The 72,089-nt window shown below is 33.0% G+C and overlaps 4 protein-coding genes and 1 non-coding gene across 7 annotated transcripts; 2 read left to right on the top strand and 3 right to left on the bottom strand.

Moving 5' to 3' along the window:
• Positions 1 to 16,649: 16,649 nt before the first annotated feature.
• Positions 16,650 to 22,065, bottom strand: LOC115953184 (F-box protein PP2-A15). The gene is made up of 3 exons (XM_031070717.1): positions 21,453 to 22,065; positions 21,243 to 21,361; positions 16,650 to 17,421 (listed from the first exon to the last, which is right to left on the bottom strand). Exons 1-3 carry the CDS (start codon positions 21,762 to 21,764, stop codon positions 16,959 to 16,961), a joined length of 894 nt encoding a protein of 297 aa, XP_030926577.1. The 5' UTR covers positions 21,765 to 22,065; the 3' UTR covers positions 16,650 to 16,958.
• A 26,100-nt stretch (positions 22,066 to 48,165) lies between these two features.
• LOC115952053 lies at positions 48,166 to 48,825 on the top strand. The gene has a single exon (XM_031069146.1). The coding sequence runs from the start codon at positions 48,166 to 48,168 to the stop codon at positions 48,823 to 48,825; it is 660 nt and encodes a 219-aa protein (XP_030925006.1).
• A 2,982-nt stretch (positions 48,826 to 51,807) lies between these two features.
• On the top strand, positions 51,808 to 53,794 carry LOC115953453 (stress response protein NST1). Of its 2 annotated transcripts, XM_031071097.1 has the most exons (2): positions 51,809 to 52,109; positions 52,230 to 53,794. In XM_031071097.1, exon 2 carries the CDS (start codon positions 52,238 to 52,240, stop codon positions 53,678 to 53,680), a length of 1,443 nt encoding a protein of 480 aa, XP_030926957.1. In that variant the 5' UTR covers positions 51,809 to 52,109; positions 52,230 to 52,237; the 3' UTR covers positions 53,681 to 53,794. The 2 variants fall into 2 exon arrangements, with proteins under 2 accessions (XP_030926956.1, XP_030926957.1); XM_031071096.1 differs by having other exon boundaries at positions 51,808 to 53,794.
• Positions 53,795 to 54,035: 241 nt separating this feature from the next.
• On the bottom strand, positions 54,036 to 54,108 carry TRNAR-UCU. The gene has a single exon. It is a non-coding gene; the product is annotated as a tRNA-Arg (tRNA).
• Positions 54,109 to 57,482: 3,374 nt separating this feature from the next.
• On the bottom strand, positions 57,483 to 66,148 carry LOC115953070 (pyruvate kinase 1, cytosolic). 2 transcript variants are annotated; one of them, XM_031070549.1, is made up of 17 exons: positions 65,829 to 66,070; positions 65,630 to 65,726; positions 65,442 to 65,539; positions 64,757 to 64,912; positions 64,061 to 64,138; positions 63,761 to 63,892; positions 63,567 to 63,647; positions 63,368 to 63,439; positions 63,158 to 63,247; positions 62,398 to 62,542; positions 61,980 to 62,068; positions 60,188 to 60,283; positions 59,986 to 60,053; positions 59,639 to 59,738; positions 59,176 to 59,226; positions 58,813 to 58,872; positions 57,483 to 57,902 (listed from the first exon to the last, which is right to left on the bottom strand). In XM_031070549.1, the coding sequence occupies exons 1-17, from the start codon at positions 65,895 to 65,897 to the stop codon at positions 57,750 to 57,752; spliced, it is 1,635 nt and encodes a 544-aa protein (XP_030926409.1). In that variant the 5' UTR covers positions 65,898 to 66,070; the 3' UTR covers positions 57,483 to 57,749. The 2 variants fall into 2 exon arrangements, with proteins under 2 accessions (XP_030926409.1, XP_030926410.1); XM_031070550.1 differs by lacking the exon at positions 59,176 to 59,226 and having other exon boundaries at positions 65,829 to 66,148.
• Between the last annotated feature and the right edge of the window lie 5,941 nt (positions 66,149 to 72,089).

Below are 72,089 nucleotides of genomic sequence, written 5' to 3'. Positions count from 1 at the left end.
TAATGATAACTCTTTATTCAAGACACTAATCAGTTTTTAGTATAAACAGGAATTGAATCCTAAATCTTTTATACAACCATCAGAGATTTACCAGTTAAGTTAACTGGAACTCACATGTAAATCTCCCTCCTAAAGACTTGAACTCCAACTCTTACCCTACAAGAACTTATATTTATAAAATAATCATTACATCAAAGGGCAAATAGTAATAATTAATGGTTTTTTTAATAAGTAAATAGCCGTCCAATTATTCAATTAGTTATCTATCATTTTTCTTTAAGGGGGTTAATTTAATTCTTTTAAAAATTCATACATATATTCCTATATCTGTTGAGTCCTAAAATTTATTAATTTAACTGTTTACCTCAGCTACTCTGGGAATATAATGATGAATGGTCCATGGCTGAAAATTCAGTATTAACATAACGGAGTAATTGATTCTTTCTCAACGCCCCCCCCCCCCCCCCCCCACCCCAAAAAAAAATCACAAATTAGTGCATTAATTTTATTGTTTTTCTAAACCCTATTAAATCAGAATTGGAATTATTGAACAATCAAGTCAACAGTAAAAGTAAGAGGACTCTGAATCACAGGGAAAAAACAAAAACCAAAACAGTAGAGACAAAATGAAATTATAGTTCTCTAGCTAGTAGACTAAACTTAATGAACCAAAATTAATCGAAAACACATCAGAAAAAACATCTCAAAAGAAGTTATCTAATATATTTTTCTTTTACTAGAAATGGAAATTGAATTTCATTGTTTTTAACTTGAACGATCATTTATGTATTCCTTTTGTGCTAAATTACTTCTCGTTTGTTTCTATATGAAAAATGATACTTGGCAAACTTCATTTTGTAACTAACAGTTTATCTATTGTGCTTTAGTTTTTTTTTTTTTTCTTTCTTTTTCTTTTAACACAACAATGAATTAATTAATAAAAATCACATGTGGCAGTTCAGGTGTTAAATGGCAGTGGTACGGTACCATACATGAAGATGCTACATGAGTAGTAGCTCTGAGTCTAGCATCTAGGGTTTTCCTTCAAATTTTCACCTGGCAAGATCCTTATATCTGCACTTTGAATTGAGTGAGCAATTTGTCTTATTTGGGTGCTAACTTGCTATCTTCACTGATATCAAAAATCACAGTGTTTGGTGGAAAGGAAAACTAGAGAGAAAGAAGAAATGCAACTAACTATGATTATTGATATGATATTAGAGCGTTTTTCACATTTCTATGACAGCAATTCTTTGTGAATTTTCTTATTTTGCTTTGTTCGTAGTATTTCCTTTATTATCAAGCTTTAATTCTTGATTTTGAGAGATTTCCATGGCAACAAGTGAGAATTGTTAGCTTCGTAATCCATTTGGATTTTCTTCTTCATCAATTGCTGATCAGCCTTCTAGTCCCTATTTTTTTAATGGTAGAGAAAAGCTGTACCAGTCCCTATTTTTTTAATAAGTAAATAGCCATCCAATTATTCAATTAGTTACCTATCATTTTTCTTTAAGGGGGTTAATTTAATTCTTTTAAAAATTCATACATATATTCCTACATCTGTTAAGTCCTAAAATTTATTAATTTACTGTTTACCTCGACTAGTCTGGGAATATAATGATGAATGGTCCATGGCTGAAAATTCAGTATTAACATAACAGAGTAGTTGATTCTTTCTCAACGCCCACCCCCCCCCCCCCACCCCAAAAAAAAATCACAAATTAGTGCATTAATTTTATTGTTTTTCTGAACCCTATTAAATTAGAATTGGAATTATTGAACAATCAAGTCAACGGTAAAAGTAAGAGGACTTTGAATTGCAGGGAAAAAAAAAAAAACCAAAACAATAGAGGCAAAATGAAATTATAGTTCTCTAGCTAGTAGACTAAACAAAATTAATTGAAAACACATCAGAAAAAACATCTCAAAAGAAGTTATCTAATATATTTTTCTTTTACTAGAAATGGAAATTGAATTTCATTGTTTTTAACTTGAACAATCATTTATGTATTCCTTTTGTGCTAAATTTCTTCTCGATTGTTTCTGTATGAAAAATGATACTTGGCAAACTTCATTTTGTAACTAATAGTTTATCCATTGTGCTTTGTTTTTTTTTTTTTTTTTTTTTTTTTTTTTTAACACAACAATGAATTAATTAATAAAAATCACATGTGGCAGCTCAGGTGTTAAATGGCAGTGGTACGGTACCATACATGAAGATGCTACATCAGTAGTAGCTCTGAGTCTAGCATCTAGGGTTTTCCTTCAAATTTTCACCTGGCAAGATCCTTATATCTGCACTTTGAATTGAGTGAGCAATTTGTCTTATTTGGGTGCTAACTTGCCATCTTCACTGATATCAAGAATCACAGTGTTTGGTGGAAAGGAAAACTAGAGGGAAAGAAGAAATGTAACTAACTATGATTATGGACATGATATTAGAGCGTTTTTCACATTTCTATGACAGCAATTCTTTGTGATTTTTCTTACTTTGCTTTGTTCGTAGTATTTCCTTTATTATCAAGCTTTAATTCTTGATTTTGAGAGATTTCCATGGCAACAAGTGAGAATTGTTAGCTTCGTAATCCATTTGGATTTTCTTCTTCATCAATTGCTGATCAGTCTTCTAGTACCTATCTTTTTAACGGCAGAGAAAAGCTGTACCACCCCCCCCCCCCCCCCCGGCTTGTTTCTTTAATTGCAATTGAATGAGACCACAGAGAGAAAGAGAGAGGAGCTAATATATGGGGACCCGCCAGTGTGTCAGTGACCCGGCATATATGCCGGGTACAAGATACAAATTTCGAAGAGAGACAGACATGGGTGTTCAGGTCTAGCTAAGTCTCTGTGTACTGTGTTCAAAACTTCAGGGTATCTTTCCAAAACAGAACAGAATAAAACTTGAATTGTTAATGGAATTAGAGAAAGTATTGCGAACAAAATGGTAAAAGAGATGGATGAGGCTATGAATTGTTGTGTTCTTGTGTATTAATTAAAAAGTGTTTTCTGATTTCATGATAACTACTCCTCATAATTAATTATAATAGCCAGAGGACAATGAGCTTGATTTGAGACCAAGTGCTTTAAAAAAATAAAAAAATACTCAGAAACCATAGTGTATAACTCAGGAATAGTGCAAAAAAACTTTGCTACCACTTTGCATGGGAACTCTTTTTGGCTGGTTTCTTCTTTGCTGTTAATGCTGATGTTTTTGTCTTTTGGGTGGTTTTGTTTTCCCTTGTGATTTATCAAAGCGACAAATGGTCTTTAAGCAAAGTAATGTCTCCAGACAGTGAAAAATGTGGATATGTCCACACCTTGTAAACATGAATGTTTAGAGCCTGTTTGGGTAAGCAATTTTCACAACTCAATTCTCAGTTTCCATAATTCATAACTCAAAAATGGTGGGACCCATAGCAAAAAGGTTGTTTGGCCAAACGATAACTCTGTTTCCATCAGTCAATTCTCTGATTTTTGAGTTATGAGTTATGGAAACTGAAAACAACAAAAGGCTGTTTTCAGTTTCCATAACTCATAACTCAATGGCATTTCCGTAAATAAACACACATGAGGGACCCACGGCCGCAACTTTTGACCACCTTTTGACTTCTTTTTTTTTTTTTTTCTGGGTTCTGTTCGTTCCTTTTTTTTTTTTTTTTTAACTGGTTCGTCTGTTCTGTTCTATTCTTTTTTTTTTTTTTCTTTAGTACCTAGATTCACCAAACTTAGTGAAAAAAAAAAAAAAAAAAAAAAAAGGGCTGCACTGTGACAGACGTGGGCCCTCCAAATAGTGTGAAAAATAGTGAATGATGGAAACTGAGTGATGAAGGCAAACGGATGTGAAAAATTGAGTGATGAGTTATAAGTGATGAGTGATGGAAATTGAGTAACGGAAATTGAGTGACGGAAAATGCTTACCCAAACAGGTCCTTAGCTTTCACTTTTTTTTTTATGGAGTGTGTATGGAGTGTCTGCACCACTAAGTGAAGCTTTTACCTTCTTTATAAACATAAATGTTTAGCTTTCGCTTATTTTTTTAGAAAAAAGAAATTAACTTTCTTTAAAAAAAAAAAATCCCGTAATTATAACTGTTCCAATCATAACTCAACCTTTTGCATGGGAAGTTCTTAATTTTCCGAATGATTTTAGTTAACTTTTGCCTCATAAACAATAAAGAGGCTTTAATTCAAAGACTGATCAGAGGTAACATCTTAATTATGTGAGTGAAAATTTTTGGGTCGCAAATTGATGACAACTGCGTGTTGCCCTCCAAACAATGTTTTTTTATAATAAAAAAATTAAAATAGAAATTTTACTTAACATAATTTAAATATGTGAATCTCCCTCTTTTTTTTTCTTTTTTTTCCTAAGAAAGTTTTAACTTATGGTGTCCGCTCCTAATGATAACTCTTTATCCAAGACATCAATCAGTTTTTAGTATAGATGGAGATTGAACCTTAGATTTTTTATACAACCATCAGAGACTTTACCAGTTGAGTTAACTGGAACTCATATGTAAATCTCTCTCCTAAAGACTTGAACTCCAACTCTTACCTTGCAAGAATTTATATTTATAAAATAACCATTACATCAAAGGGTGAGCAGTAACAATTAATGGTTTTTTTAATAAGTAAATAGCCGTCCAATTATTCAATTAGTTACCTATCATTTTTCTTTAAGGGGGTTAATTTAATTCATGAACTTAATTGACCTCCTGTACACGGGATTAAGGCTTAAGTTTGAGCTTATATTCTTTTAAAAATTCCTACATATATTCTTGCATCTGTTGAGTCCTAAAATTTATTAATTTAATTGTTTACCTCTGCTTCTTTGGGAATATAATGATGAATGGTCCATGGCTGAAAATCCAGTATTAACATAACAGAGCAGTTGATTCTTTCTCAACCCCAAAGAAAAAAAAATCACAAAGTAGTGCATTAATTTTATTGTTTTTCTGAACCCTATTAAATCAGAATTGGAATTACTGAACAATCAAGTCAACGATAAAAGTAAGAGGACTCTAAATTACAGGGAAAAAACAAAAATCAAAATAGTAGAGGCAAAATGAAATTATAGTTCTCTGGCTAGTAGACTAAGTGTACGTTTGGATTTGGTTGAAAGCGTCTGTGTCTGGCGTTTTTCATTCTTTTTTTTCACACGTTTTAGGGACAAATTTTACTGTTAGGGCTACTATTTATGCACTGTTCATGAATAGTAGCCGCAATATTTGACTTGTCAAACAATTTTCAGCCACATCAGTGGGTCCCATGCATTGTTCACAGCACCCACAAATCTCACTTTTAGCAACTTTTTATTAAAAATGGGTCACACTGTACTATTCATATATTTAAAAATTATTTTCCTACAGTGTTTTTCAGTTTTCAGTTTTCAGTTTTCAGCTATATTCAAACGGATTTAGGGACAAATTTTCCTATTACAGCTACTGTTCATGAACAATAGCCGCAATATTTGACTTGTCGAAAAATTTTCAGCCACATCAGTGGGTCCTGTGCACTGTTTAGGAGACCCACAAACCTAACTTTTAAGCAACTTTTTATTAAAAATGAGTCTCACGGTACTATTCACACATTTAAAAATTATTTTGTTACAGTATTTTTCAGTCTTCAGCTGTATTCAAACAGACCCTAGGGTGCGGTTTGGATCCGTGTTTGCTACGTCCACGTTTGTTGCAATGCGCGTTTTAGTTTTTCTTTTTTTCTTTTTTTTTTTCAACCGCAAAGGTTGACTTTTCAACTATGAACAATGCACAGATGTACTGTTCACAGACCCACAAATATCATTTTTTAACAACTTTTTCATTAAAAATGAGTTTCACAGCACTATTCACATATTTAAAAATTATTTTACTACAGTATTTTCAGTTTTCAGCTTTCAGTTTTAACAAAATAAGTTCTATCCAAACGTACCCTAAACTTAATGAACCAAAATTAGTCGAAAACACATCACAAACGTCTCAAAAGAAGTTATCTAATATATTTTTCTTTTACTAGAAATGGAAATTGAATTTCATTGTTTTTAACTTGAACAATCATTTATGTATTCCTTTTGTGCTAAATTTCTTCTCGTTTGTTTCTGTATGAAATGATACTTGGCAAACTTCATTTTGTAATTAATAGTCTATCCATTGTGCTTTAGCTTTTTTTTTCTTTTTCTTTTTTTTTTTTAACACAACAATGAATTAATTTAAAAAAAAATCACATGTGGCAGTTTAGGTGTTAAATGGCTGTGGTACCATGCATGAAGATGCTACATTAGTAGTAGCTCTAAGTCTAGCATCTAGGGTTTTCCTTCAAATTTTCACCTGTATTTTTTGGCATGATCCTTATATCTGCACTTTGAATTGAGTGAGCAATTTGTCTTATTTGGGTGCTAACTTGCCATCTTCACTGATATCAAGAATCACAGTGTTTGGTGGAAAGAAAAACTAGGGAGAAAGAAGAAGTGTAACTAACTGTGATTATTCATATGATATAAGAGCGTTTTTCACATTTCTATGACAGCAATTCTTTGTGATTTTTCTTTCTTTGCTTTGTTCGTAGTATTTCCTTTATTATCAAGCTTTAATTCTTGATTTTGAGAGATTTCCATGGCAACAAGTGAGAATTGTTACCTTCGTAATCCATTTGGATTTTCTTCTTCATCAATTGCTGATCAGCCTTCTAGTCCCTATTTTTTTAACGGTAGAGAAAATCCTGGAACTATTTTGGTCTCCCAATTGCTTTCTACAAATAATTATCCAACATGGAGTAGGTCAATGGCCAAAGGCACATTTGGCTTTGTTGATAGATCCATTGCAGAACCATTAGATCTTGATTCTCCTTTGTTCCAAGCTTGGTGGAGACGTAATAACATGGTATCAAAGTAAAAGATTGATCATTGTCTCATCCACTTTATCTTGCATTTAAAAATCTCATGTTTTGGGTCTCAACTATTAAAAGGTAATTTGAGCACACATGTGAGAGAGAGTGTTAGAAGCAAGGAAGTCAATACCGTACCGGAAGTTGAACGGTTTGGCCGCCGGAACGATATATTTTGGGTACCAATATTTTATATTTTATATTTTATATATATATATATATATACATACATATAAATACACCACACCAATATTAAGTGACTCCACCAATATTCAATATTATGTGACTCCACCAACATATATATTTTAAATAATTATATATAAACATACACACCAATATTAAGTGACTCCACCAATATTCAATATTATGTGACTCTACCAACATATATATTTTAAATAATTCTGGAACATATATTAAGTTGACTCCACCAATATTCAATATTATGCATTAAGTGACTCCACCAACATAGATTCTAATTGCAACATGGAAAGAGAAATTTCAAACACTCGGGCAGCAAACTTATATTTTGATTAAAACAAAGGTAGCAAACTTATATACCTGAATGTGTGAATGAAGTAATGGCGTGAGAGTACTGATGAGAGAGTTGGGATTTTTTGTTGCAGAACAGAGAGAGTGAGAACGAGAGTGAGGGAGAAGAGAGAATGAGGGCTGCGGCTTGGGTAGTGTTTAGGGTTAGAATTAGGATTTGAAAATTACCATCCTGCCCTTAAAAAACTGCCACAATTACCACCAAAAAAAAAAAAACAGCATTTCATGTTTCGCTCGATACCATTTACCGGCCGAAACAACCAGTATGGCCGGTACATGGCCAGTACAGTTGGTATTTTTTCCGGTATGAAATAGGGGTATACCTGTACCAGTTCACTAGCCGGTACGGTATCGGTAACACTGGTTAGAAGTATGTGATTAAATTTACCATATCCCAATAGGTTAAACTTTTTGGACAATCGGTAATTAACAACTAATGAGAATCATAAATTTTAAATTCCTTGAATATATAATTTATATGGTAGACAGAAAAATTGCCTTAAAATATTGTGTATTACTCAACAACTATGTCATATTTTTCTAATTTTATTTTCCATTGATCCAAACAACCTTCTAGGACAAAATAGTTTTCATTTTTAATTTATTTTTTAGAAGAAAGACATCAATTTCATTAAAATCAATGAGGCCAAATTAGCCTGAACTACATGAGAAATATTTGGTGACACATCTTCCATCGAGACAAATAAATTGGGCAATAAGATTCCCTATCTAATTTTAGTTTCAAAGTCTTTTTGTCCTTGAAAAGTGAGAATGCCCTTCAAGTTCAAGAGATGACTACTGTACTGTAGGAGATGCTTGAATCCGAAACAGGGCAAGACAAGAGTATGAGTCCGCAGGAAAGCTCTAACTAAGCATTTTTGAATCAGGACAAAGGAGCCAAATAGGACCACCTATCGCTTAAACCATCAGAGACAAATTGGACCATCTAAAATAGAATAGTGCCATTCCAAACTGTCCCATTCTATTTCTAGGTGTTTTTAACAGCTGATTGTACTGACTAGTGACTAGTGTTGAGGTGCATTTATCCCAACAACTCATTGAGTGTTTTCAAATATAGAAAATATCACTCTACTGTTCAAATAAACTCAATTTTAGGTCTTAATCTAAACTCATTCTAAAAATAGAAAATAAAAAGGTCTAAATCTAAACTAATTGAAGATGTTTCCTAAACTACCAATAATAAAAGTCTTTGTATGTTTAATTGTTGTTACTTAATTCTAATGCATGGAGGCTAGCTTGAAATTACTGCTTTTAATAAAAGCTCATTTATTGTTGAGGTGCATTTATCCCAAGTTCCCAACAACATAATTAACATTTTAATTAGTATATTGTACAAAAAAATAAATACAAGGTTGACTTGACATCATTTGAAGTCTAGGGCGTTAATTTTAACATGATTTTCTTCAATATTTAAAATCTATTATTCTTACTTTTAGATGCGCATAATTACTAATTAATTATTTTTATAAACCTCTACTTGTCAATTAATAATATGATTAATCCACTTTGTGACATAATTATTTTTAAGTAGGATTGCATAATTTTAATTTATGAAATTTTTTGGGCAGAAATAATTGTACTAAGTTTTTTCAGTAAATTTTCTAAGAGATGCATCTATTTGGAAAATAATTTAGTCTTTTTATACAATCAATTAGCATTATGTTACACGTTTGAACATCATTATAATTATGTTCATTATTATCTTTCTATTATACTATTTTATTATATTCCAAATTATTTTAATGACTTTCTAGTTGATATGTGAGATTCATATAAATTTTCTATTATATTTTTGTTTTCCTTATAATTACTTTATCAATGGATCTCGTCAATTAATTTTTTCATATATAAATTGATTTTTTTTCAAGCATTTATAATTAAAATATATATACAAATTAATAAAGTAAATACTATTTACAATATAAAATTACAATATTGTAACAAGCATAACATATATTTGAAAGTGTAGTACAATAGAATCTAGTTTATCAAAGTCACTATTGTGACTCCAACTAATAATAAAATATCACTCGACACCATCTACCGGTCCAAACAAAGAAGGATTTAACACAATTTGATAAATTCATACCAACCAAATTAAGCTTAACTTTAGGCAAAAAATTCAATATCATAGTTCAACCGCAACCCAAAAAATGAAAATCTATTTATATTTTTTTAACTTAAAGAAAAAATCCTTGGGAAATGCGTTGCATGGTAAGGAAAAGCTAAATTATGATTTTGATATGAGAGAGAGAGACAGAGAGAGTATGGTCATAAATGAAATTGAAAAACTAAAGTTGACAATCTATCATGTGTGAGATTTGTTTACAAAAATCAAAACATTAAATTATTATGGAAAAATTGTCATTAATGGTTTTAGCACGCTAACAACAATTAAAAAAAAAAAAAAAGCAATTAAGATTTTCAATTAGATTAGATTTTTATGGCCCACAATTTTTGGTCCTTATTTGCTTGAAAAAGAGAACAAACAATTTGTCTATAATATATTTTTTTAAATTATTTTTTCATTATAACTAATCATTAAATTAAAATTTTGGGGTCTTTCTCTAATAAATACCAATAGGCAATGATCTAAGTAGCCTATATAATATATAATGGGAAATGTTAACTAATACTTTAGGGGCATTGATTTAAATAGTATTTTTAATTAGATACTTTTTATATAAAAAAAGAAAAAAGTAATTAATTTTTTAAATAATTTTTTATATTTCTCATAAAAGTGATATTAAAACTTTCCTAAAAGTTTCCATTAACAAATTCCCTAAGAACACCCATTAACATGACCCATATATAATTAATTTACATTCGCTTTTATTAATATAAAATTTAAGTCCTTAAAATTATTAATATTGTATGACAATTTTTCATTGAATATTATATAATCTTATACAAAAAGATAATATCAATCCAATAGAGAAATTGATTCAAGAACTTTCTAGTTGTGTTACTTTACTCCTTTCTTATAAAGTATGAAATTTTTTATGACTTTTTTTTTTTTTTTTGTTTATGTATGTATAATGTGTGTGTTCTTTCAATTAAGGTTATAGTTTGGTTCTCCAAACAAAAATTTGTAACCTCTCACATTGTAATCATCAAATTATTAGGGTAAAAAAACATTATTGTATTGCTGATAATCTCCACGTTTTGCTGCATAAGTGAAGAATCTAATTCCAGCCCTGAACGTGAAGACCAAGCTTCAAAATAACCTGAGCATTATACTAACATGGTCATTTCCATAACTACCTAGTTCACATGATAACGTTTGGGGGGTCAAAGCCACTGTTACACACGCTCCAACTTGACTAGCCGATGACTATAAATTTTTCAGTGCCAAAGACCAACAGAGAAGGTGCTAGAGGTAGTAGCTAGCAAAGCTCCACTACCCTAGCTATAACATAAGCTCTAGGGCGTTGAAAATTTTAAACTAGTACTAGTACTGGTCCTAATTTAATTTGGTTGCCAAAAATAACTCTCAACCACCTAATGATTAATGATACCAATTAAACACATAAGGTTTCCGCTGCTTAGCCTATAAAGAAAAAACCTATGTTATACAATGAGTTTTTGGAATTTTTAGCGGTTGTGGCAAAGGTTGGTAAACTCTTAAATTTGAACCACTCTGTGTACCTAAGACTAAGAGGAACATGGTTTCAGTAAGAGTAAATGACAATGGAATTTAAGAGTAAGGCACAACATGACTGACAGCCTAATAGAATTGGTTCACGAAAGGTGGCTACAAAAGCAGGCCATGAATACAACCAAGCGGCGCCGAATCAGGACCAGTGTCTACGTAAAATATTCATGAAGCAGTAATTGATAGGAAGCAATGCAACACAATGTTCTGTTCTAACACTGCCAGAGATCTGCAGTTTTTGATTTTCCTCCACCTTAACAGTATGATACATAAATTGATATATTAAATGGGAGATATAGAAGTACTTCCCTAATTGACGCGGGTCATTTTGATTTTTGACCATAAAAAATTACCCTAGAGTGAAACCTTGGAAAAGAAAGAGTACTAGAATAGTTAACTGCGACTGGCACTTTTAAACTGTTTCTATTAGGTATGTAAGTCAACCTTAATCACTTTTGGGAAACTAAGACAGACAATAATTGAAAATTTGAAATAAAGCGGCTAACCTCGGCAAAGATAACAAACTTACTATACTTTTATATAATGGGAAATGTTAAAGACAAATAATTCAAAAATGCTCTCAAAACAAGATAGTTTGTAGAAGGCTATAGGTGTTTATGGCAACTAGTCATTGATGTTTAGAGTGATATTAGTCAAAATAAATACGCTAAATGGGGGTAAGGCTTAGCTCCAGTGCACTGGAGCCGACATGATAAGATTAAATAAATACGTTAAATGGAGGGTAAGACTTAACTCTAGTGCACTGAAGTCGACACGATATGGACACATGTCTATATTGTGTCGGCTCCATTGCAATAAAGCAATGACACTAAGCTTTGTTTGGTGTCCCTAAAGAAGAAATAATTATAATGAAAACCTCTTATAGTAAAGGATTAACCAAATTAGCAAATGAAAACCTCTTGCAAGAACTTAATGAATTAAAAGCAGTCATGGAGTTAGGAGTGCATGGGAAGAGAGAACAAAAGGTTCCACTTTTATTTAAATCCAATGATGATAGTTGCTTTATAAACCAAGTAGGAGTATTTCGTTAGCCAGCAAACATCTGGTTTTTATTTTTCCCAACCACCAGAAATTAAAAGACACTAATCACACCATGAATTCAATGGAAATAACACACTCCAGTCATTTGAATTTTGACCAATGACCACAAAGCTGAGTTATTTAAGAGTTAATACTGATTCTAAGTGATCCATCAGATCCTAGAATTTGAACTTTCTAATCTCTAGCTACCACAGTACCACTGGTGTCAAAAAGGTGCAACTCAATTCAGTTCTGGTTGGTATTGAACTGGTACTAAATTACTTCATAAGTTCCCATTTTACTAGAGCATGAACCAGATCGACCTACCTAAAGCACCAAACACAAACAAAATTCTTAACGAGATTACTTCTCAGGTCTGCAGCAAATTAAATTATAAATTTAATGTTTTTAATTATTTTAATCCCATTCATCAGATCAAATAAATAAACCACTGTACAGTACATTAACTTGACTTTCTTTAATAATAACTAATCGTAGAACCACGCAATGTATGAGAGTAGATAATTATTTTCTAAATGTAATATAATGTATAATTTATTTACTAAAAAATTGTTGAAGACAATTTATTCTCCCTAAAAATTAAACAATTTCTAAAATTATTTTTCATCTTTCTATTATTTTGGGCGTGTTTTATTGATGTAGGGTCATCTTTGGAGCCCAAGCCCAAAATATATGAAATTTTGGTCCAATGAGTCCAATACAATGAATTTGTAGAGAATGGGTCAAAGAACTAAGTTCTAATGAGTTGGACAACGGCTAGTATTGAATTGCATGACGATTAAACACAAAAAAAGGATGCTAATATCAATAAACTTTCAGTCCGAGGAGGTTAAACCTGTATATGATGATCACTCTTGGATATTAGAATGATTTAGATTGCTATATTATTTTTTATCTCTCTTTTCCGATGCCCATTCCATGAAGAGTCTTTCACCTGATATATTCTCTTTTAACTCATCTTCACCCTCCACTTGTTGATCATTCGGATCCCTACTTGAGTACTTGTCTCATCAGACACCCTCTCTAGCTCTCTGTAAGTTGTGGTAGCCAAGGTAGCACTATTCAAAGATATTCTCCACATAAATGCGGCCAAAAAAGTAGCTGCAGTGCATTTAAAGCGGTGGTGTCAGCCTTCCCTTAGATATTTTTAGGTTTTCTTTCTTCTCATATGTCCATGAAGCACGTCCCTGTCATTGAAGCTTCCTAGAATGTCACTTTAATTGTAGGATTATATATTTTGAACCATATTCATTAAGTCCTCGGACGATGTACTCCTCGGACAACCTTTTATTTGTTCTCTACTTATGGGACCTGGCCTGAGAATATCTAATAATTATTTACTTCTCCTCGAACCCATTTATATCCTCACATAAAGCCCAAGACCCAATATACAATCTTGGACTCTTGCCCCTACAATTGATATTGTTAATATTCTTTTATAAGGTAGTTAATATTCTTCAAAATTATGTTATAATATGCTATATATAATTTATTCTCTAAATTTTATTGTAGACAATTTGTTCTCTCTAAAAATTAAACAATTTCAAAAAGTAATTTCCATCACCCTATTTTTACAAGAAAAAAATTAACTTAGGTACAATACTTGAAGTGTTATTCCTTAGGTTCCTCATTTAAGATTGAGTTATGTGGTTACTTAATTAAAAAATACACTTCAATTCCATGAGAAAAAATCTACATGACAGAATTTTAAGAGAGGAACTTAAGGAAAAGAACCTAAGTACTGTACCTAAGTCTTGGCCTTTTTACAAATATATAATTTTTTATTGATATTTTTAAAAAATGGTTCATATAACAAAATTAACTTAGGTACAATACTTGAAGTGTTATTCCTTAGGTTCCTCATTTAAGATTGAGTTATGTGGTTACTTAATTAAAAAATACACTTCAATTCCATGAGAAAAAATCTACATGACAGAATTTTAAGAGAGGAACTTAAGGAAAAGAACCTAAGTACTGTACCTAAGTCTTGGCCTTTTTACAAATATATAATTTTTTATTGATATTTTTAAAAAATGGTTCATATTCTTTTAACTATTGTTATTATGCATTATATTTTCCTAATTTCTTTTGGTAAAGCTAAATTTTTTAAGTTTCAAAGTTATTATTCAAATTCTCATTCTCTTAAAAAGACTATTATAATAACTAAAATTTATCATATAATTACAATTGATAGTACTCTCAAACCAAACTTGTATTTTCTTATTCTTAAGTAAGTACATTGAAGTGAACCAAAATGGACCGAAATAGACCAAAGTGGATGGGAATTGACCAAATTGAACTGAATATATCAAAGTGGACCTAATTGGACTGAATGGACCGAATTGACCGAATTAGACTAAATTCGACCGGATAAACCAAATTGAACCGAAGTGGACTCCATGGACTGAATTAGACTGAATTGAACCTGATGGACCAAATTGGACTGAATGGACCAAATTAAACTGAACAGAACCGAATTGACCGAAGTAGATTAGTTGGACCAAAATGGACCTGACCGAATAGACCAAAATGGACTACATGGATTGAAGTGGACCGCAGTAGACTGAATTGGACCGAATAGACCAAAGTGGACCGAACACTGATCTGTAATTAGCATAGCCAAGATTATGCTTTGATATAAGTATAATTCAAGAAAAAATTAAACCAAAGCTATAAGAGAGAAAAAGACTACTTCTGATGGAGGACTAAAAAATACAACACCAAAACACAGGAACCCAAAATAGAGTTTTAAAAATTATAATGATTCATTAACCTATTACAAGAAAGAATAAAAAATCAAGAGAAAGAATAACAACTTTTTCAAAAGAGAATGTGAGAGAGAATAATGAGAAATTTATAGAAAATAAGATGAAAAGAAAAAAGTTTTAATAAATAGTAATAAACATCAAATTATCCAAGTCATGTTATGTAATAAAATAACATTATATACTTATATATCATCTTTATAATGCAATAGGATAATATGAAATCAAAAAGAACAAAAATTATAACAACTTAAAAACACAAAACTTAATCACATCAACCCAAAGTAGAGTTCCAAAAAATACAAAAATTTATCAACATAAAGTAGAGATGCAAGAAAAATAATTATAAAAAAAATCCACCAAAAAAATTTTGAGAGAGAGAGAGAGAAATAACTTTTTTTTTTTTTAAATTTATAATAAGATAATGAGAATAAGAAAAGTAAAAATAGAGGAATATAAAGGGATAGAGGAAAAGTGATATTAAAGTAGATAGTAGTGGGGAGATGAAAAGGTAATGGGAGGAGAAAAGTTGGAAAAAATATAATAATAAGTTGGGAAATTAATAAGAAGAAAAATAGTTTAAAATAAGAAAAAGAAGGTTGGAAATAAGTGGATGATGTGGTTGCTAATGTGGTCTAACAGAAACGTAGCAACAAAAAATACGACGCTACTTTACCTTTTAGATATATATAGGATATAGATAACTTGGCTTTCTTGTTAAACCAAAACCTCATAAACAAGAGAAAGTTCACCTTTTAGATATGAGCAAGACTTAACTACAATATTTAGGTGCTGTTCCTTAAATTCTCCTTTTAAAATTCTGCTATGTAGGTTTTTTCTCATGGGATGAAAATATATTTTTTTGTTAAGTAGCCACATAGCTGAATTTTAAAAGAATAACTTAAAGAACAACACCTAAAGTATTGTATCTAAGTTTTGTCATTTTGATATATATATATATATATAACTTGGCTTTCTCTTTAAACTAAAACCTCATAAACAAGAGAAAGTTCAAAATACGGACTTTGACTCCCTCGCAGTGAAACACAACATAAATTTCCACACGTTCCTGAAAACTAGGAGTTATGAGAGGTAAAGAAGAGAGATGGGAGATCACGATAGGAGGAGGAGGAAGAAGACAGAAGACAGAAGCCAGAGTAACTATTGCAACATTTTGAAAACCCAGAGTGACATATAAATAGTAGTACTCTTGCGAAGTGAGACTATAAATCAGTTGACCAATGTTTCTCCCCTCTGTTTCCAACAGGGAAGCTCATAAATTATCCTAATTCTATTTCAAGTAACACAAACTATAATGGTGGGTTATACATTGAATTTAGTCCACTCTCTCCTCTACTAGTACCGAACCAAGTCACCCCACTAGTTAAATGAGTTGGATCAATTCCAGGTTAGGCAAGTTGCACACATATTTTGATACCATTTGCCATGTGAAAGTCCATTAAGCTATAGGTAGACAAATAAAAAGAACAGCCCACGATGCATTATAATCCTTCACATAAAAGGTTTAGTCTTAAGCAATATTCATGAGAGGCATAAACATTCATTGTCATTGCTGCTGTTGAGCAATTATTTAAAACTAATTTCATGGTAGTTGGAGAAATAGAATTCTCTCTATTCCAAGTGAAATGGAGAATATATTCTTTCGGGGAGAGCATTATCCCAAGTCCCCTCCACAGATATTTGAATTTCACGCAAAAGTAAAATAATGAAAGCAAAAACACTGCCTTCAATGAAGCTTCAGGGAGGCATATACCTCAGATGCATCATAAGTTACAATGCTTACAGAAAGAGCTTAATCTTGTATGCAAAGGTATAGAAAGTAGACAAAACTGGAAGAGACAAGTTAGAATTACATAACCATAGAGGACACATACCTACTGCAAAAACCTACCAAGATGACATTCCTCAAAACAAATGCCTTCAGAAGTATAAGCTGTATAATAAATCACATCTAAGTCCTCTAGGATCACTGACATCACTAAACAATTTCACTTTTTGAGTATACGGCTACTTCAAAACCCCTCTTCTTTTACGGTCTTTTAAATCACTGGGGATAATAAATACAGAATCTACACAAAGCCCGCCTTTAGAATGTGTGCAATCTATCTGTTTCATGGAAAATCTGACTTCAGTCACAGGATCTGAGTCAGTAACAATGAATTCACCAACCTTGTAATCTATCCAGCATCCACGCTTATGATAGCCATTGATTTCATCATGTTCAGTGTCGTCTAAACAGCACTCACATAATGCCTGCTGACCATCCGTAGTAAATAACTCAAATCGTACTGGCTTGATACCCCAACCATGGGTATGCTCAAAACTACACACACGCCGTCCAAGCCTTTTGGAAAACCTTCCAAGATGAAGCCTGAATGACAGAGTATAGCTATCAGCAGGAAAGGGGAACTTTATCACTCCATCTACTTCAAACCACCATATTTGCTGCAAATAGGCCACAAGATTGAACCTGCAAACAAAGAGGTTCATCAAAGTGTAAGAGCATAATATTACACAAGATTGAGCAGAAACTATAACACTAAAGATAACCAGACTACCAGACATAAGTGGCGATTGAAAATAAGTACCTACTCCAGACACTTTCAGCAACCACAATCATAGTTGAAACAGGCATGAAGAAAATAAACTTAATCTATGAATTATGAGCAGATGATAAACTGATTCTTGTTAAATATATATGTGCCCACTTTTTGATGTCTTTAACATGAGTTCGAGGGGGGGAAATGAAAACTGATAACTAAAGAAATATCAAATAGCCTTCAGTAGCCAACCCAAAATTTTAGGACTAAGTTGGTTGTTACATCAAATAGCCTCAGTATTCATTAATAAAAAATGCCATATAGCCCAGCATTTGTAGAACCAGGCCTGCCCGAAGAACTTAGCAGAAGGAATAAGGAAGGTATTCCACAAAGAGCAGAAAATAACAATGGCCAATGTGTTATTGCAAGCCCATCCACCACTTGTGTAAGACCATTTTCACAAAGACTAAGAGAAAGTGACTAAATTTGTAGACTCGAGAATATGAAATGGTTTATATACATTTATAGCCCACTTATTTTCTTTACCTAAGGAGGCAGTACAAATAACAGAAAAATCCAGGATGAATTTTTATTATTATTTTTAACATAAATCTGTTGGGGTCATGAGTGACACTGTATCAGACATTACAACATCAATTAGGACAAGAAAAGCTAGGAAAACCACTAAAGCATATTCAAATTATTCACAGCCTATCCAGCAAATAATCAAATATAAGAAATTGGGCAAATTTTCCTCCAAAACAGTTAGAGGACACCCCCCCCCCCCCCCCCGCGACTCATACATGGCAGTTCAAATGACCATCGTAGAGTCCATCTAAACAAGTGACATGACTTGATTAAGAGTACACATAGATACTCATATGAGTCACCACATAGTTAGTTGGAGAAACCCTTCTCCAAAATAGTTTGAATGAAAAATCTGTGCTAAGAAATTAACGATAACTGATCAACATGAGTACTAACTTCATGTTACTTGTAACGCTCAGGCGGAGTTACAATAAAATAGTGTTAAAGAGAGAAAAGATGAAAGTGCCTTCCAAATCCTGAAAAGCCATCTGCAACTCTCCATGATGTTATGTATAAGTTCATAAAAGACAACAGTTGCATGAGAACTTTTAGAAAACTAAGCGATAAAGAATGCAAAAAGGAGCATAAGGATCATTGCCTTGGTCCCACATATGATAGCTATTCAGAATGCAGAATACAATTTTTCTTAACTCAGAATTTCATTTGAAAATATGGTTTTATCACCCACTTACTTTGAAAAATCAATAATTCACATGATAGAAGAGTTAGGGCCAAGAGAAAAGGACGCCTGCCATGCTGTTACCATTACATAAAACATGCATACCCATAAGACAACGACCAACCTGTCCAAAGTTAAAGGCTAATGAAATGCAAAATTTCTATAGTCTGAACTTCAAGCTCAACATCAAAAACATGGAATCAAGGACCTCAACAAAAAAGATTGCAGATTAACCAAAAAACTGTTCCAATCACAATGAATCACTCCTCACAACAACATTAGGCTTTTCAAATCAATATTTGAAACACAAGCAAATCTTTCTTAACATATTGATATTTATGAATTCACAATAAGTACCCCCAATGAGTACATTTGACACCCCAAGCAGCAGCACCAACTTCACCAGCATCTCAATAGCTTAAAGCTTAAGCCGGCAATCTTCCAGTCATATCAAGTTGCCCATGACTTATATTAGAATAAAACCTCATCACAATAAGAAATTCCTTTTTTATCCCAATGTGACAGAGTTAGCCATTATTGAAGAAGAAATTACCACTCACAGCGGCAAAACATAGCCATATTCTATCTTAGGACAGACTAGATTTTCCATTCTCTGAGAGGTTTTAATTATACAACAAAGAAAACGTTTTCAGAGTAAAACTGACCCTCTCAAAGAGTATTAATTAATAAAATAAAATAAAACAACAAAGCTCTGGTCCCAAAACTTTGGGGGCTATGCATCCTCAACAGACTAATTAATGTCAGCCACATTGTATTCTTCTCTGCTACTCTATCCTATCCAAAATCAATTTGTCTATCACCTCCAAAATTTACATGTCATTTTTTTTTTCAACTTTTACAAGTATTACTTTAGGTCTTCCTTTACCTCTTTTTATTCCCTCAACTTGAATCAAATAACTCTTCCTCATTGGTGCATTATTGCTCTCCTTTGTACTTGACCAAACCATCTCAAGCAATAGAAACAATTTCAAACTGAAGATTGATCAAGGTTCGATGTCATTGCAATCTCATCGTTAAAGTTGAATTAAATAAAATTGCATGCTTAAACAAAATTAAAGAAACTTTAAGTCAACCCCTCCCCCACCCCTCACAAAAAAAAGACAAAAAACAAAGAAACAAAAAGACTGGTGTAAGTACGACATTTCTTTGCAGTGGAATAGGGCTCTAATCAGTCACTTCATCAAGTTCAATGTGGTATATTCTTGGCTCAAACAATAGACTACAATTTTTTTGAAACCAAGCTATTTTATTCTATAAAAAATATAATTATTTAAGGAAAAAGAGTGAAATAATTAAATCTCATGCACTAAAGGAAAAATAAAAGAGGGAAAATTAAAAAGAAATAAATGAAACAAAGAGAGCCAATGGATGAATCCTGACCAGGCCATAATTAGGCTTGGTTGAAAACCTTATATCAGCAAAAATAAATAGGTAACCCAAAATTTTTAAAAATGACAATTGACAAGGTTCAACTCAGGTTGACTTATTCAAACAATTCAGAGAGGGTGCAACAATAAATCAATTGATTTAAAGGTTTTCTCTAAAACAATAGGTGAGGAAATCTGTACCCTTTCCTCTCCTCTTGTTTCCCTAAGAACACTCTGTACCTTTTTCTTCTTTCTCTGTAAAACTCCCAATCATTGCACATAAGTGATACACTGGAATAGAACCTGACCAAACAGCCTAGTTGGTATTGTCAGATTTGTGTGCTAACTGCTAAGAGATCAAACAAAGAGAAAGGAAGTGAAATAAAACACTGTTTGTCTGTTTGGGATTTCATATCCATTTTAACTGTTTGAGAGAATGTTAGGAAATCATCAGATAAAAAGAATTTTATCCCTTCAAAGTTTTAACGAAGAACTACTTACTTTGGAAAGCTTTTATAGTAATTCATTTTAACTAAATCCTCATAACATTCAATTCTAACCCTCTTACCAAAATAACCAAAAAGGTGCACACATCACCTCTTGAATGGAAAGTAATTATATTCTTGCCAAAACTTCAAAAGAAAGGTTGGCATTCATAAGGCTTATCAGATAAAGAATTTCTAACATAACCCAATAACAACAGATACAATAAGGTGAGATTAAACCCGCTTCATGAATCGCAGTCAACACTGAAAGTACTTCCCCTTGGGATAATTTTTCTTAAAATCCTTATACTGCTTCAACAAATTAAAGGAACAAGCAACATATTAGGCTTCCACAGGGACAGTCAACAATTCATCATTATATCCAACACAAGCCTTCAAAACTAATAAACATGATCCACAGAGTTAATAGAGCAAGTTAAATAGCACTCCATTTCAAGCATATTAAAACTTAATTAAATCTTAAACTTTATCCTAATTCTCAAATCAAGTCAAACTTCAACACTTACAAATACAACACTATCTACCACCATCAAAACCCTAATAAAACCTATATTAATAAATTTATATAAAAAAAAATTGAAAAAACTAACCTAGATTCTTCAGTAGGAATCCAATTCCAGTATCTCCGGTCTTCGATTCCGGTTATCGCCAATCCTCTCGCCGATATCGCCATGCAAACCCTTCCTGTAACCCTGTCCAGCCACACCTCCTGTAAACCCCCAAAGTCAAAACCCTAAATTTGCTCAAAAACCCTAAAAATTGAGCACGAGTTCGAGCAAGGAAAAGCGACAGTAGCAAACCTTAGTGCCATCGTGGAATGGAACAGGGCGAGAGAGCAGAGCGAAGATATCCTTCTTCGACAAGCTCTTGTAACTCTCCGGCGGCAACAGATCGAGCAGATCTTGATAGTTCGCCGGCAACTTCGACTCCCACACCGAGTCCGACGACGCGGCCCCGCGAAACGCGCGGTTCAGCCTCGCGAGGTTGCAAATCTCTGGCGGAGTCAGGTAGAGAAACACGCAGGCCACGCAACTCTCCGGTATGTCCCCTAGACCGGGACCCGAATCCAAACCCGACGACCCGTCCGCCAAGTTCGACAGCGACGCCCCCATCGACTCTCAGTCTCTCTGACTCTGACTCTGACTCAGTGAAAAACCGTCTTTCAAGTCATGGTTTTTAGAAGTAAAGACAGACCAAGGTTTTGTACAGAGTGCGAGTTAGTTTGTGTTTGGTTAGTGAGAAAAGAAAAAAAGAGGAGTGAAAGAGAGTCTGATTTTGATTCTTTTGCTTTTGATTTTTATGATTTTTTTCTTTTCTTTTTTTTCCAGGGAAAGTGTATTTTTTTGGTGAAGAAAGTGAGCTGAGAGAGGAAGGTGTGTCTTTGAGACAACATGCCAACAGCTGTGACTTTGGGAATTTTTGGTACATCTAGAAGCCAAAGGCTAAAATAGATAAAATATTGACTAAAGGGATTAATTCCAAAATTTTATGTAATAGATAAAATATTTGTTTTTAAAAAAATTATGGGCAAATTGGTAATGTTGTTGTTCTAGCAATGATATTAATATTTTTTTAAAAATACGTGTGCGTGAAAAAATATATAAAAATATGTGTAATATTGTTTAAACACTAAAAATTGTTGCTCAAAACACCCTACCAAACAGTCCATAAATTATTAAACCACTCAAATTCTAAATTAATTACAGAAATACATACTAGCTTGTTATGGGGCTCTTTTTTTTTTAATTTTAAGTTTAAAGTAATTTTTTAATTTGAATTTATCTATTGTTGGTAAAAATACATAGGAATAGATTTTTAAGAAATTAGCCTGTTTGGTAGAGAAGTTTGAGTAATGTTTTTTGAGTATTTTTGATATATGTGTGAGTGAAAAAGTTTGTTGAAATATGTATAAAGTTGATTAAAATGTGAAAATATGTATTTGAACCACACAACCAAACAGGGCCTAAAATTTAGAATTTGAAATGAAGTAAACTACTGAGTTTAGTGTGTGCAATGAGGCTTTTTTTTTATTTTAAGTTTAAAGTAATTTTTCAATTTGAATTTAGCTATTGTTAGTGATAATACATAAGAATAGATTTTTAAGAAACTAAAATTTAGAATTTGAAATGGAGTAAACTGCTGAGTTTAGTGTGTGCTAGTTTTAAAAAAAAAAAAAAAAATGTATCAAACGTGCATGAGATATATTTAAATAGAGAGTGTACTAATTTTTAGGAACAAATTTGCTTCGGTAGTTTTTTTTGTTTTTGAATTTTGTTAAATTACAATTTTAACCCTTTTTTTTTTTTTAAGGATAATGATTATATAATTAGATTAAGGGTAGTTTTAACATTTTCTAAAGTTATAACTAACTTTCTGAATTCTCTTAATATATATATTAAGTTCTTGATTAATCAAGAATTGTTAGGAAGGAAAGATAGTTACTTCGAGGGTAACTATCCTCCAGAATTGAGAAAGAGAGGGGAGAATTGAGATTAGAGAGAGAATTGGAAGGTAAGGAAGAGGGCAATCGGATAGTTTTTGCTTGATTTACTTCAATTGTACTTCCAGATTTATATACACGAGCCATTCCATGTTTTCCCTCCAAAACTAACAAACTCACAAACTAACTTCCTAACTAACTTGCCAACTCACTTACATGCCAACTCATCAACTAACAACCTAACATACAATGCAATACACGGATACATAAAATGCAATCCATACATCAATGTTCATATCAGTGACTTCATGATCCTATACCAATAACCAATTTCCCTTAGAATTAACAATACAATTATGGTTATGGTACTTATGATACTTGGGTTCCTAATAACTACCCCCTTCCATTAAAACATCTTGCCCACAAGATGTGGAAATTGCTGCTAAAGTGTCAAAAGATCCTCCCAGGTAGCATCCTCAGTGGACCACCCTTGTCATTGGACCAACAGCTGTGTAATAGTCCTCCTGCGTAGCTGAAGTGACCTAGTCTGCAAAATGGCCACAAGTTTAGGGGTGTGATGGGCCTTTTGTGATTTTGGGCTAAACTGCCTTCTGCTGCACTGGGTCCAAGTCTTCTGGATAAGAGAGTTGGAACCGGTCCAATTGCAACTCACCTTAGTTCGATTTGGGAACAAACTATGCCCCGTTTGCTGAAACTTTGGTCACATGCCCATGGTAGGCGAAGCTACTACAGAAGAGTTATGGCAGATGAATGCAATAAAGCAATGATAAAAGAAATACGTCACTGTCAGGCAAAGCAAGTAAGAGATCCTTAATTAAAATAGGGAAAAAGAACAATATGGCAATAAGAAACACATTATAGGTGAAATTGCAAATACAAGAGAAGAAACAATAGCAATAAGTGATAAAATCAAAGAAGGAAAAAGATCAGTTTGACGTGTTCAATTGTGTTACGGGACTAAAGTCAAAGAGGGAACCACTTCCTCAACGTGGGTAACCTCACAGGAGGACCCTGCTGTAGAAATTATACACTTTGAGGGAACGGGCCTGAATGGCTTGTGCCTAAACAAGTTCTTTATCCTCAACAGAGGGTAGGCTTTTAGAGGGAGAGATGGGATTAGCCTATTGGTGCATGCCTGCCATTCTACACTTTCTATTTCTTTATTTCTCGTCTTTCTCTTTTTTCTCCGTTTTGTTACCTTGATTCTTTCCCCCACTCTTTTCCTTTATTTCTTAGTGCTTACTTGTGTAGTGTTATGATGATGGTGGTACTGTGATTCTCTCCTGCTACTGTTGCGATGATGTTACTATGCACAACAAGGACCTTTTTATATATTGCCTGTCATGACTGATTTTTACCATTTTAGAATTTAACTACTTTTGTCTGGTTTAGGGTGTTCTTCTCGATCACCTATTGGTTTGTCAAGTGTCCAGCCACTACTACTTACCTCTGTTGGCTATGCCACTCCCCATTACCAGACAAAGAAGATTGTTTTGTTTACCATGACATTCTTATCCACCACAGTGTGGGTATTCTCTCTTGCTATTCCTCATGGCATGCACCTAGTGGTTCCAACTCATCCTTCCTTCTTTTGGATGGTATGTCATCCCAACAAGACATCACTCCCAAAAAAAATCTGAGCAGGAACCCCAGAATAGGCTTTCCCTTCTCCCTACTACCAGACTATACCTTCTCTTACCTCTACCCCATGACCCACCACTCCTGTATTGGCTGGGTACAGGTTGGTAGTGTCTGGGCCTTACGCATGCTCCACTTCCCATGTACGTCAAAAGCTTGTTGCTCATGCGTCTGTCATGGTCTGGAGGCTCATCTGTACATTCTGCCGCTCATCCTTGACCTCTTATGGTGTGAACTGTTTTCTAATTTTCCATTCTTTATTTGCTTGCTCCTTTCGAGGGCTGGGCCTTGCTTGATTGTGGGTTTTCCCCTCTTTAGCCCATTGTTTACTCCTATAATCTTGTTGCTATTCCTGCCATACCACTCTGCTATTTCTGCTGTGGTATTATTTGACTCGTGCTTGTTGGGCCTCTTTTGGGCCTACTGCCTATTCTTCTCTCAATGACTCAGTATGGTCATTGGATTTATACTCATGTTACTCTGGGCTTTCTTGACCCATTACATTGCTTATGGGCTCCTTTGTCCCATTTCTTTCTTCTTGGGCATCCTTGGCCCATTTTCTAATTCTACATTGTCATGGTCTTTTACTAACTTTTTTGGGATTCCCTGGCCCAATTAACTTATCCTTCATCCTTGGAGCTCATGGGCTTTCTATCAACCCCTTACTTTCTTACTTCATTACTTCGGGCTTGCTGTGGTCCATTCTTACTTTTCTACATCACATAATGCCTATAGGTTTACCAATTCTCTCTTTAGGCTCCTTTAGGCCCATTTGCTTTCCTCAAGGCTCATTTATTTACTTTATAGGCCTATGATTCATTGTTCTTGCCATTCAAGTTTAATGGTTTTTCAATCAATCCACTAACTCTTCTCTACCCATATTGTTGAACTTCTTTATGTTACTGGGCTTCCAAAATGAGCATCAACAAGGGGCAAGAACACCTTAGGAATTGACAAAAAGTAAAAGAGCAAGAGGGGCAGTCCTAAGGCCTAACTAAGCCTTCAAACAAGAAACATGGAATATTGGGTGAATATAGGAACCAACAGGAAGGTCCAATCTATAAGCAACCTTACCAAACCTTTGGATGATTTTGAAAGGACCAAAGAACCTAGGGGAAAGTTTATAGGAGGCCCTTTAGGCCACAGAATGTTGTTTGTAAGGTTGAAGTCTTAAGTACACCCAGTCCCCAACTTGAAATTCCTTTTCAGTTCTATGCAAGTCACTCTACTGCTTCATCCTGGCCTGAGCATCAACCAAATTCTGCTTGAGCAAGGACAAAATTTGCTGTCTACACTGAACCATAGAATCAATAGTAGCTACCTGAGTGGTTCCTGGAATGTCGTCCAGCAGTCTAGGTGGAGCAGTGCCATAAAGAGCCTCAAATGGAGTAAACTTGGTGGCAGTGTGATAATTGGTTTTGAACCAAAACTCAGCCAAATACAGCTAATCACACCACTCAGAAGGTCTGTCAGTAGAGAAGGACCTGAGATAATGTTCCAAACTCTTGTTAACAACCTTAGTCGGCCCATCAGTCTGAGGATGGTAAGCAAAAGACATTGTCAATCGAACACCCTGGAGCCTCATCAACTCAGCCCAAAACTTAGCAGTGAACACAGGGTCCCCATCAGAAATTAAGGAAGTAGGCATGTCATGGAGTTTCAAAATGTGCTAGGCAAACAGATAAGTAACCTTGGTTGGAGAATAAGGATAGGAGAGGGCAATGAAATGCACATACTTTGTAAGCCTATCAACAACCACCATAATGACATCCATCATTTGAGACTTAGGCAAACCATCAATAAAATCCATACTCACTGCTGAACAAGGCTTGTCAGGAATAGGTAAGGGCTATAACAGCCCAGTAGGGTGATAGGTCTTATGTTTCATTTGCTGACATACACCACACTCCTTAATGTGAGTCTTCAAATCAACTTTCATACCCTGCCAGAAAAAATCCTACTTCAGTCTATGGTAGGACTTAAGAAAACCAGCATGCCCTCCCAAGGGACTATCATGCACCAAATGAAGGACCTTAGGCTTCAAAGCATAAGTAGGCCACAGAAACACCCTTCCTTTGTACAAGATTAGAGCATTATGCAAAGAAAAGAACCTAGGACAACCTACATCAAATTACAAATCCTTAAGGATCTATTGTGCTTCAAGAGAAGAATCATAACTAGCCTTCAATTCCTCAATCCAAGAAGGGCAAGGGAAAGAGATCAAGCATAGGGAAGGTGAAGAAGAAACTTGGTCTACATCACCCCCAAGGTCAGCATCCACTTTCCTAGAAAGAGCATCAATAACTCTATTCTCACAACCTTTCTTATATTCCACAACAAACAAGTAGCCCAAGAGCTTAGCCAAACACTTTTGCTGGGTTGGGGTAGCAATCATTTGCTCCAAGATGTACTTCAAGCTTTGTTGGTTAGTCTTGATAACAAAAGGCCTACCCAACAAGTAAGGTCTCCACTTATGCACTGCAATAACCAAGGCTAAAAGTTTTTTTTAATAAGTTGACAGATGCAAAGCCTTGCCTTTCAAGAGTTGGCTGTGAAAGGCAATTAGTCTATGATCTTGCATCAAAATAGCCCCTAACCCAACACCAGAAGCATCACACTCTATAGTAAAGGGCTTAGAAAAATCTGGCAAGGCCAAAACAGGTGGTTGACACACTGTAGCCTTAAGTTTCTAAAAAGCTTCCTTAGCTTGCAAAGACCACACAAAGGCTTTTTTCTTCAATAAGGCAGTTAAGGGAGTAGCTATTTGGCCATAATATTGTATGAATTTCCTATAGTAGCCAGTAAGACCAAGAAATCCACGCAAAGCTTTAACAGTTTTTGGAGGAGGCCAAGCTTGCATAGCAGAAATCTTTTTAGGGTCAGCACTCACACCTTGACCAAAGATAATGTGGCCAAGATACTCTACTTCAGAGATGCCAAAGACACATTTGCTCCTTTTGGCATACAACTGATGCTACAACAGCAAACTGAGGACAATTCTAAGATGCTAAAGGTGCAAATACAAGCTATTGCTGAAAACTAAAATGTCATAAATAAATAAGTAAATAAAAAAACCAACACAAACTTCATTAAGTATGGTCTAAAAACATTATTCATTAGGGCTTGGAATGTAGAAGGGGCATTAGTCAAACCAAATGGCATAACAAGGAATTCATAATGGCCCTCATGTGTTCTAAAGGCAGTTTTGGAAATATCTTCATCCTTCATACGAATCTGGTGATAACCATATCTCAAATCAAGCTTAGAAAAAAATGCTAGAACCAACTAATTCATCAACAACAGGAATTGGGAACTTATCTTTGATTGTGGCCTGATTAAGAGCTCTATAGTCAATACACATGCGCCAAGATCCATCAACTTTCCTCACCAACAACACTGGGGAAGAAAAAGGGCTCTGGCTGTGTCTTATAAACCCCACCTCCAATAAATCATTAACAATCTTTTCAATTTCAAAAACAGCAACAAATTCAGTCTATAAGTCTTCAATTTATGGGGTACATTGTGAGGAAGAAGAACAAGTAGCAGCTAGGGGCACAATCTGTAACATAAGCTCTTTCTTCACAGGTGACCTAAAGAACTTAGTACCCTCTTGGATGGTTAGACCAGTGGGTTGTAAACCCACTAATTTCACATTGGAATTAAAATGATGAAACACCATAGACATTTCCAAAAAGTCCCATTGAATAAGACCAAGGAACCTGAGCCACTAAGTACCTAAAACCAATTCACAATCACCCAAAGCCAATGCTTTCAAGTTCACACTGCAAACACCTGACCTTGCATAGCAACCTTGACATTAGAACAAACACCTTGTGTCCTAATAGAAGCACCATTGGCTACCTTCACCTCAAAGGTTACAGAAGAATCTAAGAGCAATCGTAAAATTGAAACCATAACAGCATCTACAAAATTATGTGCACTCCTAGTGTCAATCAAAATAATAAGCCAATGTCCATTAATTTTTCCTTGAATTCTCATAGTACCAGGTGAGGGACTGCCCAAAAGAGTATATAGTGTAATCTCAGCATCTACTAATTTAGGTTCAACCTACTATCAACAGACTTATCCTTATCTAATTGTAACAAGGTGGTTTCAGAATCATCAAGTTCTACTGATTGAACATTAGAACTAGAATCTTGGAAAAGATAAAGTCCCTCTAACAAGAAAAGATTAGCAGACTTACATTGATGACCAGGCTGAAACTTCTCATCACAATTGAAACAAAGTCCCTTCCTTCTTCTTTCCTCCATCTGAGTAGGTGACAAACTCTGCAAGGGCAACCTCAATCTGGATTCCACCTTCCTCTCAGGCTTGGGACCCAAAATTGAAGGTTTAGCATAATCAATTGAAGGTCTTTGACTCCTGCGGCTACTGTTAAGGTACTCCTTTTGGATTTTTGCTTATCCAAAGGCTTCATTGAGGTTCTTGGGATGAAGCATCTTCACTGGTAATCTCACCTCATCCTTGAGACCACTAAGGAAACAACTCAATTTGTGGCTATCTGACAACCCCTTAATTCTGTTTGATAAGGTTTCATATTGCCCCTTATAAACTACAACATTGGTAGTTTGCCTCAACCTTGTAAGTGATTCCATAGGATCCACATAGGCAGTACTTTCAAACCTTGTCAGCAGGGCTTCCAAAAATTCCTCCTAAGTTGCAAACACCCCATTCTCATCACTATCTTGAAACCATACTAGGGCATCTCTATCCATGTGGAAGGAAGCCATTAACAACCTCTCATTGAGTGGAGTTTGATAAAAACTAAAATATTGATTGGCTTTGTATACCCAGGAAGCAAGATCATCACCCTTAAATCGAGGGAAATCCAGTGTCACACTCTTGGACAGATACAAGATAGGTAGAGAAACAGCTTGGGTAATTGGAGATTTTGGGGAGTGAGATGAAGACTTTGGAGACATGACTTGTTGTTGTCTCTGTTCTTCAGCTTTAGTGAGTTTCTGCAGAGCCAAACTAATGGCATTCAATTGTTTATTGATATCTTGCAAAGAATGGGCATGATGATCTGTGGTAGTTTCAAGAAGAGATAAAGATTCATTGATGTAAGAAGAAGATCTAGTTTCACCCATGGTTGCAGGAAAGGCAGGCTTTGATACCAAATTGTTAAGTTCTTGGTTAATCAAGAACTGTTAGGAAGGAAAGATAGTTACTTCGAGGGAAACTGTCCTCCAGATTTGAGAAAGCGTAGGGAGAATTGAGATTAGAGAGAATTGGAAGGTAAGGAAGAGAGTAATTAGATAGTTTTTGCTTGATTTACTTCAATTGTACTTCCAGACTTATATACACGAGCCATTCCATGTTTTCCCTCTAAAACTAACAAACTCACAAACTAACTTCCTAACTAACTTGCCAGCTCACTTACATGCCAGCTCATCAACTAAGAACCTAACATACAATGCAATACACTGATACATAAAGTGCAATCCATACATCAATGTTCATATTAGTGACTAAATGATCCTATACCAGTAACCAATTCCCCTTAGAATTAACAATACAATCATGGTTATGGTAATTTGGGTACTTGGGTTCCTAACAATATAGAGATGCATATATTGAACTTAACTCAAATATAGTTCCTATCCAAAAAAAAAAAAAAAAAAAAAAAAAAAAAAAAAAAATATAGTTTACTAGCCTCATCACACGTGCGTGCGACAAGGCTTTTTATTTTTTGGGTTTACACATTTTACTCATGGCAGTTTTATTTTATTTTTTATTTTAAGAAGAAGTTGTATTAGTACTTGATTACTAATGTGAGAGAGAAATGTAGAGATGGGAAAAAAACAGTTTAGTGATTAAAAAAATGGTAAGTTTGTGGAAAAAAAAGCAAAATTTTTTTTTTTTTCAAAAAGAAGAAGTATTAGTACTTGACAATTAACGTGAGAGAGAAATGTGGAAGTGAGAGAAAAAACTGTTTTTATTTTTATTTTTAATTTTAGCTAAAAATTAGGAGTTTTTTAATTACTAATTTTACATGTCTGCCCTATGATTTAAGCCTTAGAAACTGATGAATTTTAAAGTATTTTAGGCATCTAAATTGAGGATCCTAAATAGGGGAAGCCCCTTAAAGGGTAGTATAGTTATCAAAAGAAAATTTTATTTTTGTTAAAAAAATACAAAATTATTGTAGATGATTATATTATATTAAATTTTATTTTTAATTTCTTGAAATTTATAATAATAGAATTTTAATTGGAGTAGAGTTTTAAGTGCCACATATAATTCTCACTTTTGACAATTAGTCAAATGAAAACATGTCAAGTCATTTGGTTGTGACACATAAATTGGATTCTCCAACTGAGCATCATTTAGGAAAGAGTGAGAGGTAAAGGTGGTGGGGGAGACATGCGAGGGTTTAAAGGGTTCTAAGTGTTGATATGAAAATTAGAGTCCATTCGGGTCCCAAAGATCAAAATTGAGGCCGCAATGGAAAGTGTGAGGTTGTAGGGGTTCGTTGGTGGTTTTAGTGAAGGATTTGGGTAGCTTCTATGTGGGTGCATTTATAATTTGTTTATGGTATGGGAATGGTTTGAGTGGGGTTGACTAATAGTAGATGGGTGGTTTTAGTGGCAGATTTTGGGTGGAGAAAATTAAAACAATAAATAATGTTAGGAGAGTGGGTCAAAATTTTTAATTGTAAGGATTAAATTAAAATTACTTCAAACTTTAAGCGTGTAAATTGCAATTTAACCGTTTCAAATAAAAGCATAGACTTTTAATTTTTTTTGCTAATTAGGACATTTCATTAAACTAAATAGCCTCTAAAGCTGAGGTTACAAAATGGTCATACAAGGTACCAGAAGTATCTAAATTAAGAAGCATGACAACATCTAGGGGAGGGTGGATATGAATAAAAAAATCTATAGGAAGCAGGGCTCCCCGTCTAGCTAACGCGTCAGCATATTTATTGGCCTCCCTGAAACAATGGTTGATTCTGACAAAAGGGATTTTCTTGAGGCCCTCTTTGCAATCGGATACAATAACATTTGTGCTATTTGACCTTCCATTCTCTCTTCACATGAGGTCGATAACTACTTTCACACCTAACTCAATTTCCATTGCTGGCAGATTTAGGGAGATGCATAGCCAAATCCTATCTCTTAAAACCCATAATTTAGCAGCCACACTCATAGTGACCTCTATCGCCTGAGCATATCCTTTCACCCAACCTCCAACATTATCTCGTATAATACCTCATCCTCCTACTAGGTCCGTATTACCCAACAACGAACCATTAGAGTTCAATTTGAACCAATTAAGAACTTTTAAAATTTGAAACTAACAAAACTATAATATTTAATTTATAACAATCTTAAATTTCAATATTTAATGAAGTTTTGTTTAGCAAAAAAAATATTTAATGAAGTTTTGAATTCATATGGTTAAATTTTGAAATCCCCCAAACCACACACCCCCCCCCCCCCCCAAAAAAAAAAAAAATACACACACCAATAGTTCAATATATTTGTAGCCCTGAAACTTAAGTCCAACTAACCCTCTTTTTCATGGGAACTAACATTTCCGTTTGGTTGGTGGCTGAATAGTGAAACTGAAAACCATAGGTTTGGTAAGTTAATTTATTATATATATAAATTCAACTGTTACAACAATTTAGGGAGAAAGATTCACATCTTGATTCTTTTCATAAGAAAAAATCCAAACAATATCATTGAATTAAAAGAACTTGGGCAAAAGGATTTTTTTTTTTTTTAAAGTATCTTTTATTAAATCAGTTTCTCGAGTTTTTTAAAACATATTTCTAGAAGAAGAAAAAAAATTCCTAAAAATTCATTACTTATTGAATACAAAATCTCAGCTCAAAAAAAAAATATTGAATATAAAATCTATTATTATATAGAAAAACCTATTTAGATTGGTTTAGAGAGAATACTTTTAATGCAAGATCCAGCCAAATATAATAACAAGTGTCCTAATTTCTAAGCGCATGTATTTAGAAATAATTTCTAACAAATTCTGAAACGAAAATTATGCTTGTCTATAATCTATTGATTTGTATTCAAAAATTAATTACCGTTGAGAAAATTAGAAAACTATTTGATATTCCAAGAGAGATGTTACCTCTTCTCACTCCATGAATTTAACTAGAATCCAATAATATTAATATATCAGAAAAGGAAATATTATTTATGAAAAAAAGGGATTACTCATGAAGTACTAAAAAATTATTCATAATCCCATAAAAAAAATATTCATAATGGTTGTATGATATGTCTTCTTCCAGATATTTGTAGCTTTGTACACAATTTAAATATGTATATACACACACACACATATATATATATATATAATTATTTCATAATATTAAATTCACATCAACTTGTGTCCTTAACATGTTCATTAACCCAATTCAAATTAATCTAAAATGTTTTTTCTTTTTCTTTTTTTCTTTTGTGAGAATCATTTCTAAAATAGTTGATTTAGTTTGAAGCAATAGCAAATAGCAAACTACATAATTTTTTATCACACCTTGACCTGGTTAAAAAGACAAATTATGATTAAAATAGTATTGCTTATATGAAAGGGTCAAATCAGTAAGAGACCACTTCACATCACAAGGCTACATAATCATGAAAATTTTTGTGCAAGAAACATGTTCCACCCCCACAGGCAATGAGAAAATTTAATATTTGCACTATTTTCGTGGGGTGAGGTGGACAAAAGATTAAGTGACAACACAACACTTTGCCCAAAAAAAAAAAAGGAGGTCACTAAAGCAAAACGTGTAAGACTGGAATTCTTGTCCATCAAAAGCCCACTTCACTTTGTGGAATATAACTGTTTTTGTCTAGCTTTTCTTCCTTTATTGGACCAATTTTGTTATGATACTTTTTTTTTTTTCAATTGTCGATCTAATAAATTATAGACATGAATTTACCATTTACATTATTATATTTTTCACCATCTACAACCTACCACTTCAATAAATTGTAAACTTTGTTATTTTTTATTTTTTAAGAATTTGTGTAAAAATATATGTATATATAGACTCTCTTATAATTAGTTTTTGGTTAAATGACATGACCTTGATTAAGCTTAATCCTTATTGCCCTCCATGGCCTAAAACCACTAATTTTATGAGTATGACTAAGGTTAAGCTATGACGCAACTTGCTTGACAAAACTCTTGTTAATTTGTCCCTCATTGATTCTTCAACAAGTAAAGGAGTAGGAAAATGAACCGACATTAGAACCAAGGGGCCATGGCCTTAACCCCCTCTTTTCTTCCTAAATTCAATTAGTCCAAATAAAGTCTAAAAAAACAAAGACAATAAATGGTCGTTAGACTATAACTTGTGGTTTTCCTCTAATGGTGTGTTTGAATTGGGTGAAAACTGTTTTCGGAAATCATTTTCCATAAAACCGGAGTGTTTGGCTGTCATGGAAAATATCATTTTCCGGAAAATGACTTCCGGTTGACCAATATTTTCACCTTTGACCCGGAAATCATTTTCTCCCCTCATTTTCACTTCAAATCACTTCCGGAAAAAGAGAGAGAGAGAGAGAGAGAGAGAGAGAGAGAGAGAGAGAGAGAGAGAGAGAGAGAGAGAGCCCAGATCGCGCCGCGCCGCTCGTCCGACGATCGCACCGCACCGATGAGCGGCGCGGTGCACGATCGCGATCGATGAGATCGCGCTGTGCGATCGTCGATCGAGCGGCGCGATCGTCCGACGAGCGGCGCAATCGCGATCGTCGATCGCGCCACTCGTCGGACGAGCGTTTTGCCGGATTTGATGCATTTTCTGGTAAAATGTTTAAATGAACCAAACACCAAAATTAATTTTCCATAAAATGAATTTTGTGACAGTCAAACACATGAAAACGTTTTCCTTTCCGGAAAATAGCATTTCCGGAAAATAGAATATTTTTCGGAAATGGTTTTACGCGAACCAAACACAGCCTAAATGAATTTTTTTTAACATCAAACATTTTCTTCCAAAAAATTACTTTTTATTTCTATTCTAAGTTAGATTATTGTTCTTATATGTGTTTGTCTTTTTCTCTTGAATTTTTATGGGATGGTGCTATTTGACCTTTCATTCTCTCTTCCCATGAGGTCGATAGCTACTTTCGCACCCAACTCAATTTCCACTGTTAGCATATTTAGGGAGATGCATAGCCAAATCCCATCTCTTAAAACTCATAATTCAGCAGCCACACTCGTAGTGACCTCTATCGCTTGAGCATATCCTTTCACCCAACCTCCAACATTATCTCGTATAATACCTCCTCCTGCTGCTGGGCCTAGATTACCCAACAACAAACCATTAGAGTTCAATTTGAACCAATTAAGAACTTTTAAAACTTGAAACTAACAAAACTATAATATTTAATTTATAACAATCTTAAATTTCAAGATTTAATGAAGTTTTGTTTAGCAAAAAATAATAATAATAATGAAGTTTTGAATTCATATGGTTAAATTTGAAATCAACCCCCCCCCCCCCCTCAATAGTTCAATATATTTGTAGCCCTGAACCTGAAGTCCAACTAACCCTTCTTTTTCATGGGAACTAACATTTCTTTTTGGTTGGTGGCTGAATAGTGAAACTGAAAACCATAGGTTTGGTAAGTTAATTTATTATATATATAAATTCAACTGTTACAACAATTTAGGGAGAAAGATTCAAATCTTGATTCCTTTTATAAATAATAATAATAATAATAATAATAATCCAAACAATATCATTGAATTAAAGGAACATGGGCAAAAGGATTTTTTTTTTTAACTATCTTTTATTAAATCAATTTCTCGAGTTTTTTAAAACATATTTCTAGAAGAAGAAAAAAAATTCCTAAATATTCATTACTTATTGAATATAAAATCTTAGCTCAAAAAAAAAATATTGAATATAAAATCTATTATTGTGGGCCAGAGAACTTGTGACCCCGGCCCACTTTGCTTTAGGGCCCCAAGGCCTGAGCCGAGGAGGAATATAGCTGAGGACATACAGTGAAAGTCTAAATGGCCTAGAGATATAGCCGAGGATGATTCTATCCTCGACATCCCAACACACTCCTGAAAGAAAGGGCAAGTACGGTATATGAACAGTTTAAGGAAAAGCTGAACACCTCCACATTGATGGAGAAAGGAACCCTGGACAATATGGCGACAAAAGACAAAGAAAAGGCTGCCATTACTGCAATTAAATACTCTGCGCCAAACAGAGCAATGCTTTTTAGTTTTTACAACCACCCCCAACCACTTTGGTATGGGCTGATGGGACAAGTATCAGCCCTGGAAAGCTGAACCTACACGTGGGTGTTGGAGGAAGGGTAAAGGCTAATATAAAAAGAGAAGTAAGCAATCCAGAAAGGGGGGCTGGGAAAAAAGGCCAAAAACCAGAGCCTCCCAGGCCATGCTAGGAGAAAGACTTCTCAAGTAAACATGGTTCATCTCTGTATGAGTACCATGACTAACCACCATCCGGTGACCAAGGCCTAGCCTTTCAAGCTCACGCTTTACAAATTATATTATTTGGGCCCTTAACGTGCGAACCCAATACCATTTTGAGGTCGTTACAAATTGAGTTCCTACAATTATTATATAGAAAAATCTATTTAGATTGGTTTAGAGAGAATACTTTCAATGCAAGATCCAGCCAAATATAATAACAAGTGTCCGAATTTCTAAGCGCATCTATTTAGAAATAATTTCTAACAAAAATTCTGAAAAGAAAATTATGCTTGTCTATAATCTATTGATTTGTATTCAAAAGTGAATTACCGTTAAGAAAATCAGAAAACTGTTTGATATTTCAAGAGAGATGTTACCTCTTCTCACACCATGAATTTAACTAGAATCCAATAATCTTAATATACCAGAAAAGGAAATATTATTTATGAAAAAAAGGAGAATACTCATGAAGTAATAAAAAATTATTCATAATCCCATCAGAAAAAAAAAAAAAATCATAATGGTTGTATGATATGTCTTTTTCTTGATATTTGTAGTTTTGTACACAATTTAAATATGTGTGTATATATATATAAAATTATTTCATAATATTAAATTCACATCAACTTGTGTCCTTAACATGTTCATTAACCCAATTCAAATTAATCTAAAATGGTTTTTCTTTTTCTTTTTTTTCTTCTGTGAGAATCATTTAATCTAAAATAGTTGATTTAGTTTTTTTTTTTTTTTGAGAAAGTAGTTGATTTAGTTTGAAGCAATAGCAAACTACATAATTTTTTATCACACCTTGACCCGGTTAAAAAGACAAATTATGATTAAAATAGTATTGCTTATATGAAAGGGTCAAATCAGTAAGATCACTTCACATCACAAGGCTACATAATCATGAAAAATTTTGTGCAAGAAACATGTTCCACCCCCACAGGCAATGAGAAAATTTAAAATTTGCACTATTTTCGTGCGGTGAGGGGAATAAAGATTAAGTGACAAGACAACACTTTGCCCAAAAAAAAAGAATGTCACTAGAGCAAATCGTGTAATACTGGAATTCTTGTTCATCAAAAGTCCACTTCACTTGTTTAGCAAAAAAAAAAAAGTCCACTTCACTTTGTGGAATAGAACTGTTTTTGTCTATGCTTTTCTTCCTTTATTGGACCAATTTTGTTATGATACATTTTTTTTTTCAATTGCCGATCTAATAAATTATAGACATGAATTTACCATTTACGTTATATTATTTTTCATCATCCACAACCTACCACTTCAATAAGTTGTAAGCTTTGTTATTTTTTATTTTTTATTTTTTAAGAATTTGTGTAAAAAAATATGTATATATAGACTCTCTTATAATTAGTTTTTGGTTAAATGACATGACCTTGATTAAGCTTAATCCTTATTGCCCCCATGGCCTAAAACCACTAATTTTATGAGTATGACTAAGGTTAAGCTATAACGCAACTTGCTTGACAAAACTCTAGTTAATTTGTCCTTCAGTGATTCTTCAACAAGTAAAGGAGTAGGAAAATGAACCGACATTAGAACCAAGGGGCCATGGCCTTAACCCTCTCTTTTCTTCCTAAATTCAATTAGTCCAAATAAAGTCTAAAAAAACAAAGACAATAAATGGTTGTTAGACTATAACTTGTGGTTTTCCTCTAAATGAATTTTTTTAACATCAAACATTTTTGAAATTTTATTTTCTACGTTTTTGGTGTTTTATGCATCTAAAATCCACAAAAGAAAAAAAATCTTAATTAGTTGAGAATTAAGGAAAAATCAAGAATAAGAGACTAAAGGTCTTCCAGAAAATTACTTTTTATTTCTATTCTAAGTTAGATTATTGTTCTTATATGTGTTTGTCTTTTTCTCTTCAATTTTTTAATGGGATGGTAGCAGATCTAAAGCACATATATTATTATTATTTCTTTCTTGATTGTGTCAAGTGGCTAGTAAGAATTAAAAGATTAACAACATGCCAACTTGTTCCCCCACCCCCCCCCCCCCCAAAAAAAAAAAAAAAAACCAAACTTCTTTATAGAGTGATTGTAATTGTGTTTATTGTTCTTGATTTTACTACAACTATTTTTTTTTAGAAACATATTTTTTTACTACTACTAAAGTACAAACATTTACAGTTATAGATTTGTCTAAACTTGGTTTCTTCAATAAAAATGAAGAAGGGACTATTTGACTTTGTAGATTAAGAGGAAACTATTGCGAATTTAGTATAAGATCAATCATTGATTATTTTGGGGACTTAAAAGAATTTAGAATTCCATTTAATAAATTATGAATTTAAAATGTATCAAGACAAAATTATTTTATGCCTTTTCTTTTATTTATATTTTTTCATTGTTATAGTTTTATTTATATCTCAACATTAAATTTTAAATGGATATTAGTATTATTTTAGTATATTTATCATTCATGAATTCTAAAAGAATGTTTATTCATTCGACTCCCAAAACTAAAATGCTAGTTCCATCCCTATAAATAAGTTAGTATGGTCATGTCTAGATTAGATAGCCACAATTGATTCTCCCAACTCTTGTATTCAAAAAAATTAAAAAAAAAGAAAAAAAAGAATTGTCTCTTAACTCTTATCTCTCATTCTCGAGAAATACTATATCCACAATATTTTCACAACACTTTTACAACAAATGCTAAGTGGTATATTGTTATTGGCTATTACAAGTGAGCAAAAACATAATTTAAGTTGTGAATTCAAATTAGAACCAATAACAACTTACTACCTATAATTTGTTGAGAGAATATTGTGGACGTAACACTTCTACTCTCTCTCTTATATTAAATGTATAGTTTTTTTTTTTTTTTGATAGGAAATGTATAGTTTTTTAAATGTATATTATGTCATGAATCTGAATTTTGTTTTACTTGATAAGAAAAATAATAATATATGATAGATTGTCATAAAATGTAATGTTCGTAATAGAACAAAGAATTTATATTGCGAAAAGAAAGGGGAGGTCGTTTCTCGTATAGGTCACAACTCACAAGTCAGCTTGTCAATGTTGAAATACTACGATCACTAATTTTCTTCCTTATGTTTACAACTTTTTCTACGACATTTATCAACAAAAATTCAACACTAACTTTTTGGTTGTAAAGAACAACATCAATTGGGTCCACGAAAATGTCATAATCCAAGGACAATTCCTATGGTTTTTCATTTTTGGGCCTTTGGCAAACGTCAAAAGTGGGAAGCAACGCATGTTAGAGAAAAATCAATGACTTTTCCGTATGCTTAAAGTCTAAAAAATATTCTGGTGGTTGGAAAAGAGGTCTAAGAAAAAATGATTCCTAGTCTTTGAAGGAAGTTAAAACTCATGTGAGTCTTATAGTATAAAAAGAAATTAATATTTGGTGGGTTTTAGTTAATTCAACTAATAAAATATCTTATCGTAAAATAAGAAATTTGGAATTCGAACTGCGTTTGCACAAAAAATCAATCGGTATTCTAATCTAATGATAAAGAGCAATTATCACCGAATAGACACCTAAGTTAGAATTCTATTACATCTTTAAAAAAAATCAACATTTTGGTCCATCACACTATATATGTTCAAAAACTAGTAGACGTTCCCGTTGGCTCGTGCCATGTATCTTTTGGTGCTCAAACAAAATGCTTTGCTTGGCTAAATTTGGAAATAACTTCAAAATTTGTGGACCATTGTTTTCTTGTCCATTTTATTCTCACTATCTCAACGGAGAAGACTTTTTTTTTTTTTTTTTTGGTGAGAATCAACGGAGAAGACTTTAAGAGTATATCTGTCACACAGAAATACCATCTTTGTCTTTGTCTATGGATACGTTTGTAATTATGTACAATTTTCTCCATTAGGAGACTTAAAGTGGTCCATATAGCGGTTTCAAAAAAAAAAGTGGCCCATATAGGATTTATTTTTATTTTTTTGATGAGACCATATAGCATTTATTTGAATGATTTAATTATTATATATTTAGATTTATTTTATATAATTTTATTTATTTAATAATTATATAATTTTACATGTCTTATGAGAAGTCACATACGATTATTTGGTAAAATAGACGTCTTTCGGTAAACCGTAACTCTTTGATGGGAGGAGTATAAATAGAGAACTAATCTTAAATGAAGGGTACTTAGTCTAGCATTGAGAAAAGCACGCGCTCTTCATCAAAAGGGTTACTAAGGAGAAGGTCATTAAACTATAAGAATTTCTTGTAATTCTTCATTTTACTGTCAATATTACTTGAACAATAATGACATGGGTATGTCAATTTCTTTCCGCTGCTTTAGATTTCTCACAAATTAAACAATGCCAAATGCTTCTCCTAATCACTTCCAAAGGTTTATATTACGAAGGGCATGTGTCTTGCTCTTGCATGGACACCATAATGAAACTGAGGTGTGTCACCCGTATAATAAGAATTGTCATCTAAGACCATAAGATGATTAAAGCAATCTAAACACCTTATATATTTTTAGAAATATTAGTAACATTTTGAAATAATTTCAAATATTCAACAGCTTAAAGAGTTTTGATACAAGAGACAGCAATAGTGATTTAAGTATTCGCTTTCTTTGGCAATAGAAAGGGAATACTTAAAAATCTAATTTTGGAACAGAAAATTGTTGCCATAAAAACTGATTTTGTAATGAAGTATTTAATGCTATTACCAATTGTTATATATAAAGGCAACATTTTTGTCTTGTGATTCAATGAAGGACAAAGTTTGCCAACCACCAATAGGAACATTTTGTGTTCGGTTATGTGTAATGCACTTCAGTGAACTTTACTAATATGACTAAATTAAAACTTTGAGAATCAATTTGTTTATTAAATTTGTTACAACCCGTAATCACATGTGATTGCAAAATCATTTCTAAATAGATTTAAATCATATATAATTTCTATGCCATAAAATACGCACTCATAAAATTGCATGAATAGTTGACAATCAATTTTCTTGCTATTTGTTTTCTCACATAAAATGCAAGGGAAATGCAATGGCTGATAAGTTGGCTAAGTTAGTTAAATATTCTCTTCTTTCAACATTATGGTTAGAGGACATCCCTAGTGATGTTGCCCATGTTGTACTATCTGACAGAAGTTTCCGTTAACTCAATAAAACAAATGGTTTGTTTTTCAACAAACAAACAAAAAACAAAAAACAAAAAAAAAATCTTGCTATTTCATTTATTATTTTTGGCAAAGCGTATTTCAATTTTGGGTAGTCTCTGATTTCTGATTGATGCAAGGGTCCTTGGAATATGCCATAGTATACTTCATTGGTGCCAATTTTCCATTATGAATAGTATACTTAATTGATTTCAATTTTCCATTATGAATAGCAATAACGAGAAGTAGTCATATCCGAAAGCAAAGGTTCATCCCATCATCATTCTGCACCATAAATTACAAAATGATCAAAAGTCGACCTAGCTTTGCTAGAGGCCTAAAGCACCAGCACATTGAATGGAGGCCAGTACAGAAAGAATGATAAAACTTAAAGCACTCAACAAATTGTTAGCTAAAATTCAGGTGGAATATACCATAGAATTCTTCATCTATGCCATTTGAGCTGAAATTCAAAGTTATGTCCCCAAAATCCTAGACCACACATGGGAGTAACAATAACAGTGTAGACTTTTCACAAGTCCTTTCTGTCCCCAAAGTATCAAAAATATGGGTCATCACAAAACCACATGCTTTGTTCGACCATAGCCGAAAGTTTTGACAACAAATATGCATCATCCAAATTTATAATTATGTCATTTCATTCTTATTGTTCTTTTTTGTTTTGTTTTGTTGTTTTTTGGGTTTTGGATGGGATTGTTCTTTCCTTTCCCTGAGTTAAAGGCCCACCCACTAGCCAACCAATGTCTATATCCAAATTGGTCATATAAATTCTAGGCCTTTGTGAGCCCATACCTCAGTGTCCACAATTCAGCTTGTACACTAGACTTTTCTTCTTCTTTTTTCGCTGAATTTGTACACTGGTCAATAGCCCAAAGTAATATCTCCAAGTCAGTTATATTCAAATTGAGTAGGGTCCAAAGACTAAGTTGTGGGCTTTATATGGAGGTTGCAAGATGTACAAATTTCTTAGGCTCATACCCAAACTAGTTAAATCAGTTGGGTACTGGGTTTTTAGAAACAAACTCAACCTCAAACTAGTTAAAGCACAGAAACAAATTGCTTCAGATTTTCTCTTCCAGCTTCCTTATCCGCCATAAGCTCAGGAAAACGCCGCTATAGGCCCGAAGTGGTAGATTGCTATATAGTTCGGAAACAGTGTTTCTGAGCAAATTATTTCCAAAATTGATGGTAATGGGCATTTTTGCCAACAAACTCAACCTCAAACTAGTTAAAGCACAGAAACAAATTGCTTCAGATTTTCTCTTCCATCTTCCTTATCCCCAAAGCTCTCAAGTGTAATAACCAAAAATTTTCTTTTTCACCAACAAGCTTCTTTTTTTGGATGAATACCAACAAGCTTGAGATGCTACCTGTCGAAATAATGTGTATCTTGAACCTATTTGTCGAAACCATTTGTGTAAGAATCATAAGATCACAAGTGCTTGGACAGTGAATGAAGTAAAAGGTGAACTCTTTGGACAGAAGCTAAAGCGGCTCTTGTTGTTGTTTACTAGTGCATTATATCTGCTGGTTTGGACTATACATCATTTTTGAAAGTGACTTAATGCCATTCACCCCATCCAAAATTATGTCATGTAACTCATTGGCCGATGTCAAACCTTTTCTTGTTATTTACTTGTGCGTGTGATTATTTTTTCTTTGTCATGTGTTTTCTCTATTTTGTTTTTCATAGGTTTGAAAATTTCGTGTTAATTCCCTACTAATGTAGCTGCTAAATCTTTTTCATATATTTCTTTTTCGCATTGATTAGACCTTCAAACTATTTAACTGGTCCCCTTGCTACTTGTACTCCTTTTTGTAATCGTATTGGTGCCATATCCAACTCCACTCCGCATGCGATTTTACAGGCAAAGAAAGCTAATGGTATTGGCTCCGGTATTGCCATAAATTAGTATACTATTTAAAAAAAAATAGTTGGGTTAGGTTCACAAAAGGTTCATAAGAGGGTTCTAGGTCCCTCGTTAAATAGATAATTCCATCGAACAAACTCCAAAGTATCAATTTTTTTTAACAAACCATTAACGGTTTTTAAAAATAAATTGTTTTTTTATTTATAAAAACTATGGGAACCATTGAAGTATTTGAAGTCCTTTCACTCATAAACTATCACTAGTCCTATCATACGCGCTTTGCGTGCGATGAGACCTTTTTTTTTTTTTTTTTTTCTTTTTTCTAGTGGTCATATTTTGTAGAAAAAAAAAACTGTGTTTTATTTATTTATTTTATATTCATAATTTTTACTTTGAAAATCTAATTTATAAGTAGATAAAATAATTTGAAAATTAACAGAAAAATAGTCCTATTTTTTAGGTAATGTTTTAGTGAGAGTTAGAGTTGCATTTTTACCAGATTGTCATTTGGTTTTATCTCTATTTAAACATATGGGTGTAAGGGCATTTTTTAACTAAAAAATAATATTCCAAACAGAAGAAACCCCTTAAATAATAGTATAAATAAATCAAACTTTATACTTCCTCTTTTTAAGAAAAAGAAGTATTTCATTAGAATACATGACCATTGATCAACGACCTTTAAATATATGGTGTGAGTGTGACACTTAATATTTTTTCAGGATAGATGAAGGGTCCGTTTGAAATCTGCTTATTTTACTGAAACTGATAATTTTTTACTGAAAATACTGTAGATAAATGTAAAAATTAACTGAATTAGTATAGTGTGACCCATTAATAGTACCAAAAAGTACAGTGAGACCCATGAATAGTACCAAAAATAAGCTGAATAATAAAATAAGTTAGCAAAAATAATCTTTGCCAAATGGACACTAAGGGTTTGTTTGGATTCCACTTATTACTGAAAACTGAAAACACTGTAGTAAAATAAATTTTAAATGTGTAAATAATACAGTGGAACCCAATTTTAAAGAAAAATTTGCTAAAATTTATACTTGCAGATCTTGTGAACAGTGCATGAGATCCACTGAAAAAACGCGTGTTTTGTTATTTTTCATCGCAATCCAAACCCAACCTAAGAGTATATTTGAATGAAATTAATTTTATTAAATTATTATGATAATATTATATTATATTTGTATCGAAGGAAAAAAAGTGAAGAAAGTTTTAAGATATTATAATTTGGAGAAAAGACCCGTTTTTAATGCGTTTAATATGTTGAAAAACCTAAATTATATGGATTTGACCTCTTTTTCTTTTTTCTTTTTTTGCTAAACGGGTTTGACCTGTTTCTTGTGTGTAAATGTGTGTACCTTTTTAATAATAAAAAAGTTATAAACTTATAATGTCACTTAAAACAATATATTTCACTCTAAAAATTTTAAAACAATCTTATTTAAGAGAATTAAAATATAAATCGTAGTACCCATAAATATATATATATATATATATATATATTTATATATAAATCGTAGTAAAGACAAAAAAAAAGGGTAAAAAGTTTCACATTCTAATTATATGACGTCATGCCAATAACAAATTAAAAATTAATGTTTCATGATAAAAATTTAGTTATGATTTTGTTTTAAGTAGTTCTAGGATCACAAATTATTTCACAGCTCTTTTACTACAATTATGATATGATAGATTGTTAATGGTTAATCATCACTTATATATGAATTTATTATTTTTTTCTTTACCAATCACACTCTGCCTCATTGTAATTGTAACAAAAAGTTATGAAAATTTTTCGTAATGCTAGGATTTTTTTTTTTGTTGGGTCAGATATTTATATTTGTAATGCTCCATTTTGTGAGCGTTTGGTTTGGATGTTTTACTGCGTTTCAGCGTTTGCGTTTTGGGCATAGGACCCACACTTTAGTAAACGCATCCCTTTTTTTTTTTTTTTTCTCGCATTTCAGGAGTAATCGGCTACTATTCAGCCGCAAATGTTGACTTTTTCATGGTAAACAGTGCATTCGTACACTGTTCACGGACCCACAAATTCCACTTTTCAGCAATTTTTTCATTAAAAATAGGTTCCACGACACTATTCACATATTTAAAAAATATTTTGTTACAGTATTTTCAGTTTCAACAAAAATAAACTTAATCCAAACCGACCTTTTGTCACGAGAAAGATGTTGCAAAATGACCATAAAAGAGAGGGGAACAAGTTTGCTTTTTGGGTGCAGAGTATGAAGTTGTCCTAAGCGATGTGGGGTCTCACTTCAAACAAAAGAATCAGCAGCAAGAACCCCTCACTTGTCTGTGGGACCATAGACTCGGACCTAACAACAAAACAATACCAAATCTAAAGTGAAGCTCTTCTCTTCTCTTTCTCTTCTCTTTAACAGATTGTGATTATTAAAATGATAACCAAAACCTTGTGCGCTAATGCAATCAAATGAAGTCCTTCTATATCGAAGAAAAATCTACGCGGCTTGGACTTTCTCTTCCTCATTTTTAACCGTGTCTAGGATTACAATCGCAAGTATTGAGTTGTAGAGTTTCGCAAATGTGGACTCATATGGGCCTTCTTCATTTTTAGGAACAATTTTATGTTAATATAGTCTTTTTTTTATTTTTTTATTAATTTTATAGAGTATAGAGTCAACGAAATCAACCTTTTAAGTTTCACTTATTATTTCAATACTATTTTCAGTTATTTTATTAATTTATATAATTTTTTATTAAATAAACCACGAATAATGATACTTTATATTATCCGTCAAGATTTTCTCATTTTTTTTAATTATTATTTACAATTTATTACGTGTTAAGTTATAGTAAAAATTGTTGTCCAGCATTTTCATTTTCAATCATTGGACGCCTCACACTACTAATTCTGCATCCTCTCGTCATATTTGTTTACCTCTCACCTGAGTTTTGGACTGGAGAGCCCAAAATGTCAAACCTGAAAAACAGTAAGAATTTGATGGATGGAATCACATACAGTCCTAGGGTTGTATCCTTTTTGCCCCAGTGGCCCAATCATATTACTTAATACTTAAAGTTACTTATTCCTTAAAAAAAATAAAAAATAAAAAACTTGAGTTACTTTTATTTTTGTTTTTAATAAGAATCAATCAACGTTTGGTTAAAAAAAAAATGTTATATCCGTAATATTTTTATAATAAATTATAAGTAGTAAGATGTTATTAGTTATTATTAATGGGCAAAGTGGTAACTTCAGTAGCAAGTTAAAATTAGAATCAATAATAACTTATTATCTAAAATTTATTATAAAAATACTGTGAAAATATCGTGAATGTAATACTTCTCTAAATGGATAACATTGCTCACACAATTGCAAAAAAAAAAAAAAAAAAAAAAAAAAAAACACTCTACTCGGCGAGACATTTTGCATATGAGTTTTACACCTTGCTACAGTGTTATGTATATTTAGAGCATCCACATTAGCGGATGTAAACATTTGCATAATACAAAAAGACACAAATTTTACACATTTTGCCTAAAAAATACTTTACATCAGTACTTCTAAAAGTGTGCATATTTGCACATTTGCTACAGTAACCGTGCATATATGCACAGTCACTATAACTTTGTATTTTATTTTTTTAATTATTTTTTGTCTCACTTTTCAAGTCATATTTTCTCTCTTCTCCATCAACTCTCTCTCCCTTCTCCACCTGACTCTCTTCCATCTCTATCTCCTCTATACAAATCATCAATTCCAGACAAATCATCAAACAAATCCTAGATCTAGATATTAATTCATCAAACCCATATGGTTTTCTTAAATCTAAATCTCAAACTCATCAAACCCATTTACAAAACCATATCATCAAACCCATATACAAATATATGTGAATCATCAAAGAAGAAGAAGTGGTCAAGATGAAGAAGAAGAAGCAGTGGCTATAACAGTAGCAAAAAAAAAAAAAAGCAATGACTGCATCGAATAAGCAGCAGCAACAACAGCAAACGACGACAACAATAGATGAAGGAAATGGAGGCCCAGCCATGGAGGTTCGCCTTTGTGGTGGCTAAATCAAAATATACAAGTCCAAAAAAAATAGCTCAATAACAAAAATTACCAATAAAACTATTAAAAAAAAAAAGCTCAATTAACTAATTTTATCCAAAATAAATAACCTCACCCTTTAAAAAATTATGCACAAAAAAAAATTTGTTCTTACCCACACAGAAAAGGAAAGAAAAAAAATCTTAGCAACTAAGTAGTAGAGTTAGAGGTTGAAATCCTTACACACAACCAACAGTTAAGCCGCCTTCCCTAATTTAAAATTCTAACTCTGTCCATATTCAAATCTGACATAAATTTGGTATAAATCCAATGAATTCAAGTTGATTTGATGTGCCGAACTTAAGTTAATCTACCCTTTTTTTATACAGGTTTCTTAATCTATTAATTAAATATTTATTATGTCATTGTGTGTATAAAAAAATTATGGGTCCAAATTTGATCGCACAGCCAACAATTAAGCCCCTCCCCTAACTTCAAATTCTGGTTCCATCCCTGTTCAAATCTAACATAAATTTGGTATAAATCCAATGAACTCAAGTTGATTTGATGTGCCGAACTTAAGTTAATCTATCGTTTTTTTATATGGGTTTCTTAATCTATTAATTAAATATTTATTATGTCATTGTGTGTATAAAAAAATTATGGGTCCAAATTTGATACGAATGGGGTATAAAACATTTTACACTATCCAATAAGAGATCAATAAGAGATTGTCACATCAGAATTATACTTAAAATTTAATACTTCATATCACACTTAATAACATTTCAATAAAACCGAAGCCAACCTAGTGCTTTAAACATCACTGAACTGATCAACATAACGCATGAGAAAAGGAAGAATGTGGACCTCATGGCTATGGTGATGTGGACGATTTGGCACCGGCGAAATCAACTCCGAGTAAGCTCCAACGTCTTCCCCAAAGCCCAGGTCCTTCAACAAGCCATACAAGCTCTTGCAATGTTTCAACAGAGCCAACAATCTCTCATCAATAATGTAGCAGTCACGAGACCTTCACACCGTGTTCAGTGGAGTCCTCCTCCAGCAAATTGTGCCAAATTGAATTTCGATGGTGCCGTTTTTCCGAAGTTGGGCAAAGCCAGTCTAGGCGTGGTTGTCCACGACAGTCATGGAAATGCCATTGCTTCACTGTCAGAGCAAGCTCCATTACCGTTTTCACTTGACATCGTGGAAGCCATGGCTGCTGCAAGAGCGATAACCTTCACACAAGAACTTGGTATCAAGGAGTTTATGCTCAAAGGGGATTCAGAAGCAGTAATAAACACTCTCCAAAGCACGGAAGTCTCATTGACAACTTATGGCCATCTTCTTGAATCTGCAAAATCCACTCTAACTACCAATAAATGTATTGCTTTCACCCATGTTCGTAGAATGGGTAATAGAGTAGCTCATAACTTAGCTAAATATGCTAGACATGTTAGAGGTTTGTCGATGTGGGTGGAGGATATTCTACCACACCTTTATAATGTACTCTTTGCTGATCCCGACTGATTTTTTTAATAAAATAGTAGTCTTCTTTCTCAAAATAATAATAATAATAATAACATTTCAATAAACTCTCAATTTGGTTGAATTTATATATAGATATTAGAATTGATTGAGTGTCATTGTGCTCATTTTTAAATATGTGATAAGATGATATGATATATTGAAACTAACAGAGTAAAACATGAGTTTCACACTACATTTATATAATTTAATCTCAAAATTAATTCAAAAAAGTTATTTTATATTATCTTAATGTGATTATTGTAAAATGATAAATGAGATGCATGGTATGTTGTAAAAGTGATTAGCTAAAAGAAAATGACTTTTTAGCGAGGTAAAATGGCATTACCAAATAAGAATGCTCTTAACCATAGTTGTCAGTATCGTACGATACGCGATACGTATCGAATCGTGTGTAAAAAGTTCCGTATCGTATCGGCGTATCGTAAGTGCTCATGAATCGTACGATACAATGTGTGTATTGTATGAATCGTATCGTATCATAAAATTATATGTATCGTACGATACAAAGACAAATGCTTTAAAATGAGATTTTTTGTTAAAATTTGTACTTTTATTTGAATCTAACAAGTTGTTAGACTTGTTTTTAACACAAAATTATTAGTTTACTTAACTTTGCTTACTAAAATAACATATTGATAAGTTTTTTTCCCCTCTCTCCTTCAATTGGACTATACAGTCATAGTTGTCAGTATCGTACGATACGCGATACGTATCGTACGATACGTATCGAATCGTGTGTAAAAAGTTCCGTATCGTATCGGCGTATCGTAAGTGCTCATGAATCGTACGATACAGTGTGTGTATCGAATGAATCGTATCGTATCGTAAAATTATACGTATCGTACGATACATAGACAAATGCTTTAAAATGAGATTTTTTGTTAAAATTTGTACTTTTATTTGAATCTAACAAGTTGTTAGACTTGTTTTTAACACAAAATTATTAGTTTACTTAATTTTGCTTACTAAAATAACATATTGATAAGTTTTTTTCCCCTCTCTCCTTCAATTGGACTATACAGTACACACGTACCTTTCACTTTGATATTTAAAAATTTATTTAATTTTTTTTTTTGTCGTTATTGTTATAAGTCCAAGAAACTAGAATGCCAAAAAAAATTTATAGAAATAGAAAGAACAAGAAGAGATAGTAAATGTTAATGACGAATGACGATGAAGAAAATTTTAATGAAGAAATAAATTTGCAAAATTATAAATATGATGATAGCATTGACTTAGACGGGGTTGATTAGGCAATTTGATGAATATGATGAAAATAAATTATTAATTTTGAGTCATTTGTAATATATTATCACTTTTGAATTTAAGTAATTTTAATGTGTATGTTATCAACACATGCTAGTTTGATTTATTTAGTTAGTTTGTTAGATATTATTACATAAGTGATGAATAAATTAGTCATTAGTTGAATATATTTAAAATTTATAATGAATATATCCTTTATATATGTATATTTATAATTTTTTATAAATTTTATTAAGTGTTTGTGTATCTTACGATACACGATACAAAAAAATTAAAAATCGATTCACGATACGATTCACGGTTTGACAACTATGCTCTTAACTTCTTTTTTTTCTTTTTTTTCAATATAAGATCCTCTCAATTCCTCCCTAATGGGTATACTTTGACACCCATTAACAAAAGCCTAAGTCATAAAATATGTATATTATAGCTAATATTTATTGTGTCTGTAAATACCTATTTTTCATATTTATATTATAATTTTGATTTTTTTTTTTTTTTTTTACATTTAAGATTTCTTATATGATTTGGACAATTGATCTTAATATCACATGAATATGTATACATTAAATAAAAAAATAAAATGACTTTGAATTATAATAATATGATGTGACAATTTTTTTTTAATTTCATTTTTTTATGTGTTAATAAGTCAATGAAGGAAAAGGATATTACTTATTACTTTTGGAGGAAGACAAAATAACCAAAGATTTTATTTAATTAAAAATAAAAATAAATACCCAAAAAATTAGCTGTCAGGCAAACATAGGCATTTTGGTGATGTATCAGTTGGATCAAAAGAATTCGCATCTGTCTTATGTTTAGGTATTGTATACTTTGGCCGCCATAAAAAGGAGGCTTATGGGTCCAAGAATCTAACCGATGGCACCCTCCAAAAATTCCAATTAAAATAAAATAATATTAAATCCTAAGATGACTAAATACATAATAATTGGCCAGTTGGCCTTTCAAATCAAACCAACAAATTAAATCAACTCTAAATTAAAAATGGAAAATAATTTGGCTACAAATTTAGTTGCAGTTGATAATCACAACTTATAACTTTCACTAAAAAAATTATTATGACTATATATTTTATAATTTTAATCATTGAATTGTATATTTTTTATATTCTTAATAAATATATCAAATTTTATGCCAATTAAATGTTACTTATTATTCGATTCATAAATTTATTATTTATTTATAATTATAAATTGTAAAAAAAAAATTTAAACATTTTATTGATAACACAGTTATAAATTTTTGATTTTTTGAAAAGTTTAGAGGTATGTCTTCGACCTCTAAATTTTTTCTTGGGAAAATAAACCGTAGGACTTGTTTGGTGATTAAGTTTAAACTCACATTTTTACATTTTAAACAATATTATACACTTTTTCACTTATATATATATTACAAAAAATTTCAAACAACCATTCTCAAATTACTTGACCAAACACCCCCTAAATTACTTTAAAAATATATATACTGACTCCTAAGGTTGTTGACCGAGTGTCCTTAGATTAACATTCAGCAATAAAAAAAGTAAAAAAAATGTGTCCTTAGATTAACGTGTCATTGTGCCATGCCATATATAGGGTAAAGCCTATTACAATTTACACAGTATTATTAAGTCCGCTACCTAGTTTTGGAAAAATCCTGTGGGTTTTGCGTACAAAAAGCAGAGAGAGAGAGAGAGAGAGAGAGCAAAACCATGGGCAGTTTTCTGTCAGCACAACCAAAACCTCCCAATCCAAAACCGGCTGCTCCGCTCTTTGTTTATACTCTCTCAATCTCCGTCTTATCTATCCCACCACTCAAACTCAATTTAATGCATCTCTCCCCATTCTCTCTTTGTATTTTGTATCTGCCAAAGAATACCATCTTTCTGTGCAGTTTCAGAACCTCGTGATATGACAATTCGGTACACGTCTCTCGTCTTTTAGCGCTTTGGGCAGTAACATTTTGTTCTAGTTATCTCAACTCAATTGCCCGGGGTATGTTTTTTTATTAATTACTTTTTCTTCAAATTGTTTTCCTTCTTGACTGGATTTTTGTGTTTTTTTCTGTCATCAAATAGACCCAATTTTAGTTTCTGATGGAACCAAATGTTTTAGGTGGTGGGATGTTTTCAAACATTGGTTCTGGAATGCTAGGCCTAGAACTGCCTCTTCATCAACAGCAACAAAAACAGCAGCAACAACAACAACAACAAAACCCCACAAACACTCAAAACTCTCACCACCTTAACCATCACACCCAAATGCTTTCCTATCCCCACAATAACGACCCTGATCACCATCCCCATCAGCAATCCTTGAAATTCCCATTTGCTCAAAAGGCCAAGCAACCAATATCTCTCAGTGATGAAGAAGACCCAGCTGGGTTTGGTGCTGATGACAGCAATTCAGGGGATGCCAAGAGAAAAAATTCACCTTGGCAAAGAATGAAGTGGACAGACACGATGGTGAGGCTTCTAATAATGGCTGTTTATTACATAGGAGATGAAGCTGGGCCTGAAGGGACTGATCAAAATGCGAAAAAGAAATCTTCCGGGTTGTTACAAAAGAAAGGGAAGTGGAAATCAGTTTCTCGGGCTATGATGGAGAAGGGGTTCTATGTGTCTCCGCAGCAATGCGAGGACAAGTTCAATGACTTGAACAAGAGGTATAAGAGAGTGAATGATATTCTTGGGAAAGGTACAGCTTGTAAGGTGGTGGAGAATCAGAGCTTGTTGGAGACAATGGACTTGACGCCTAAGATGAAGGAAGAGGTTCGTAAGTTGTTGAATTCTAAGCACTTGTTTTTTAGAGAAATGTGTGCTTATCACAATAGTTGTGGTCATGGGGTTGTAAATCAATCGGCAGAGGCAGCGACAGAGCCATCAAATTCACATATTCAAAACCAGCAAGCACAACAGCAACGTTGCTTTCATTCATCAGAGAATGCTGTTGTGGGAGCTAATTTGAGTGAAGGGTCTAAGATGGTGAAAGGTGGGAGTGGTGAAGAGGATGAGGAAGATGATGAGGATGATGATGATTCTGATGAATATGAAGATGAGGACGAGGATGAAGAGGATCAAGGTGGTTCTAGGGGTCATAGTGGGCATGGGGTACTACATGAAGATGAGGATGATAATGAAGAAAGATGTTCTTCAAGGAGTAAAAGGGCCAGGAAGGGAGTGTTTAGTAATGGTTCAGCTCAGTTAATGCAACAATTGAGATGTGAATTGGTGAGTATGGTTCAAGACGGGGCTAAGAGTCCTTGGGATAAGAAGCAATGGATGAGGACCCGGTTGATGCAATTGGAGGAGCAGCAAGTGATGTATCAATGCCAAGCGTTTGAGCTAGAGAAGCAAAGGTTTAAGTGGGTAAAGTTTAGTAGCAAGAAGGAGAGGGAAATGGATAGAGCTAAGCTTGAAAATGAGAGGAGAAGGCTCGAGAATGAGAGAATGGTGTTACTTGTACGACAGAAAGAGATAGAGTTACTTGATCTTCAACACCAACACCACCATCAGCAACAGCATTCTTCTAATAAGAGGGGTGATCCATCCTCTATTACTGGTTAAATTGTATAATAGGTCAAATTACAAGATAGTTTTAGATGGTTATAAAGGCTGTTTAGTTCTTGTTCACTTTGGATCTTTTAAATTTTGTTGTGAATTTTGGTAAGTCTCTGTATATATATTCAGGCTTGCTTGCCTTCCTTTTAATTATAATCTCTTTCTCAAAGAAAAAAGAAAAAAAAAAAAAAGATTCCCTCTCTTTTTCAAGCTGGATTTAGCCAAAAATGAGCCCTTTTCATTGGGTTGCCCGGATTTGTTTCCAAAAAATATGATGTTGAAAATAAGCCAAAAATATTATAGCAATGAAAATGAGCTCTTCAATGGCCGGATTTGTATCCAAAAACCAGAAAGAGTTGCGCACGCCCGGTGGGACTCGAACCCACAATCGCCTGATTAGAAGTCAGACGCCTTATCCATTAGGCCACGGGCGCTCTTGCTTGCTTTTTATGATATTATAAAATATACATATCTATTTTATGAATATCCTCTTCGGTTCTTTTGATCCCTTGTGCTTACATTTCTACTTCCAAGTTGCACAACGGTACAATGAATTCCATATATTTTTGTTTTGATGAAGGATATATGGGAGGACAAGAGAAGGGTAGTATAGTGTATTATTTAATTTATTTTCCTTCTATTATTCTTTCATATCCCTCTATTTCAAATAGGAAAATCATAAAATCATAACTTGAAGTTATTAGTTTATGTGCAAAAGTGGCGTGTGTTTAACAAGCATGAGAGCATCCACAGTAGCCGTGGCATAATTTGTCATTTTGTCACACCAAAGACCTACTTTATTATTTTACCACATCATTTTACAACATTCCATTTATCAGATGTTTTATCATTCAATTCTATACATTAAAATAATATTTACAACTCATCAAACACAATCAATAGCCACCACACTGCTGCCAACAACCAACAGCCACCACCACACAACCACCACATCCTCCACAACCAAAAACACAACTCAAAGAACACCCAAACAAATCCAGCCAAATTCCACAACAAACAAACATAACCCCAACCCAAACAACCCATCAAATGATTCAAATCCCAGCCAAATCCTCCATGACCAAAACAAATCCAGCAAAATCCCAGCCAAATCCTCCATGACCCATCAACTGCCTCAACCAATCACTGACCCAAAACCTTCATCACCACCACCCATTGATACTACAACCAAAGCAAAAGCCCCACCTTCAACTGAAAACCTAGCTTCAAACGAAAACCCATTCAACCAAAAACTCACCTTCAGCCGAAAGCCCCTTCCATCGAAAACCCACCTTCAACCGAAAACCCAACAAAAAAAAAACTCACCTTTAACTAAAAACCCTTCCACCAAAAACTCACCTTCAACTGCCCCAAAACCCTTCCACTGAAAACTCACCTTCAACTGAAAACCCACTAAAAAAAAAAAAAAACCACCTTTAATCAAAAACCCTTCTCCGCTAACACCTAGTTATAGCTCAATCGAAACCCACCTCTGCCGACACCCAGCCTAACTACCTCAACCAAATCCTCCGTAACCCATCAACTGCCTCAACCAGTCGGCGTCGGCGTGGAAGAGTAGTGAGGGTTGGGGTTCAGAGGAGAGGATTGGGGTGAGAGAGTGAGACTGACGGAGAGATGAGAGAGAACGAGGAATAAAAAAAATAATAAAAGCATTTGCCACATCTGTCCATACAGTGGCAAATATGTGATGATACTGTAGCATGTTGCAAAAATTATAACATTTGGAACATCTGATAAAGAGGGTTTTTTGTGTTTGGTGTGGCAAATGTGCCAAATATTTGGCATTTGGCACATTTACCACATCTAATGCGGGTGCTTCGAGTGTAATATATATTATCCTTTCAAATATATTCTTAGAAATAATATATTGTACTTCTAAGATCTGGTATTTCTATAGATTGCACTAATAGAATCTAAATTAAGTCCATTTGTAATTAAACGAGATTTGTAGATAGAAAATAAGAGGGATAAAACTCATTAATCATTTGTTGTTCTAGTTTACCTTTGTTCTTTTGGGGTCGATAAAGTCCGTTGTTTTCATTTGGTTTGAAAGCAAAGATTTTTTGACAAAGCAAAAATAATGGCTAATATTTTTTACCCCATCTAAGAGGGAAAAAAAAAAAAATATATATATATATATATATATGCGATGCAATTTTTTCACAACACCAAATGAAGTTGTTTGATAATTGGAAACTCAATCACAAAATATGAGAGAGAGAGAGAGATGTAATACACGGATGTACGAAATAATTTCTATGACAAATTTGACTACAACTTTGCTCAATATATTTTTATTGGATGTGAATTTTAACAAATCTACCATTAGATTATATTTTCTTCTTATATTCTTCATACTTGTCAAATATCCAAAAAATCAAAAATCAAGAACTATGTCATCAGTTAAATGTTTAAATTTCAAATTTTTGTAGTATAAAATTATACATATAAAAATAAATTTATGAACCGAAAAGTAAATAACATCTGATGACATGAAATTTGATGTGTTAACAACATAAAGAATATGCAATTCAATTTATTCAGTTTTCAAAATATATAATTATGTTAATTTTTTTTAGTAAAAATTGTAACTTTAGACTACAAACTTAGGCTACAACAAAGTTTATATTGGATGTGAATTTTAACAAATCTACCATTAGATTATATTTTCTTCTTTTATTCTTCATACTTGTCAAATATCCAAAAAATCAAAAATCAAGAACTATGTCATCAGTTAAATGTTTAAATTTCAAGTTTTTGTAGTATAAAATTATACATATAAAAATAAGTTTATGAACCGAAAAGTAAATAACATCTAATGACATGAAATTTGATGTGTTAACAACATAAAAAATATGCAATTCAATTTATTCAATGGTTAGATTTTCAAAATATATATTTATGTTAATTTTTTTTAGTAAAAATTGTAACTTTAGACTACAAACTTAGGCTACAACAAAGTTTATAGCCAAACTTTTGCCCTAATTTCTCCTAGATAGGATAAGCGCAGATCACGTATCCTCTCGTCTTATTGTTTAACATCCAGCACTTCTCACACAAATAAAGAATAAATATAAAACACCAAGCCGTTGCCGTTTTCTTTAACCAGGACAGGATTAGATTATTGGATAAGTAAAATGAACATTTAAAAATTTGTCGGGAGGGTATTTCAAAAAAAATTTGTCGGGAGGGAGAAAGGGATGGAATGATGTGGATTTGTATTTCCTAAGAGAGAGAGAGAGAGAGAGAGAGAGATTCACCTATTTGGGAGTATATTATAATAATAGAAAATAGTTTTTTTTTTTTTTTTCTTACGTTCATTATTTTTATAGCATCCATTTATACTCTCCAAAAAGTAAAAAAAAAAATCACAGTTAGGAGTTGTTTGGTAACGTATTTTAAACAACAATTTTAAATATTTAAACAACATTACATGTATTTTTATATGTTTTCACCCATATGTATTTTAGAAAAATACAAACATCACTAGAACAACATTACCAAGCAGGCCCTTACATTCTATATTTTTATTCCTTTCCATTCAATCAATCCATTCAAGTTTCAACTACATTCTTTTATGAACTCCCAAACATAGTATAAATATTCATTAAAAAAAAACATAAATGAACCAAAATTTGTTTTAACCAAATTAATTGCACAAAAATTACATTGCTCGTGTCGAACCAGAATGCAACCAAACCAAGGTTAATTCAGTACTGACCACACAGTACAGTGAGCACCAATTGAAAAAAAAAATCCTAAACTGCAGTCATGTAATCTCAGGTAATAGCTTCAGAAAATAAATTTTAATGGTGCGTTACCAAGAAAACTGATATAGAGAAAGGCGGGGAGCATGAGATGTAGCTGACTTTGATAACTTTTGAAAAACCAATGTAATGCCTGGGTGCGTATATTCTTAATACATGTTGAGTCACAAGCTAGACTCCATAACTTGGAGGTAAAATTACTTCATGGGTGGCAGCAACACAGTTCACCACCACTTCAAAAAAATTTATGAGGAAGTATACCTCAAACCGAGGGTAAGAAAAGCTTATTAATCTTCGAGTTCAATAATCTTGACCACAGAAGCATCCCCAACTTTCTGGCAAACAACAACTCGATCATGTGATTTAATGACACCCGATACCTTTCCATGATCAAGGGCAACCTTTAGAACTGACTCATTTGTTGCATTTGTAGACTCCGCCTGCGATTTTCAACAAATATTTAATCAATGTAAAACAAGGTAGCCAGGAACATATTGGGTGTAAAAAAAATGCAGAAGTGGTTTATATACCATGCAATTGTCTTTCAAGAGCTGAGATTAAATGTTAAAAAACTCAACTTTTAATCTCAGCCCTTGGATCAGAAATTTTTTTAACCTTTTAAACTTTTTTCTCTCATATTAAAGATGCAACTCTTGCCCCAGATCCAAACCCATATACCAATATTGAACATGTAAAGTAACTAATTCCAGGAAGCACTAAGATAATCAAAATTTTCTCATCATAAAAAACAGACCACCAAATTTTACATTCCTTGCAGGGTAACCTCAGATTGCAGTCAGGCTAGGGTGACCACGGAACTTATCATCAGTAGATTCAGTACATTAAAAACAAAGTCCTTGGCCAAGATATCTAAATCCACCTACAAGGGAGGCAGGGGCAACAGCAGCACTGAGGAGATGACAGTACTGGCAATAGGGACATACAGACCAGACCTGACTTCACTGCTCCTCACTAGACATAAAACTGAACTCATACTGAAGAAAGTTGCAAACCATACCCTAATCTCTCTCTGAAAAAAAAAATCAATTTGGTTTGAAAGCAGGTACCATGACCAGCCCAAGGTACAACATTAGGCTCAACCAAATATAATCAAGTCATCAACATTGATTTCAGGTCTGTTTGGATGATAAACAGATATAAAAAAGTTATTCCCAGAGAGTAAGAATCAGCATTTAAATAAAGGACTGACCGAAGACTAGATTATCATTTGATCCTGAAAGAGACCTCACCATATTAAAACAAACACATTTCCATATTAATTGATAGTTTTTGTTTTGTTTTTCTTAGCATTTACCAGAAAACAAAAACTAACAAAAATTGAAAACTTACAGGATGTCTGGGATCAGCAAGCATGGGGAAGAGACCTCTGACTATAAGTGATTGCCTTGCCTGCCAATTGCCAAAAAGAATTAAAATCATCGGCTAAGATATAAAGAGAAGGTACAGAGTAAATGACCATGAAACTTCAACAATTTAAGAGAGCATAAAAAGCAAGAACAGAGAAGAGTCAGTGTTTCAGGAAATTAGTTTAGTAACAAAGAGTTAAAACCATAGATGACAACATCCAAGTTTTACAGCAAATCAAGGCAATATTGATAGTACACTATGGCATACTATGTCATTATAAGATTACAGAATTGCAGTGTAATAATCCAGTGACTACTAAATAAGGTTATATAAAAGGAATATTACATTAGAGGGATAGCTTTCCCATAAATGATACGACAGACTACATGGTTGGTCCTGAACAAGAAAAAAAAGATGATAAACCTGAGCTTCAAAACCAATAGTAGAAGGGGAAGGTAACACGTACATCAAAAAATGCATAAGAAATAAAAATTCCAATATGGTACTCTGCCACCTCTATGGCCATTGAACTAGTAATTTTTCTGGCTAATAATCAGATGCTACACATTATACTAAGCAACTCCTTAAAAATAGAGAGAAAGGGGGTGGGGGGGATAAGAGGATAATCAACAATATTTATCCCTTCATACTTCCTGAAACTATTTGAACATGGAGAACACAGATATTAGACAGAAGACATAGTAGAGTCAAAGAATTAAAAAAAAAAAAAATCAAAAGCATTGTAAAAGCAAACAAAAGAAATAACTACAGAAAACGATCGCTAGATAAATCAGAATCAACACTATACCTCAAACGCTCCAGTAAAGCTCCATTTTAGCTGATTTGTCTTAAGTCGGGGGATTACAACAGATAGAACTGGCATTGTTGGCCTATACTTGGCAATCAATCTGCACATACATATAATTAGACATGAGTCAAAATGATAAGCCGCACATGAATTTACAATATTGATTATACTATAAATGCACAACCCCAACCCCCACCCCCCCCCAAAAAAAAAAAAAAAAAAACCCAAAAAAAACTGCCCATATCTGAGGTTTGCAAACTCATAATTGGAAGGACGAGCAGATCATTCAATTTTCAATAGTAACCAACAGGAACACATTTGTATTTAACCATCCACGAAGAAAATACCTTGCGGCTCTTCCTGAAGAAGTGAAGCAAATAATAACAGATGCCTTCACCTTAATGGCAGCTCGAACCTAGAAAAATAAATATTGCCCAATAAGAAATCCTATTTAAAAATGCAATGATTTCAACAAGAACTACAACACATATATAATCAAATCCATAGTATCCATTAATGAATGAAACAGAAACATTGACAAGTAAATACCGCAGAGGAAGCAATAGATTCCAAGTGGGTCATTGGCTCTCCAACATATTTAACAGTCTTCTTGAAATAAAGGTCTTGGTTGAAAACCTTCTCTGCCTACAAGGATAATATCAGAGGGGAGGGAAATCATGAAAATCCTTGTACAAGGTGTATGAACATAAAACAAGAATTATTACACATTATTTTTGTGATAACGTTTTAAACTTTTTTTTTAATAATTAACACAATAAAATAAAACTTCATCTGCTAAAATAAGTTTACAAGAAAATGTGCTCATCATTAATCTAAAACAAGGCAATTACTGGAGGCAAAAGAAAATCCAAGCAACGAGGGAACAATTGTTTGAATTGGGATCCTACATAGGATCGGTAAGAGGTCCTCATGGATTAGATTGAGGATTGTAAGATTCTACTTTACGTAAAAATAATAACAATAAATAAATAAATTGAAAATCACCAACAATAATGACATATGCTAAATAATCAGTAAAATCATTAAAGAAAAATGAATATATTTAAAATAATACAACTTTCATGCTCCATATCTCTAATAATTAAAATTCTCTTTGTAGACATGGGAAGGGGAAGGAAAATATATCACGTACATACAATTGATAACAAATCTAATTTTAGTTTCATGTGCCATTGAAGAAGAAGTGGGGTATTGATTCTTTGGGGGAGAATATAAAATGGCATTATAATGTAGAGATAAAGCTCTAACGCTAAATAGGACAAAGTCATGCTAACTCATCCACTTGCTTCAACTAACAGCTTCATTAGTTAGTGAGAAACATTAGCTACCCACCATGTGTGCCACACTACACAGCACCATCTCTATTCTTATCAGCACCACGTGTGCCACTCAGACAACACACACTTCCCATAATAATTAGACAAATAAAGAATAAAGTAGGATACAAACAATAATGAGTTAGCTTTAATATCTTCACCATTTAATATTCTGCCTACCCCCGCCTTCTGTATCTTTCTCCCTTCTTTCTCAAATAACAATGGAGTATGGTTTTACCTTCCGCCATTAACCTCTCTATCTTGATGCCATACACGGTTATACATGTATCATTGTTGTGGTTTTCTTTTTGGCTGTATTTCACTTCGTAAAATGAATGGAAAACCCCACAGCTTCAAGGTGAACCAGGCCTCTCTCTCTCTCTCAAGGACCATTTTCTTTTCATGTAAAACCCAGCTGTTTTTTTTCCTCTTTTCATTTTGAGCTAAAAGAGGCTTTGGAGTATTGACCTATGCTTAACAATAAATAAATAAATAAATAATCCCTGCGGGAGAATCATCCAGGCTTGCCGATTGGGACCCCAATCCTACGCTATACCACGATCCAACTTGAGATTCTACCTCAATTTTACTTTGTATATGACTTTGCTATGATCTGGATCAATTTAGAGATGTAGGATCTATGATCCAGATTGGAATCCTAAAAATCATGTATGGTATAAACCCAAAAATAAATCCGGTCCATTATAGGGAATGTAATGAAATAGTCACCACCTTCCAATAAACTCAAAATTGTACTAGTTTCAACAAATTACAATTGTTGACATTTAAAGCAATAGCACCTCAGCATTATCAACAGAAACATATTGTAAATATATAATATTTGTGCACAGGGATGTTGCAAGGCTGGTTTGGTACTTCGGTTTAATCTGGACCCTATCATTCTCAACCATTCTGGATCTTACTAGTTCTATAATCTTCCAGTTTCAATTTGCAAGTTTAAAGCTCACATTCAAAAATATAAGTAATTTCAAGAAAAGACATACCTCAGAACAAATTTTACCAACGATGGAAATAGTCTCAACAGGGTACAACCCACGTAGAGTCTCAGCACCCAAAAGAATTGCATCACTTCCTGCATCCATTAGAAAAGGGGTAAATGATTTTGATTCTTTGTAATTCTTTTGATTCTTCATGTTCATCATGGAGTAGTCTCTTTTCAATAAAATCATTATTACTTGTAAAAAAAGGGGTAAATGTGCATGTCATACTTGCAAACAATGTCAAACAGAAACCATAAACACTAAAAGGAGGGTAAGGAACCAAAAATTGTCCTAAATTCAATAAACATGATAGTAGCTCAAACACAATCACATATAATATGCAATTACATATCAATGAAATCCATGCCTTTGGCCTCAAGAGTCTCTAAAGCAACTAGTGTTGAATCAAATAGTGACTCACCATCCAACACAGCATTAGCAACATCAGTAGCTTCTGCACGAGTTGGTCGCAAGTTGTCAGTCATACTGTCCACAACACGAGTAAGCACTGCAGGCTTTCCAGCCATGTTACACTTGTAGAGGGCAGCTTTTTGAAATAAAAACACCTGCCAGGTACATAGAGATAGATTAGGGGCATGCTCCATGTAGCAGTCTAAAAATTACATCAAGATAAAGAAAGCAATTACAAGCATCAAATCTTTACCATGGCCAACACAACCAATTAGGTTTTATAACATGAAACATATTCAACTTTTGATATTAAAGTTATAGGGAGCACATCAAAGGATACATGGTATGCTGCATGCACCAAGATATGTCACATAATAACTGATATGTACCAACATTATAAAGATCTTGAGATTTCATATTAGACCCTTTGTATATTTTTGACAGATAAAAACAAAAAAGGGGAAAAGAATATCAGGGTTTGGAAACTAAACAATAAGCTAAAACAAAATCTTAGACATCACTAGATAAAGAGAATAGTGCAACTCCACATATTTCTTTTACTACATTGTAAGATTGAAAAGTATGTAAATGAGAATTCATAACATTGACGTAGGTAATATATGAACTATTGTCTATATATGTAGGCAATTTGTCTATGTATGACCAGAACTGAATTAAGCACATCTATAAATCTATTAAATACCACATATTACAAGTGCAAAAGCTTAATACTATAGAAATGAATCCTTTGTCCAAGTCAGGACACTTACCTTCTCGGGTGGGAGATCTATGCCCAAATTCCCACGGGAAAGGATAATACCATCTGCTTCTTGAAGGATCTCGTCAAAATGGTTTAACCCCTAACAGGAGAAACATAAATGCATTCATACCAATTAGCTTAATACTGCTATTGAAATGAAAATATAAAGTTATATGCCAAACTGAGATAATCTCATGAGCTAACAACATCTGCAACTCACCTCTACATTTTCAATCTTTGCAAAAATTTGAGTCTGACTGAGGTCACCCGACTTAGAAAGAAACTCTCGGGCCTGCATTTCAGCATAAAAAAAGTGTGTCAGTGATGTTATATAAAGTCAAAACGTTTAGAATATTCAGAAACATTATCAGTTCGAGGAAGACACGGTAAAAGATACTATGTCAAGGAAAACTACTTGCCTGGCGAACGTCTTCTGCATGCCGGGTATATGATAGTGAGAGGAAGTCAATTTTATTTTGAACTCCCCAAGTGCTTATAACCTAAAAAGAGTAATTGATACATCACAAAAAGCACTTTCAAAAGTTTATGAGAGAGAGACAATGGCAGTGCAGCCCATTCATCAATCAATAAATGGTGTAAGTTCAAGACTCACCTCCTTGTCTCTATCAGAGAGGGTAGGCAGCTCAATATGAACTTGAGAGGCGTGCAAAGTGAACAACGACCCAGCCAGTGTTGCAGAGTTCTTACATACACAAACTACATCTTCCCCTTTCACTTCAGAAACCTGCTCAATTCCAGATAGATAAAATCAGTCACACACAAGTAAATCAGTTTCAAGCATGTTTATGACCAATCTTTGGACATAGTAAATGAAAATTGAAAAACAACATTCTGAAAGAAACATAAAGACCCATTCAACTGACATCAGCCGTAACGGTTGTTTGTCTCTTACCTCCAGCCAAACTGAAGTAGTTTCACTTCCAGTGAACAGATATTGACCAACAAAAATGGTGTCTCCCTTCTTCACTGCCTGCAATAGCCAAATTCAAGGTTTAGTTTGTCTTTCAAGATTTTACTAACAAAGAGTGACTACAAAGAGACAACATTACCATGTAATTATAGACTGCATCTCTTTAAAAGATGAAAACCAACACCACAGTGTTTTGAGTTTGTTGAAGAGAGAACAAGGTCTTAGGAAAAGCCACGGTTATTTTATATGCGCATATGTTACTTCATTATTACAACTCAATGATTTAATTAGAAGCAAATCAGTATCACGCATATGGCATCTAGAACCCAAAATTCAGGCCCCAGTTTACACAAGAAGAGCATCCAAAATTCTAAATAAACAGTTAACAATATTTCATTTATACATGCAAAAATGATGGATCATTCCATGAATCACCTTAACACATTGGAGGCTTAAATATATAAAACTGTAAAATAAAAGATTCTCCAACACCCAATCCATCTGAAAACCCAAAACTCTGGATTTGATATGGTTTTTGTCCAGGCATAAGCAAGGTTACTAAAACGCTATTTCCAAAGCAATGATTCTCTACTTGGATTAAAAATCATTGTGCCAGTATTTTGCAACTACAGTATCGAAAAGAATACTGGGGTAAATATATGAAATATATTATCAAACCTTTGACAACCCATCAAAATTGATGGGCAGTAGCTCTGAGGTGGCTTCTTGATCGTGGTGTGGTGTTAATACAACAAAAGCATCAGCCTGAAGTGAAATAGCTTTCTCACTTTTATTAACAACTTGCATCTCAGCACCCACAGTGTCCAGCATAACCTGAAATTGCAATAATAGTACCCTTATTATGGATTTTTTCTTTTTCTTTTTTTGTTTAATGTAAACATGAAGTCATAGCAGAAAACTTTTAAGGGTACGAAAAATTTATAACATGATACAGCACCCCAAATGAAGTGTCTGTGCATCCTAGAATGAATTTTTTTTTTTTTTTTTTTTTTACAAAAGCAATTCACACAACTTTATACTATCGGTACAAGCCAAAAACCAAAATCAATACTTAACAAGAAGAATTAAAGTTGTGTGCCTAATTTTAATTTTTAATGAACCACATAAAACAATAACAACAACAATCCCAAATATATTAGACTAAGCACAGACACAGACGGAGTTTAATTAACCACATATAACTCTCTATATACATAAGAATCCAACAAGCAAAGACAAAATAAACTATCAGATATTAGAACAAACAATCAATAATAATAATAATAAATAATTTATACTGAGCTGCATGCATTTGCTTTTAGCATCCAAAAACAGAACAGAGAGTTATATAGAAAGTACATACAGCGCAAAGCTTCTTGGTATTCTTCACAGCGGCCTTCAGCGTCTCCAGAGTCTCCTGATGATACTCCGGGTCTCCCCATGAAAAGTCGAATCGAGCCACTACAAAAAACACGCACACACACATTCAAAACCTAACAAACTGCTTTTACGAAGAAAAAAGAAAAAACAAACGAACAAAGCTTTTCATACCTGACATTCCAGCCTTGAGGCAACCAGAAATGACCTCCAGGGATCGAGATTTAGGACCTAGAGTCCCCACAATCTTCGTCATTGCAGGAAAGAAACTCTGCAAAATTCAATCAAATTCAGATCCACGAACAAATGAGAGTAGAAAAAAAGCTTTAGATTAAAGAAATGAACAAGGAGTCGAAGATCGACGATTGCTTACAGGTTTGGATGGTTCGAGAATCGAGGCCATTCTGATCGGCTCCTCGAGAAGCAAGTGACTCGAATGCATCTTCGATGATCGGCGATAGCTCTCTGTAGCAAAACCAAATATCAAACGAAGAGAAAGATATTTCGTAGCTAAAAAGAGGCAGAAAGTGAAAAGTCCTTGAATTAGAGCTGGCTTAGAAGGGTTTTTGTTTAACCTTCCGAATATGCTTTTGTACTTGTACAGTTGTGCCTTTGTTTTTTTTCTATAGTGGGTTTCCCACTCGGAGTGAATTACTTTTATTTTTGATTAAAAAGTATTGGGAAAAAGAAAAACCTGGTTTTGTGAGACCTTTCTAATTGCCTTGGGGAAATTCTTTTTTTTTTTTTTCTTCAAAATGTTCGATTTATTGCGAGAATAAAAAAGTTCTAGGTACAACACGTGGCGTGACATAGCTAACCAGATTGACCCCGCCAACCACCTGAGGATCGCGCGTGCCGAGTGTGTAAGTGTAAGCGTATCGTGTCAATATAAAATTGATAATAATACTTAAGCAGTTTCGTGGGGAAGGGGAAACTTTTCTTTGCCCACGCGACTTCGTACGGATCCTCAAGTGCATCGCGTGTAAACAAAGCTGAATCAAGTATTGGATATTGAGGAGGTGATTCTGATATACGGGGGTGTGGTGTGTGGAAACATGTGTAAACTATTTAAAAATGCGAAAATATATGTTAAAAATAATTTACCGGCAAAATTTGCTATTTAGACTGAATTTAGAAATTTTTTTGGAGAATAGCATGCGCGTCAAACTAATTAGTTAGTTGGACTGTTTTTGGAACTCGAGTTTGCCAAACTCGATTTTGGGTTGGAAAGCAAACCCTATAGTGGCGTTTTTTTAGTTCCTATAGCAGCGTTTATAGAAAACGCCACTATAGGGTACATATAGTGGCGTTTTTGACAAACGCCACTAAAAAAAACGCCACTATAGTTTGAATTTTGGGCTGGAACTCGAGTTTGCCAAACTCGAGTTTCAAAATCAGTCCACCTTACTAATTAGTTTGACGCGCATGCTTTTCACAAAAAAATTTTCTGAAAACAGTCCAAATTCCAAATTTTGCCTAATTTACCAAACGCCCCTGAATATTTACAAAGGTAAATGAATTGTTTGAGGGGGGGAGTTCCAGTTAGCTCAATTACTAAAATTTTGTGTTCAAAATAAAATTAAATAAATAAGTCTGAATTTTTTATACTTGGTTAAGCTCGTTTACTACCTTACAAGTCAAGCTTTGAGTTTATTAACGAATTAGTCAATAACCTGTCCTATGCATAGGAATCTACCTATTTATGAGGTAGACTAAAATAATTTTATAAAAAATTTAAGAAACTACACCATTGTATGATTTGCTCTTGTATGACTTCAATTTGTATTACAATTTGATGAAGAAGCCATTGATTGAACATGCAACAGCTTACAAAAAATATTTGTCAGATAGTTTTAGATATTGCAAAAAAAAAAACTCAAAATTTTAGATATTAAAACTTCTAAAAGACCAAAAAATATTAAAGAATCAGATGATTCATTGCCTATAAATTATTGAAACAAAACAAAATATATATATGACTAAATAATAGAGAAATATAAGCGAAAGATGAATTACATTCAAAAGAATAATTTCAATTACTGCAAACTTTTTTATCTTGTAAAAAAACGGTTAAAGAGAGTTTGGTGGTTCATGTACAAAAATTACTTTTTAAAAAATACATGAAAAACCATAAAATAATTTTTTTTAAACAAATAAAGGACAAAAAATAATATAGGAAGAGTTCATACCTTTACTTGGCTTTTAAAATTAAATATTGGGGTTTGCTTTACTTTTATAGTGTTCATGATTAACCTCGCAAATTTGGAGATAAATTATCAATATTTGAGTTTAAGTTTAAGTTGGACTTGTTAGATAGAGTTTTACTCTTTGTTAAGTTTGGATTAAACAAAAATAATTTTGTTTTAGAAAAATGATAATGATGAGTTTGAGTTTAGTTTGGACTTGTTAGAAAAATAAAGTATCACTCCTTATTAAGTTTTGAGTAAACAAAAATAATTTTATTTAAATATTGTGTTAACGTGGAAAATTGTGAGAGTTTCAAATTTCGGTTATATATATATATAGACTAGGTTACAAGTTCAAATTTTATTTATTTTATTATCAAACAAGTACTCAATTAAGCTTGTTTACTACCCTACAAGTCAAGCTTTGAGTTTATTGACGAACTAGGTTACAAGTTCAAATTTTATTCATTTTATTATCAAACAAGTTCAAACTTATTTATGAGTTACTTGACTAACTTATCTATATCCTCTAAAAAATAAAATAAATAAATAAATAAACTAACTTATTTATACTACTATTTAAGGGGATTACCCTATTTTGACTCCTATTTTTTGATACCCAAAATATCATCAAATTCTCATTTTTAGAAAGTTTAAATAATATCGTTAGGAGAAATGCTATATTCACAATATTTTTACAACAAATTTTAAGTGGCAGATTATTATTAGTGGGATAAAAAAGTAATTTTAGTAATAAATTCAAATTATAACCAATAATAACTAACCACTTATAATTTTTTGTAAAAATATTATGAACGTAGCACTTCTCTATCATTAGACATATAAAATAACTAAATTTAAAACTCCTAAATTTTTGATAAATTAAAAAAAAAAAATTAAACAAATGGTTTTCCTTAAAAAAAAAAGTTACAGACAAGTTTTTTTTTTCCCTTTCTTATTCTGAACATATCTACTATCGCGTCCTCACTAACTTTATACTTCTAATAATAGGTAGTTACTTCATTCTACGTATCTCTCCATATTTATCATCCCTTTTCTTTCTTCTTCAAATTCTAAAAAACAAATCCAATCTTGCATATCTATTCCCAAGCTCCCACTAATTTCAATGGAAGGAAATCACTCAAATATCAATTAAAAAGGTATGAACTAGGCCTGTCTAGACCCATCCGAGACCCGACCCACCCAGAGGATCCGACCGGCGACCAATCCGAAACCGACCGACCCGACTATTCCGGTGGTCGGCGGAGGGTCTCGGCCTTCAGAACCCAAAAACGGCGGGTCGGCTGGCGGGTTTTCTCTACAAAACCCGAAGAAACCCGACCGAACCGAGATCTCAGCATTTCTCGGCGAAGTAATTTACATCTGGCGAGATCTCAGCTAGATCCATGGAATCTTCACTGGATTTGGCAAGATCTCGCCGAATCTAATGAGATTTCAACTAATTCGAAGAAAATCCGGCCAAAATATCACCGAAATTTCACCGATTTCGTCGTTAAATCGCCGGATTTTGGCCGATTTTCAGATCTCCAACTCTGACCGAACCGACTGCCGTGCGTTGAAGGTCCGATCTGATCAACCATGCCGGTCGGCGGCGGGTTGAATTTCTCACCAATCGATCTGGTCGGGTCGGTTCCGGGTTGGGCACAAACCCGACTCGGACCGACCTGTGGACAGGCCTAGTATGAACATACAATTTGTTTTATAAATTTCATTATATTGCTTTGACTTCTTCTCTTTTTTTTTTTTTTTTTTTTTTTGAAAGAGAGACAATTTGTCTCTCTTTCTCTAATTGCTCCACAGTCCACACACACACACACAAAAAAAGCGTGCAGCAATTAGACCAACCTTGTATTTTGAAAAAATAAAACATAATTTTTACTACAAAATGCAATATTTGTATCATCAATAAAATTTTTTTTTTTTTTTTGTTGGTTGAGAAACAATCAATTATTAATACTAATTTTATATATAGAAACTTATTTACAAAATAATAAAGTCTATGTAAATATGTTTTCATATATATATATATATATATATATCAAGTCTTAGCTTGTTCACAAACCCGTAATAATTATGTTTGATTTTGACTTATTCACTTATCAAGCATAAACTTAGACTTAGATTTAACTCGTTTATTAAAACAAGCATTTTTCTATGCCAACAGTATTTGTCAATGGACGGTATCGTATGGGCCTAAGCTATTAAGCATGCCTCTTACTATCTCTGAGAAATGTGCTTCATGGAACGGACATAAGAATCTAAAATAATTTTTCATAGGGTAAAATTAGTTAACATCCTTGAGGTTTGGATTAATGCCAATCAAGTCTAAATTTTTTTCAAATTGACCAACTTGGTCCTTAATCACCGTAAGAGAATAGAAAAATAAGTAACGGTTTAGGGTCTAAATTAAGTTTAGAGATTAAATTGGCCAGTTTTGAAAAAGTCTTTAACCTGAATGATATTAGCTAAATGATGAAACTTGTGTCCAGTGCTTTTTACATTGGTCATGATATAATTCGAAACCAGTGCCTTTTTGCATTGGTATTAGCCAAAAAGCACTAAACACAAGCTTCACCTTGAAACTAGACACTATATTATTTTGGTCTGTATCGATCAAGAGCATTGACATTGGTAGAGTCATAAATTTAGCAATATGGCTCTATAAAAGCTACTTCATCTATTTTACTTTCTTACTTTATAATAAACCAAATATCAATGGATCTATATTTTTAGTTATTTGATTAAAATAATATAAAAAATTCATTAAAAAGCCATGTGAACAAAATCAAAAGAGATTTTTTTTTATTAAAAAGTAGTGTGAATACAACAATTTAACATATATATATATATATATATATATATATTTACATATGAGCTACAATGTACGGCCAAAAGTAATTGTGCATTGTAGTTGTGGAGCCAAAAAATATGGTTTTGGCTTCACTAATGTAGCCACATTTTGATATTTGGTAGTGCTAAAAATAACAATATACTATATCTGTCTCAGTTTGTTTGTCCTTTATTCCATTTTAGTTTGTCCCAAAATATTGTCCTGTTTCTAAAAATAAAAATTATTAGTTTACTAATGTTCCTATTTTACTCATACTTTATTTTCAAAACTATTTGAAAAGAAAACTAACTAATATTTAAAAAAACCAATTTAATTGGGTACTTTTTTAGTTGTCTCATTAAGAATTAATTATTTTTAAAAAAGTTGATAAATTTATTTAAAGGTAGTTTTGTAAACTAATACATTTTTACAAGATAAACAAAATAATAAATGATGTTTTTTAAAAAAATTTGATTTTTAGACAAATCAAACAAATTGAAACGGAAAGAGTAACTATTTAGCACCACCGATTGTCCAATAGTAGTGCTCTTTAGCCAAAACTTGTGTTTACTGTATCTCTTTTTCCTAAGCTAGAGCGTGAAATTTAAACTTGGACAGGAGCGTGCTGTGTGCGTATAGCAATGGTCGTTACAACTTACAATAAAAAACGCACGTGGTTGAGCTTTCGAGTAGGTGGGTTTTCTTTTATTTTTTCTCTGTATTTTTTAAGAGTAGGTGGCTTTTCAGGTAGCGCGCAAGATTGAAACGTTGATGGATTTTGGCGAAGTGGTAAAGGTAAAAAAGAAAAAAAATTGCATATTTGTTATTACCGCCTCCGCCCCACGAAAATCACCGCCCATTTGATTTGATATTGGCGGATTGCGCCGCTATATTGTGCGAATGGTCAATTACTATGGGCTGTCGCTTTGGGGGTGTAGTCGTAAAAGAGTACGAACCGTGTCATGTTGTGTATAAATTATACGCACACAGTTTTCATGCTTTGTAGGGCTGGGCCAGCCCATCCTATTTGAAAATTCTTGGCTATTTATTAGGTTTTATTTGTATTTGAGAGGGTTGGATTACAAACAAAGGTCAACGGTCAAGAATTTCCAATTCAAACATGTAATTTTTTATTTCAACCAAATAGGTGATTCCAAATCTCTCTCTCTCTCTCTCTCTCTTAATAGGTAAAACTTATTAATTTAAAATTATAATCTAATTTTGCATCATGTGTCTAAATTTATACGAAGACAACACCATAATTATAAGTTTGTGCTATGTATTCACTTAAACTTTTTAATTTTTATACCAAGTGAGTTAATAAGTGCAAAATACTAAGACTTTAATATTAATTAACTATAAATTTTTAAAAAAATCAATCACATATACTCAATAAAAATCACCACACAACAAATATCACTACAGGTTCTATCTTATTAAAAATTAGGAAAAAAAATGACCGTAAGTAGTATTAAATTTAGATAAGAATTTTAATATGTGACTAATTACGTTTACTTAAAAAAATTAATTTGAATAATTATCTATATTTTTATGGTAAAACTTGTGTTTAATTTTAAAGGTATCTATAAGTATGCAT

This window comes from Quercus lobata, chromosome 7, assembly GCF_001633185.2.
Source record: "Quercus lobata isolate SW786 chromosome 7, ValleyOak3.0 Primary Assembly, whole genome shotgun sequence".
Classification (NCBI taxonomy): domain Eukaryota; kingdom Viridiplantae; phylum Streptophyta; class Magnoliopsida; order Fagales; family Fagaceae; genus Quercus; species Quercus lobata.
Note: the sequence above shows the minus strand (reverse complement) of the source record. Positions and strands in the feature narration are given on the sequence as shown.

Bases quoted from the DNA above. Each gene is read 5' to 3' on its own strand.
- LOC115953184 (XM_031070717.1), bottom strand. From the start codon at position 21,764: ATGGGGGCGTCGCTGTCGAACTTGGCGGACGGGTCGTCGGGTTTGGAT. The intron at 21,362-21,452 runs GTTTGCTACTGT...GGGGGTTTACAG, and splicing joins CATTCCACGATGGCACTAAG to GAGGTGTGGCTGGACAGGGT. The intron at 17,422-21,242 runs GTTAGTTTTTTC...CTTTGTTTGCAG, and splicing joins ATTCCTACTGAAGAATCTAG to GTTCAATCTTGTGGCCTATT.
- LOC115953453 (XM_031071096.1), top strand. From the start codon at position 52,211: ATGGAACCAAATGTTTTAGGTGGTGGGATGTTTTCAAACATTGGTTCT.
- LOC115953070 (XM_031070549.1), bottom strand. From the start codon at position 65,897: ATGCATTCGAGTCACTTGCTTCTCGAGGAGCCGATCAGAATGGCCTCG. The intron at 63,648-63,760 runs GTGAGTCTTGAA...TACTCTTTTTAG, and splicing joins TCTCTGATAGAGACAAGGAG to GTTATAAGCACTTGGGGAGT. The intron at 62,543-63,157 runs GTAAGTGTCCTG...TGTACCTGGCAG, and splicing joins TAGATCTCCCACCCGAGAAG to GTGTTTTTATTTCAAAAAGC.
- LOC115952053 (XM_031069146.1), top strand. From the start codon at position 48,166: ATGGCTATGGTGATGTGGACGATTTGGCACCGGCGAAATCAACTCCGA.